This window comes from Rhinolophus sinicus, chromosome X (genome assembly GCF_036562045.2).
Source record: "Rhinolophus sinicus isolate RSC01 chromosome X, ASM3656204v1, whole genome shotgun sequence".
Classification (NCBI taxonomy): domain Eukaryota; kingdom Metazoa; phylum Chordata; class Mammalia; order Chiroptera; family Rhinolophidae; genus Rhinolophus; species Rhinolophus sinicus.
The window spans coordinates 112289153-112349808 of NC_133768.1; the positions used below are offsets into that span (position 1 = coordinate 112289153).

At 38.5% G+C, this 60656-nt stretch overlaps 2 protein-coding genes and 1 pseudogene across 2 annotated transcripts; 1 reads left to right on the forward strand and 2 right to left on the reverse strand.

Moving 5' to 3' along the window:
- Nucleotides 1–3735: 3735 nt before the first annotated feature.
- Nucleotides 3736–9845, reverse strand: RAB39B (RAB39B, member RAS oncogene family). The gene is made up of 2 exons (XM_019716092.2): nt 9427–9845; nt 3736–6707 (listed from the first exon to the last, which is right to left on the reverse strand). Exons 1-2 carry the CDS (start codon nt 9639–9641, stop codon nt 6281–6283), a joined length of 642 nt encoding a protein of 213 aa, XP_019571651.1. The 5' UTR covers nt 9642–9845; the 3' UTR covers nt 3736–6280.
- Nucleotides 9846–25648: 15803 nt separating this feature from the next.
- On the reverse strand, nt 25649–45967 carry CLIC2 (chloride intracellular channel 2). The gene is made up of 6 exons (XM_019716091.2): nt 45589–45967; nt 37925–38034; nt 37674–37799; nt 27881–27987; nt 27002–27183; nt 25649–26243 (listed from the first exon to the last, which is right to left on the reverse strand). The coding sequence occupies exons 1-6, from the start codon at nt 45643–45645 to the stop codon at nt 26088–26090; spliced, it is 738 nt and encodes a 245-aa protein (XP_019571650.1). The 5' UTR covers nt 45646–45967; the 3' UTR covers nt 25649–26087.
- Nucleotides 45968–56502: 10535 nt separating this feature from the next.
- Nucleotides 56503–57644, forward strand: LOC109437105 (nicotinamide riboside kinase 1; annotated as a pseudogene).
- The last annotated feature ends 3012 nt before the right edge of the window (nt 57645–60656 follow it).

The window sequence follows — 60656 nt, forward strand, 5'->3', positions numbered from 1 at the left end:
AATTGTATACCCTAATGTCCACCAATGAGAATTGATGTCCATACAGTACACCGCTATTGTATCAGTTAGGAGACTTTCAGCTACAAGTGGAAAAAATGGCATAAACTAAAAAGGGATTTATTATCTCATGTAATAAAGAGTCTTACTGTATAGTGGCTCCAGGGCAGTTAAATCTATAGCTCAATGGCATCATCAAGGACCCAGCTTTCCTCTATGTCTGTTTTGTCATCTTCAGTATGTCAACTGACTCTCCTCCTGATCACATTCAACAAATATGTACTAGGCACTGACTGACTACAGAGATATAATAATGAGCAAAATAGACAGCTCCTGCCCTCATGTATTTGCAGAAAATATAGTGTATGTGAAAAAGGTAAGAGAATAGTATATGTTATAGGATAACATTTATGAAAAAAAGATTCATTTAGGTGCAAACATATTATAATACCTAAACTCTTTCTGAGTATATTTATTATGTGACATTTACCAAGTGCCAGGGTGTGTGCTAAGTACTTTATATGGATTATCTCATTTCATCCTCACAAGAAACCTATGAGTTAAATTCTCTTATTGTCCAATTAATATATGTGTAAACTGAGACTCAGAGATAATGAATCACACATCTATTAACTGGTAAAGTCAGAATTTCGACCCATGTTTGTCTTACTCCAATATCCATACTCCTAACCACTATGTTAAATCACCTTTTGAAAAAAAAATCTAGAATGAAATAGACCGAACTTTAAACAATCATTTTCTTTAGGAACACTTGAATGCAGTTGACCACAAGAGCCAGCAGAAGGAGGGAGGGAAACAAAGTCAAGGGGTACATTGATAGACTGGCAGCACATAGTGTTTGATTGCCTGAAGGTCCTAAAGAAGTTTAAAACAGGGTTCATGTAATAGAGTGGAAAACTAGAGGTTGTAATCAGAGAGGAATTTTAGGGGCTGTATATAACTTGATAATGTTTCAGGATAGGACCATGTGTGTATTTTACTGAAGTGAAGTACCAGTCAAGGTCACTGGATTAAACTAGGGCAAGAAAACAATCATTCATTCAAATATGTATTGATTATTCAAGCATATATCTATGCTGCAAGTTGCAGAAATACTGCTGAACAAAATAAATGAGATTCTTACTTCCATGGAGTTTACCACTGGAGAAGTAGGCAGAGGCTAGGTTATGCAAGGCCTTGTAGTCATGTTAAGAAATGTAAGGTTTATTTGGAATTTGTTCTAAATGTGATGAGTAACCATTGGTGGGTTTTAAGCAGTGGAAAGACTTCATCTTATTTCTGTTTTGAAAAGATTATTCTGGCTGTTGAGAATGTGTCATGGGAATACGAGTAGAAGAAGGAAGACCAGTTGGGAAGATATTGAAGTAGTTCGGGAAAGAGTTGATGGTGGCTTAGACAAAGGCGACAGTAATGGAAATGAAGAAAAATGGCAGACTTGGATGTATTTTGAAGATAGGGCTGAGAGTGCTCGATGATGGATTTGATATGGGAGGTGAGAGGAAGTGAAGAATTTAGGATAACTCTTAAGTTTCTGTGTTGAACAAGGAGGTGGATGGTGGTGTCATTTGTGGAGATGAGAAAGACTGGTGGGAGGAGGACATTTTGATAGATGTTGCCTTCATATTGGATATGTTGCGTTTGAGGAATTTGTGGATGTGCTTAGTAGGCAAGTTGGCTGTATTGGTCTAATGCTCAGAAGAGTGGGCGGGGTCCTTCATTTGGGAGTCATTAATGCAAAGATAGTCACTGAAGTCATGAGAGCGTGTAAGATTGTCTAGGGAGAGGACAGGATGGAGAGCGAGAAAATAATTGGGCCTCCAATGGAACTACAACACAGACTCCTGAGAGGCTTGGAGGAGGCAGAAGTCGTTCTACCAACAATGCTGGCAAAGGGCACTCCTGACTTCCTGCTTCCTCAATTCCTGTCTAAATATTTTAGTCCTTATCTTTCTGAACCCACTGCTGCATTGTGATACTACCTATTATCCACTCTCTGTGAAACTGTACTCTCCAGGTTTTCCATTCTCCCCTATAAGTTTCTTTTCCCTTTTTCGTACACCTGGAACTTTGTTGTTCCCCGGGAAGACGAAAGAGTTAGACTTGACGTTGAGCTGTGAGGAAGGATGTCAGGAGCCACGTCTTCTCTCGGACCAGGAAACTGCTTGCAGATTTTGGAAGTTGTTGGTTCCAGAACTTGATGGAGGTGAGGGAGAATTCCAGACAGAGTAAAGAGCAAGTGCAAAGGCTCTTTACAGAGTAAAGAGCAAGAGGTGCAAAGGTACTTGGTGTGTTTGAAGAACAGGAAAGAAACCTGTGTAGCTGGAGTAGAATGACCAAGGCGACAGCAGTAAGAAAAGAGGTTCCAGATGTTATGCAGTAGGGATGGACTTTATTTCTAAGGGTTCTTCTGCAGGCCATTGGAAGGACTTTGAGTTTCAAGCGAGTGAAATGATAACCACTGGAGAATGATGAGTAGATGATTGCTTGGAACTCATGTTTTATCAGGCTCCCTTTGGCTCTTGTGTGGAGCATAGACTGTGGGGGGGACAAGAGTGGAAGCAGGGAGACCAGCTGTCACAGTAACTCAGGCAATTAAGGATAGTGGCCAGGGCTAGTGTTTCAGCAGTGAAAATGGTGAAAACTTGTCAGATTCTGGTTATATTTTCAAGGCCAAACCAGCATAACTTCCAGATAGATAGTAAAATGTGAACTGTGAAAGAGAGGAGTCTAGGACTCCAAGGTTTTTGGTAAGAGTACATGGAAAGACAAAGTTGCCATTTACCGAGGGGAAGGCTATGGGAGGAACCAATTTGGAGAGGAAGATTAGGAGCTTGGTTTGGGATGTGTTCAATCTCTGATGCCTAATAGACATTCAGATGGAAATGTTGGGTAGAGAAGTTTGTTATAAAGGTCTGGAGTCCAAAGAGACAAGTTGGAGGAGATATAAATTTAGGACTCCTTGGCTTATAGGTGGTATTTACAGCCACGGAACTGAATGAAGTCACCAAGAGTATTAATATAACTGAAGAAAAGATGATCTAGCCCTGGGGAGTGTTTTAAGGAAAATGGAGTGATAAACTATATGAAAATGCTATTGCACCATCGGTCCTTCCTTCTTTCCTTCCTTCCTCCCTTCCTAATTCCTTCCTTCCTTCTCTCCCTCCCTCCTTCCCTCATTCACTCATGACCATAAACGTGATATAGCTGTGCAGAACTCAGCCTACTTATGCCTAGACTCAGAATCAAATATCTTTTTTTTTCTTTTACCCTTCCCTAAATGTGTACTACAAACCCTAGGCAACATTCTGAACTATTGTGCTCCAATCTGGGCCCCACACTGCAAGCGATCCTGACACCAAAAGCACATCCAGTAGGACTTGAAAAAGCTGAGGCAATTCAGCCTGGAGAAAAGACTTACCAGGGAAGACAATAGTTGTAATCAGCTAACTAGCGTCAGAATTAAAATCCTTAACTAAAAATGGCAATGATTCAGATTTAGGCCTGAGACAACCAACTTTTCCAAAGTGGCAGTAATGAGGTCTCTGACTTTCAACATGATGCTCATACAACTTTCAAAAATCATATTCTCTTTCTGGCTTTGAGATACTGGTGACTACTGTGGTGCATAGTATGTCATATCTAATTGATATCCATGGTAGTGGTTGCTACACTAGAGTGACAGGTTCTGGAAACAGCTACCAACACACACTTGGAATCTCACAGTCACAGAATCAACCATTTTACTAAATACAAGCATATTTTCATTCACATACAGCTAAAGAAAACATTTTTTTTTTCACATTTCATTACAGTGCACAACAAAGTGAGGAAAAGTATACAGTACATTTTATTCTGGAATATGAGACAATCTAATCCAACATGCAGGTTTGGTCTTTGTTACAAGTTAGTTTATCTTTTCTTTACCTATGTAGTAAAATAGCTTCTAAAGCTTTATCCTTAGTATTGTATTAACACCTGATTTTTTTCACACTTATTTTCTAAAACCCACTTATTGCAGTGACAACAGCACTGAATTCTACGAAAATGATTTGTAAAGTTTCTAGAACTTGTTTAAGTAATTAAGCTCAGCCACCTCTGCTGGATCGATGCTGAGTATTTTTAAACCTGCCTAAAAAATGCAAGGAATGGGGAAAGTATACATATAATGTATTTTAGTCAAGAAAACTGTAGAGAAGTTTTGTTTCTATCATCTTCTTTTTTGAACTGACAGAATCCAGTCAACTCTCATTTATCCACTGGATAATCTTGCTTTCAGAATCTTTTAAACATAATTAAGTATAGTAGTTGATAAACTCTGTGTTAAGCCAATTCACCATCTTCTATTGGCCTTCTACCATCACAAAACTGGCAACTTAACTACTCCACCCTCGCCTGGTCTTGTTAAATGAATGCAGAGATGATCAGTTCCGTTGTAGTTGATGCTGCAGGTTGGTCCAAGGTGGTTTGTTTCCATGATTTTCATTATTTGGATTCTTTATTCTGGCTGAAGTAAATTCCCAAACTTTCAAATTCATTTATATTCAAGTTTAACATATATCTCAAAGCCATTTACCATTCTCGGGCTTTCCTATCACAACGAATATGAGAAATCTGTCTCTAATCAGAACTGTTTTCTTACTGTGAAAAGTATATGGCTTTTGCCTAGCTGACCTGGCTACAATCCAAAAAATAATTTAAAGCATCACCTCTCTTCAAGAATATAATGGAAACCCAAGCCAAGCATGCCAACTTTCTGATGCCGTTATCTGTCTGTTCACCTGAGAATTAAGAGCTGACTCTCTCGGGCAGACAGGAACCTAGTGCAGATTTGGGCAAACAGGTGGCAAAGGTCATTGTGAGGTGAGCAGTTTGTCCCCATCCCACTTCCATTGCTGTGTTTCGTTCCTTTTAATAATATGGCCACTGTGTTTCAGTGATAAGAACACTTCTAGCCTACACAGTTCTAATGTGTTTTGTTGTGCAGTTATTCACTTGTTTCAAGCCCTCTTGTCAATAATACCTGAATGGGCTTTAGCTTTGATTCACCCCTACGTTCCCTCAGGACTATAGCTCAGTTGTAATCAATAAGGAAACATATCCTAACATGTAGAGAACATTTATTTACACTCATATCTCTTCCAAAGTGAACAAACTAACAGCTCATTCATCTGACAGCAGGATGATGCACCGAAACAAGAACTCAGGGTCATAGTTTTTCCACTTGGCCAAGTGAGTCTCCTGCCTCTTAGCTTACTTGTGTAAAATGGGGAAGAAAACCTCACTGGCCTGTTATGAGCGTCAAGTACATCACTCAAGTGACTGTAACGCATCTGTAAGGGTCACAGTTCCTCCTGCTGAGCGGGTACTCAGTACAGGACTGAGGAACCACAGTTTGCCTCTTTTCAGAGACAATCCCTGTGCTATGGCCGCCATGACCCGAAGAGACAGGCATGCTGTTCACTTCTAGGTTACAGTCACCAATGCAGTGAAACCCCAGACATGGTCAGAGGGAAAAGAGGGTATGGCGTTTGGGTTGGTGCTCCTCTCTTCTATTTCCAGGCTATTTTGCCTGGGACAATTTCTTTGACACGGCTGGTGATTCTATCACAGGGGTGTACATTTTCCCCGGTGTGGTAATAACAGTGTGTAAAGAGCCTCCCTTTTCATATTCACACCATTGTTTTTTTACTAGAATACCAGGACTTGAAAGGGTCTCAGTCAATAGCTGGTCCATGCCCCTCATTTTACAGACGAACTGTTTGGAAGCTAATTGGTATCTTTTAACTGAACACGGCACACACTTGGTGTAGGATATTCTCACTGATTAAATTGATCTCAGTCTTTTTTTTTTCTTTTTTTTTTTTAGTTTTGCTAATTGTTTTCAATGTGACAAATTATTTTCCCTTATATATGTTTGTGACGTATGAATGAGCTGAAATACCAAGAAATAGTTGTCCTGTCTGTGGGTATATTTTGGGGGGGCCTGGCTCTCGAGACCTCAGGCCCTTGACATGTGGTCCACAAGGGGCACGTGGAGTAGCCACTGCCCAGCATGGGCCACAGACCAGTGCCTGGCCCATGTCAGTAATTCAGTCCCTCAGTCACAGCACGCCCCCATCCTGTCAGAGTACCCCTTGAGAAGGAGGCTCACTGGGTATCCACAATGGAGGTTGAGTTCTCTTCAGTCACACAAAGATTCTATTCTTTTTGATCACTTTTAAGTTCAGGTGGGAGAGCATGTTTTGGAAATCAAAAGGGCTGACTAGCACAAACATCTCCTGTCTGATTTGACAACCTCTTCCGAAGAGTGAACCACATTTGGTACAAATCCACTCTTCACCCCTTCCCAGCCCTCCTGGATTGTAATATCCCCCCTTTTAACCAGCTCATATATGTCTCTTGTCAGGTCTGTGAAGGCTTTCTCCACATTAATGGCATCTCGGGCTGACGTTTCAATGTACTTCATGCCATACGCAGCAGCCAGTTTCTCTGCCTCGTGGCGAGTCACTTGCCTCTGTGTATCCAGGTCACACTTGTGACCCACCAGAACAAATACAATTTGGTAGGGCTGAACGTGTACTTTGGTCTCTTCTAACCACTCATGGACATTCTGGAAGGACCTGCGGTTGGTAATGTCAAATAAGAGAAGGCCACCTACTGAGTTCCTGTAGTAGGCGCGAGTGATGGACCTAAAACACAAGAAAGAAGTCAAGAATGAAGGCCATGCCCAAACTGCTGTGCAACCGAATACAAATATCATTCAATAATAATGATAATAATAATAATAATATGTGAATTTTCCATTGGGCCAAGTTTTGAGATGGCATCTTCTACAAATGAATGCTCATGACTTACAGGCATTTCCCATCGATTCGGGTAGAAGCACAGCTAACTCTCCCACCCCCACATCTGAATAACTGAATGAGACGTCCTCTTCTGCGAAATGGGATACCTAAGTCAGTTATCATGAGGCAAAATGAAATAATGGATGTTAACGTGTTCTGTTATCTGGAGAGCTCATTACAAATTCTAAACATTTTTAAAAATGAATTTATAATGATTGAGAAAATGCTCATAAGTATATAGGTATATTGCAACACACTCCATTTTTTCCCATCTATCATTACCACGTTTGCCTTTCTATTTTTCTATTATTATTATTATTATATTATTATTATTTTAATCTAACAGGGGTCCTCAATCTCTTCTGTGAGGAGAAACACAATTCTGTTTGTTTTTCTCCCCAGACCATTAAGAATAGGAAAAAGAGAGATAGATGGTCTGCAAAGGCCTTGGGCAAAGTGCCTCTCAGCCATACTTCCTGACATATTTCAGAGAGGCTGAATACAGAGCCACCAGCTGGAAAAACTGCCTAAATTTTCAAAGTTTCCCCATAAAATGACATGATTTAGTTAAAGCATTATAATTAGAATATTTCTAAAATCTATTATACATTTGCTGTGCTTCTTAAACAGAAGAAACCTCATCTATTTTAACTTCTTGATTTGAGGAGATTGATTATCAATATACATCATGGTACGTTAGAGCTTATTAGAGGGTGTAGAATTATTTGCTTCTACAATCTCTTGCTTTAGATTACTGTGCTTTTTGATCTATGTCTATTTTTAGGTTTCATCTGTTTTCTTGGATGAAGAAGATATAAATAATGAAGGACTCAATACCTTATAGCTTAGGGCAAATGACTCAATGATAACAGAGCGAACATCCAGGGGATTAAAGTCCCAACTAGAGGATGGTAAGAGCAAACCTTACAAATGATTCCAAGTCTCCAGAACCTGGCAAATCAGCCCCGGGGAATGAAGGTGTTTCTAATTCCCTTATGTTTGAAGATTCATGGATAATCGTAGGTGTACCAGAAGATTCGACATGATCAAACAAAGGTTTTGATTTGTGAACAGCTTGGCTCAAAACATCAATAAGCAAGCTCTAGAGCTGTTTCAAAACTCTAAAATACATTATGATATTAGTATTTAGGAAGTAACGAAGACCTTTCTAAGCACAACATAAGGCTACATAAAAATTAAGACCTTCTGTACATCAAAAAGATTTTCTTAAAGTTCAAAGACAAACGACAAACTGGGAAAATATTTTACAACATATGTGACAGAGAAGTATTAATATTCCTAATCTTAAAAGAACTCTTACAAATCAATGTCACCCAATAATAATGATCAGTGGATATGAAAAGGCTGTTCATAGAGATATTCCAATAAACACATAAAAGACACTTTTCTTCACTTATAATATGCAAAATGCATTTATAAGTTCAAAGTGAACCTGTACAAGGATATTTGCCAGGGTGTTGTTCGTGGAAGTGGGGAGTTGGAGACAACTTAAGTTCGAGTTAGCTCTTCTCCTTACCCCTTTTCAACTACCTAGCCAGTATTTTCTATGCTCAATTACTGTTCGATAAATAAATGATCATGAACATGGGCTATTGAGTCTTTTTGTTCTAGCTCCTGATGCTCTATATGCCTTTAGCTCAGATTGCTCCCTCAAAGTTTTCTGTGTACATTGCTCTCTCCCACTTCTGTCTTTACACATGCCGTTTCCTCTCCCTGGGCTTTTCCTGTCATCCTCGTCAGGCCTCATCTTTGCCAGGTAGCCTTCCCTCCTCTGTATATATTATACATAGAATTCCAAATGATACGTACTACAAATGAAAAGCAAAGGGTTGTACAAGAAGATTAAACCTGTTCATTGATTACTCGTTATATGCTGAGAGTTATAGTTGGGAGTGGGCACACAAATATAAACAAGACAGTCTTTTGTGTAATTGCTGATTATCTACTTCTCCCCACTATGCTAGCACAGTTCTCAGAGGGAAGGGCCTGTGTCGGTTTTGTTTACATGGCATCTCCTTGTGTGAGTTTCCTCAGAAAGAAGCCTGATGCCTGGCATGCAGTGGGGTGATCACTGTGCGCTGGTGGCAGGAAGGAATGAATCCCCAGTACCTCTTTCATATGTATATGACATAATATATCTGTATCTGAACCTATGCCTATCTCTATTTCTGTCTCCATATCACCTGTCTGTATCCGTCAGTTATGTTGGGATGACCTGGGAACATTTTTAAAAGTACGTAGCATAGGGACCAAGATTGATGAATTACAGTGATCCATTCCAGACGGTTTGTTAGCCACCAAGGGGCAGGTTGGTGGAGTTGTGGTGCAAGCAATACGTATTATTGACCGGCCTTCCCTGCCAGGGCGCTTCTTTCCCTGCACCGCACGCGCGGGTCGCTGAAGGTGGGCTTAAGCAGAAACCCCTAGACCTTCGGTAACGTCCATACGGGCCGCGACCAGGACCGGGAAGTCCTCTTTCCCCAGGGGCTGTGTACGCTCCGAAGACCCTCCCACTGCCCGCGGGCCCGGGCTGCGCTCCCACCTGAACCTCTCTTGACCCGCGGTATCCCAGATCTGAAGCTTGATGCGTTTTCCTGGCTCGATCTCCACCAGACGGGAGAAAAAATCCACCCCCACGGTGGGGTCCGAAACCTGGGCAAAGCGGCCCTCGGTGAAGCGGCGGATGAGACAGGACTTGCCCACCGTGGAATCCCCGATGACAATGAGCCGGAACTGGTACAGCCAGATGGCTTCCATGGCCGGGGGTCGGCAGGTCTCCTTGGCCCGGGCCGTGTGCGGCGAGAGGGGGTGTCCCGCCCAGGCCTCGGAGAGCGCGGTTCGGTCCGGATCTAGACGCGCCGCGAGCGCATCGCTTGCCTGGGAGCCCGAGGCGAGGTAGGCCCAGGCGCAGGGAGAGCTGAGGGATGGATGCTGCGCTCACTGAGGTGATGAAATGGCAGCAGCATCAGCACCACGCACTCTGACTCATCACTGACAACCGCGCTACTGTAATCCCCCGCGTAGACGCGACGTCTGGGGCCGCCGCACTTTCTGTAAAAGGAGCGCACAGGAAAACAGCCGAAAAAACGCCCCTTCCCTTCCTTTCTAATCCCTCCACCCACCCCCTCTTCTTAATTAAAAAGGTTATCTATCTATCTTTCAAATTGCAAAAGTAATATTTTTTCATTAAAACTGGGGAAACAATACAAAAATGTACACAAAAAAGAAAGTCCATAATTATCTGCCCCCTCCCTCCCCAAGATATTAACATAACGCTTGGTACATACTCTTCCCACGGATTTCCATGAAAATGTATTTACATCTATATGTGTGTGTATACACATATAGACATATACATATATAATAAAACATGTATACATATATACATTGATTGCTTTTTAATTTTACAAAAACTGACCCATTACTCTGGCACTCGCTTTTTACAATTAACAAAGAATCATAGACATCTCTCAATTTCCAACTAATCTTATTTTGCCATGACAATGCTGCAATAAACATTTTCTTAAGTATAGTCACGCATACATTATTCCCATGGAATAGACTCTTACAAGAGGGCTTAGTAAGTCAAAGAGCATGCGTACTTTAATGGATATAGGCATTACATGTAATTTGCAAAAAATATTTACCAATTTAAATTCTAGTCAGCAATTTCTGAAAAATCCATTTCTTTGCATTATTTCAAGCATCGTATGTTATATTCTTTCATAATTCTTCCCAATCTGATGTAGTTAAAAAAGTGTCGCTGGTTTATTTTACCTTTCCTGACTACTAATGAGCTCTTGTGCAGTGGCCATTTGCATTTCCTCTGGGAATTGCCTCTTTAAATCCTTTGTGCTTTTCATATGTAATCTTTTATAATGGCTTTACTCATTTTTTTTTTCATTTTTAAACAGTTTTATTGATGTATAATTCACATAACCACACAATTTGCTCACTTAAAGTGCACAACTCAATGAAGTCATAGAGTTGTGAAGCCATCACCATAAATTTAAGATATTTTCATCACCTCAAAAAGAAGCTTCTACCTTTTAGCCAACATCCCTCTGTCCCCCTTCCCTCCTAGCGCTAGGCAAACACTAATAGTTCTAATAGTTTTTTGGCAAAATCTTTCAGGTTCTCTCTATATAGCATCATGTCATCTGCAAATAATAAGAGTTTTACTTCTTCTTTTCCAATTTGGATACTTTTATATCTTTTTCTTTACTGATTGCTCTGGCTGGGAATTCCAGTACTATGTTAAATAAAATTAGGCATCCTTGTCTTGTTTCTAATCTTAAGGAGAATGCTTTTACCAGCTGAGTATACTCTTAGCTATGGGTTTGTCATATGTGGCCTGTATTGTTTAGGTGTGTTCCCTCTATTCCCATTTTGCTGAGAGGTTTTTTTTCTCTCTCATAAATGGATGCTGGATTTTGTTTGCTGGGAGTTTTTTGATTACTGATTCGATTTCATTAGTGGTAATTTGTCAGTTCAGATTTTCTGTTTCTTCTTGTTTCAGTCTTGGAAGATTGCATGTTTCCAGGAATTTATCCATGTCTTCCAGGTTGTCCAATTTGTTGGCATATAATTGTTCGTAATATTTTCTTATAATCTTTTGTATTTCTGTGATGTCAGTTGTCATTCTTTCATTTCTGATTTTATGTGTATGGGTCATCTCTCTTTTTTTATTGATGAGCCAGGTTAAAAGTTTATCAATTTTGTTTATCTTTTCAAAGAACCAGCTCTTGGTTTCATTGATCTTTTGTATTGTTCTTTTAGACTCTATTTTGTTTATTTCCTCACTGATCTTTACTATTTCCTTCATTTTAATCATGTTGGGCTTTATTTGCTGTTCTGTTCTTTTTCCAGTTTCCTTAGGTGTAAATTTAGACTGTTTGAAATTTTTCTTGTTTCTTTAGGTAGGCTTGCATTGCTATGAATTTCTCTCTTCATACTGCTTTCACTGTGTCCCATAGATTTTGGGTCATTGTATTTTCATTTTCATTTGTGTCAAGGTATCTTTTGATTTCTTCCTTGATCTCATTGTTGACCCATCCGTTAATTAGTAGCATGTTATTTAGCCTCCATGTGTTTGTGCGTTTTTCAGTTTTTTTTCTGGTAATTGATTTCTAGTTTTATACCATTGTGGCCAGAGAAGACACTTGATATGATTTCAATCTTCTTAAATTTATTGAGACTTGTTTTGTGGCTTAACCTGTGGTCTAACTTGGAAAATGTTTCATGTACAGATGAAAAGAATGTATATTCTGCTGCTTTAGGGTGAAATGCTCTAAAAATATCAATTAAATCCATCGGGTGTAGTGTGTCATTTAAGGCTGCTGTTTCTTGTTGATTTTATGTCTGGTAGATCTGTCCATTGGTGTAAATGGGGTGTTAAAGTCCCCTACTATGAATGTATTACTGTCTATCTCTACTTTTATGTCGGATTATATTTGCTTTATATATTTAGGTGCTTCTATGTTGGGTGCATAAATGTTTATGAGGGTTATAGCCTCTTGTTGGATTGCTCCCTCTATCATTATGTAATGTCCCTCTTTGCCTCTTATTATAGCCTTTGTTTTAAAGTCTATTTTGTCATAAAAGAATTGCTACCCCAGCTTTTTTGTCATTTCCATTTGCATGAAATATCTTTTCCATCCCTTTACTTTCATTCTATGTGTGTCTTTCAATGTAAGTGAGTCTATTGTAGTCAGCCTATGCATGGGTCTTGTTTTCTTATCCCTTCAGCTACCCTGTGTCTTTTGATTGGAGCATTTAATCCATATACCTATAAACTGATTATTGATAGATACATAATTATTGCCATTTATCATTCATCTTTATATTCTTCCCCCACCCTTTCTTCTTCTTAAAGAAGTCCCTTTAACTTTTCCTGTATACTGGTTTGGTGGTGATGGACTCCTTTAGCTTTTCCTTGTCTGGGAAGCTCTTTATCTCTCCTTCAATTTTAAATGATCGCCTTCTTGCTTTTCTTCACTTTGAATATTTTGTGCCAATCCCTTCTTGCCTGCAGTTTCTGCTGAGAAATCAGCTGGAAATCTTATGGGAGCTCCCTTGTAAGTAACTAGTTGTCTTTCTCTTGCTGCTTTTAGGATTTTCTCTTTGTCTTTAACCTTTTTCATTTTAATTATACTGTATCTTGGTGTGGGCCTCTTTGAGTTCATCTTGTTTGGGAATCTCTGCACTTCCTGGGCTTGTATGTCTATTTCTTTCGACAGGTTAAGAAAGTTTACAGCCTTTAGTTCTTCAAGTAGGTTCTCAATCCTTTGCTTTCTCTCTTCCCCTTCTGGTACCCCAGTGATACGAATGTTGGTATGTCTGATGTTGTCCCAGAGTTACCTTAAACTATCCTCATTTCTTTTTGGATTCTTTTTTCTTTTTTGCTGTTTTGATTGGGTGATTTATGCTACCTTTGCTTAAATTCATCCTTTGTTTCATGTAATCTGCTGGTGATTCCTTTTATTGTATTCTTTAGATCTGACTGGTTTCTTTTTTTATCATTTCTGTGTCCTTTTTTTATGCTTGCTATCTCTTACTTGAAGTTCTTGAGCTTCCTTATAACCATTGTTTTGAATTGTGTATGTGGTAGGTTGCTTGCTTCCATTTTGTTTAGTAGTTTTTCTGAAGTTTTCTCCTGTTCTTTAATTTGGGGCAGATGTCTTCATTTTCTCATTTGGCTGTCTATCTGTGTTTGTTTCTATGTATTAGGTAGATCCGCTATGTCTCACCATCTTGGCCAGGTGGTCTCATGTAGTAGGTGCCCTGTGGGGCCCAGTGGCACAGTCTCTCTGGTCACCTGTGCCAGGAGTGTCCCTTCTGTAGGTTGTGTGTGCCCTGATGTTATAGTTGAGCCTTGATTGCTATTGGCATGTCCCTGGGTGGGATTGATCCTCAGGCTGACCAGCTGTGTGGTATTACCATGTCCATAGCTTACAGGCTGCTGTGCAGGGGGTTTACCCCAAGAAGCAGGATTCAACTTAGTGGGCTCTGGTGCCTGTTCAGACCACCCTCAATGTGTGCTCTTGTGGGGCTAATTTGGTGGTGCTCTGCTGTGGTTTGAAGCTGACCTCCAGGTTTGGTTCTGGAGCTTCTTGGCAGGGTCTCTGGTGCAGGCCCAGGTCATCCCCTGCCTGTGACCAACTGGGGACTACCTGGTAGAAGCTACAAAGCCATCTGCAGTTGTTCACTGCCTATGGTGGATCTGGAGGCAAGTGGGTGAGTCCACATTGCAACCTGAGGATTGCTGCGACAAGTACCAGGCCTGGGGTAGCTCTGCAATAAGCCCAGGATATTCCAAGGCCTGCTGCCACCAGCTGGCTCCCATAAATCTCAGCTGCTGATAAAGCCTTGTGCAGTACATGAGTTGGGTGAGGTGGTATATCAGAGAGTCACCAGAGTGAGAGGAGTTGTGTCCACCAAGTTAGTGTAGATTCTGGTTTGGTGCCATTGCTGAGCCTGGAGCTACTCAGTAAGGGTCTCAGAGCACACTCAGGCCAGTCACCGCCTGCCTGGGGCCCGTGGACTCTGATAATTTTCCAAGAAACTGTGCAATGTGAACACCAAAAACCCCCCAAACAATCTAATTTAAAAAATAGGCAGAAGACATGAAGAGACATTTCTCCAAAGAAGACATACACAGAACCAATAGACATATGAAAACATGCTCAACATCACTAATCATCAGAGAAAAGCAAATAAAAACTACAATGAGATACCACCTTACTCCTGTCAGAATGGCTGTCATGAATAAGTCAACAAACAGCAAATGTTGGCGAGGATGTGGAGAAAAGGGAACCCTCATGCACTGTTGGTGAGATTGCAAATTGGTGTAGCCACTATGGAAAATAGTATGGAGGTTCCTCAAAAAATTAAAAATAGAACTACCTTATGACCCAGCAATTCCACTTCTGGGTATTTTTCAAAGAAATCCAAAACACTTCTTTGAAAAGATATATGCACCCCTATGTTCACTGCAGTGCTATTTACAATAGCCAAGATATGGATACAACCAAAATTCCATCAATAGATAATTGGATAAAGAAATTGTGGTACATTTATACAATGGAGTATTACTGTGCTTAAAAAAAAAAGAAATCTTATCATTAGCAACAACATGGATTGACCTAAAGAATATTATGCTAATTGAAATAAGTCAGACCAAGAAAGACAAATCCCATATGATTTAACTTATATGTGGAATCTAAAGAACAGAATAAATGAGCAAACAAAACAGAAATAGACTCAGAGATACAGAGAATAAAACTGATGCTTGCTAGATGAGAGGTGGGTTGGGGGGTGGGGGAGAAGGTGAAGGGATTAGAAAGTACAAATTGGTAGTCACAAAATCGTCACGGGGATGTGAAATATAATATGGGGAATATAGTCAATAATGTAAAGATCATATAGGGTGTCAAGTGGGTACTGGGCTTATCAGGGGAGTCACTTCATAGATTGTGTAGATGCCTTACACCTGAAGCTCAAGTAGAATAATAATGAATGTAAACTATTATTAAATATATATGTTCATATACACACACACTCACTCACACACTGGGGGTGCCAAAAAATGTATACAAGTGGACACTTTGGTCAACATTGCTAAAGCAGTAGTTTGCCACATTCACAAGTGTCTGGATGCTGATGGTACCCACTTTGAGCATCTCTTGTAATTGCAGAAGTCAAACGTGACTTGTATTCATCTTTTGCTATCAGTATATATATTGAGTATTACAATTCCCCCTTCCTTTTCTTCCGCCTTCCCGCCCCACTCCGGTTCAAGCCGTTGTTTCTCAATCTAGTTGTGTAGGACACAGCTCCCTGGCCCAGGCTGGTATGAGCCTTGTGCTCCCCCTGGCTGAGGCAGTCGGTCGCCAGTCATCCCTCAGCTGCTCACAGCAGCCCACAGCAACACACTGGCTCACGTTGGCTGCCGGCCACTCACTCTGGCCACCGGCCGCTCATGACTGCAGACAGCAGCCTGTGGCAGCCCACAGCAGCTCACCCCAATCTCCAGCTGCTCACTGCGGCCCAGCTCCAGGGAGAGCTGTTGTTCACAATCTTAGCTGTAGATGGTGCAGCTCACTGGCCCATGTGGGGATCGAACTGGCGACCTCAGTGTTAGGAGCGCGCCTCTCCAACCACCTGAGCCACCAGGCCAGCCCGAGTATTACCAGTTTTGTTCTCTCTCTCTCTCTCTCTCTCTCTCTCTCTCTCCATATATATATATATATATATATATATATATATATATATATATATATTCACAGGATGTAAAGTACAGCATATGGAGTATTGTCAGTGGTATTGTAATATCTATGTATGATGTCAGAGGGGTAGTCAACTTGGGGGGTTATCACTTTGTGAGGGGTGTAAACGTCTAATCATTATGTTTTTTGTACACCTGATACTAATACAAAAAAAAAAAAAAAAGAAAGAAAAGAAAAGAAAGAGTGCAATGTGTGCTGCGCTGGCTGCTAGAAAGAAAGTGCCTTGCCTCTGGAGTTGGGGGAGTTGGGTGTGGGGTATCTCAGTGAACTATCAGGGCAGAGCAAGCAGAGCTCAGCAGGCCAATCAGATTCAGATTTGGCCGTAAGCGTAGAGGGAGGGCTCAACACAGGAAAGATGGAGACTGCTTGCCAGCTGCACCGCCCAAATCCCCCTCACAGGGAAAATAGTGACTGTCCTCCACGACTTGCCACAAACCCACACACCTCAGTCTGCCCCCTGCATGCCTCTGAAGCCTCCTGAGTCATCGCTGCCCCGCTGGAGCCCAAGGTGAGTGCCTGTGCTCGAGCAAATCTGTGCATGGACACTTTAAGAGGACGTCTCAGTTTCCTGCAGTTTTCCATCCCATCCCAAGTGTCAGGATCCCTACTGGTTTTCACAGCCAGATATTGTGGGGGCTCCTCTTCCTGGCACTGGTACTCCAGGCTGGGGAGCCGGGTGTGAGGTGGGGTCCCTGGCTCCTTGGGTGGGAGGACCTCTGCAGCCAAGCTATCCCTCCTGATTCTCAAACACCACATGCAGACATGGGGCCGGCCTGTTTTGCGTCTCTGCCTCTCTTACTAGTCTCCACGTGGTCTCTTCTTTATATCCTTAGTTATAAAACGTCTGTTCACCCAGATTTAAGGTGGTTCTCTACTTTGATTGTTCTATAATTTAGTTGTAATTTTAATGATCTCGAGGAGGCAAGCATAGCATTTATCTACTCCGCCATCTTGGATCTCTCGCTATATCTCCATCTTATACTAAATTTTCATATGTATTGGGTATATTTTTGGACATTCTGTTCACTTACAAGTTCTGCTTGTCCATCCACGAACCAGAACCACCCTGTTTTATTAAAGACACTTTATTGTATATTTTAATATCTGGGAAGTCTACTTTTCCTTCATAGATTTTTTGCTTTCAGTTTTTTCCTGGCTATTCTTTTATGCTTGTGTTTCCATATGAACTTAGTATCATATAGCTAGGTCCATAAAAAGCCTGTTGGCACTTTTATTGGGATTACAATACATTTATAAATTACCTTATGGAGAACTGACATCTTTGTGGTGTTGAATTATCCTATCCAAGAACAAGGGAAGCCTTTCAATATGCTGAAGATTTCATTTGTGTCTTTTAAGCTTTTTCTAGTATAAGTTTGAACATTTCTTGTTGTTTATTCCTAAATATTTCACCTTTCTTGCTGCTCTTATAAATGGGGTTTTCTCTACCACCATGTCCTCTAACAAGTTATTGTTTATATATATGAAGGCTATTGATTTCTGTGTGTTACTGCTCCTTTACTGAACTCTGTTTTTTGGTAGTTTTATTATTTCTCTAGAGGTTGGCAATACTGCATAGGTTGGCAATCTTTTGCAAAGAGCTAGAGAGTATTTTAAACTTGCCAACAGGCAAAACTGAGAATATTATATAGGTATCTATTTATATAACAAAAGAATAAAAACATTTCCCAAAACTTTTATTGATGAAATTCAAAATATAATAATTAAATATATATATTTTTTGTAATACAGGTTTATTAATGTGAAGGTTACAATTCTTTTTGGGGATAACTTTTTGCTTAACTAAGGTTCAAAGTTAGTGTTCCTTACCATCAAAATCAATTCAAATGATGTTCATCTGTTAATGCTTATCTGTAATGAGATTTTTATACATTTCATTTTTGAGTATCTCTTTTTTTAAAGAGATAGATATTGTCAAGTACTGATGTCAATCTATAGACATATGATTTTTTATTTAAACTTTTTATTGTGGAAGAATTTAATATTTATAGAAAAGTTGCAAAGACAATGCAGAGAGTTCTGTATCTCCCAATTCAGTTTCTTTTATCATTAATATCTTACTTGACCGTAGTACACTTGTAAAAACTAAGCAAACAACATTGGTATATTACTAATAACTAGTCTCCACACTTTATTCAAAATTCACTACTTTTTCCTAATATCCCCTTTCTTTTCTGCTATCCCATCTAGGATACCACATTACATTTAGTCATCATGTCTCCTTAGTCTCCTCTAGTTTGTGACAGTTTCTTAAAGTTTCCTTGTTTTTGACGATATGGAGAGTTTTGAGGAGTAAGGATAAGGGATTCTGTAGAATGTTTCTCAATTGGGATTTGTGTGACATTATTCTCATGCTTAGACTGGTTAGGATTAGACTGGACTATGGGTTTTTGGTACGAAGATCACAGAGGTTAACTGCTATTTTCATCATATCATATCAAGGGTAACTGCTACCAATATGGCTTGTCTCTCAAGTAACAGGCTATTAGGGGAAGAATAAGCATCACTCAAGGACTTTACCTCCTCTTCTGTGGAAGATGTTAGTGTGTTTTAGGTTGTATGAAGGATAGTTGTATCATGTTTGGGGGAATTAAGACCTTATTATTGTCTTTATTTGGAGATTAAGTTTGATGTAAGGAGATTTGTATAAGTACCAAGTTGACAATGGTTAGATTTGTGATGGTTGATTTTATGTGTCAAATTGAATAGACTAAGGACACCAAAATAGGTGGTAAACATTATTCCTGAGTGTGTCCATGAGGGTATCTCCACAAACTACTGCTTGAGCAATGTTGACTAAAATGTTAACATCTCTTAAAATGTGTATACATTTTTTGGCACGTGTGTGTGTGTGTGTGTGCATCTATATCTCTCTATATCTATCTATCTATGTCTATCTATATATCTATCAGTATTGATATCAATATCGACATCGATATTGATATCAATGTAAATAGATATATCAGAACTGTTTACCCATATCCCCTTGAGAAACTTTGTCAGTTACACAAAGTGTTTATGTACAGTTTCGTTTGTCTTTAGTTTTATGTTTTTCAGTGAAAACACTATTTTCCTAAGTTACTTTTACCAATTCCTCCCCCACCACCTTCTTGTTTGGCTAACAAATGAGCCACTCAAGCTTATTTTGATTGCAGCCTCTTTTCATTTTTTATTTTTGTGAAAAATTATGTTGTGATGAGCTATTCATATTTAAATGTTCTAATTTTTCTGACTGTTACTTTTCTATGAGTTAAGAGTATTGTAATGAGTGCTTAGTCTGCCAATGTATGTTGGATTCTTTTAGCACAGCTATAGTCTCATTACATAATAAACACAATACTTTGCCATCTAATTTGACAACAATGTAATCCACATTCCATTGCGCCTTAAAAGTGCAACATTTGAATTCTACTTTTCTTTTTTTCTTTTGTTTTGATTTTGACATGATAGGTATGCACTGGTAATAAAAAAATAAAATAAAATGTTGTGACACAGCAATATGTGTAGCACTTGACATGCTGTGTCACCGTGATTTGTAGTGTGCCAAGCAGCAGTGCAAAGTGATGAGAGTACCACATGTGATCTCTGTTACAACTAAACTCTGCCACTAAGTAGCATGAAAGCAGCCATAGGCAAAATATAAACAGATCAGTGTGGCTGTGTTTCAATAACACTTTATTTATGGGCACTTAAATTTGAATTTTGTATAATTTTCACATTTCACAAAATATTTATTTTCTTTTAATTTTTTCTAACCATTTAAAAATGCAAAAATTGGCAGTGGGCTGCATTTGATCTGTGGGCCATAGTTTGCTGACCTCTGCTCTAAGGTTTTAAAGGTATACTATTATATCATCTGTACATAGAGATAGTTTTGCTTCTTTTCCAATTCTTGTGCCTCCGATTTATTTCTCTTGTATAATTTCATTGACCAACCCCTATAGTACAAAGTTTATTGGTCATGGAAGTAGATAGAGGACACTGTTGCCTTATTGCTTGTCTTAGTGGAAACATTTGTAGTGATTTCCCATTAAGTAAGATTCTGGTTGTAGGGCTGAATTAGATATAATTATGATAAGAATATAACCATTGATTCCTACTTTCTTGATTGTTTTTGTCAGGGATTGTATTTTGTTTAAGGCTTGTCAGGATTTCTTATGATAACCATACATATAAATATCATATACCATATTAATAGATTAAGTAATATATGTGTATATGTATTTTACTATTATCATTTATAATATATATTATGACTAATATTGAAACAACCTTGTAGTCTTGGAATAAATCCTACTTGGTGATAGTGTGTTATTTTCTTAATGTGATTGGATGCTGGTAATGTTTATTTAGTACTTTCGTATCAATATCCAAAGGTGATATTGGTCTATAGTTTTCAGTTTTTATCAGGTTTTGTTATCAATGATCCACAGTACTTATTTAAGAAAAAGAATTAGGTCAATTTCCTCCATTTTCAATGCATGGGGGCATTTTATGAAACATTGGGACTATGCAGTCTTTGAAAGTGTAATGGAATTCCCCTCTGAAACCGTGGTACTTTTTTGTGGGTAGTTCCTTAATAATTGTCTCTATTTCTTCTATGAAATTAGTCCCTTTAATTTTTCTATCTTTAATAGAGTTGTTTTTGGTAATCTTCACTTTCCTAGGGAATTATCCCTTTCGTCTAGATTTTGACATTTGCATTGAGATCTGAAAAGTAGTGTCTTATTATGTCTTAAATTTCTTCTGTTTAATAGTTATTTCCCTATTATTTATTTTTGTGTATTTTTGCTTTATCTTTTTTGTTTTTATCAATTAAGCTAGTTGTTTGTCTATATTGTTTACCTTTAAAAAAAGATTTTGATTCATTAATTAGGTCTACTATTTTTTCTATTTTGAATTTCATTAATTCCTACTTTTATCTTTATTAGTTCATATCTTGTGTTCTCTTTAATTTACTTTGTTGAACTTTTTCTAGTTCTTTGGGAAGGCTTCACGCCTATCTTTTTGGATCCTTTTTTAAAAAGTGTACTAAAAAAACAACACAAAACTCACCATCTTAACCATTTTTAAGTGTACAGTTCAGGGATATTAAGTATATTCACATTGCTGTGCAATTTTTTTTTTTTACTTTTTTTTTAAACTTGGTATTTTATTAATTTATTTTCAATCTTTCCTTTTTACTGAAAACAGTGTTTAGTGCTATAACATTTCCTCTGATCATGGCTCTAAATGCATCCCACAGATTCTGGTGTGTTTCCATCATTTTTATTTGTTTTAGAAATGCTATACATTTTAGTTTTTATTTTTCCTTTCAAGCAAGAGGTGTTTAATTGGAGGTTTAAAAAAAATTCCAGGTAGAAGACCTTTTTAAAAATTTTGTTAGTATTTTCTAGTTTTATTGCATTATAAGACAGTATTGTTTGTAATATTTGTACTTTATGGAAGTTACTGATCATTTCTTTGTGACCTAACATACCAATTTTTGTGAGTATTTTATGGATACCTGAGAAGATGTATCCTTTAATATTAATGTGTAATGCATAAGATCAACATTATTAATTATGTTGTGTTTGTGTAGGTCCTCTATATTATTACTTATTTTTTCTTACTTGATCTGTCTTATACTGAGAATGGTACATTAAAATTTCCTATCATTATTGTGTTTTTAGCTAGGCTTCTATGCATTTCCTGTATTCTGTGCTTCATAAAACTGGTTGTTGTATTATTTGATTCGTTTTGAATTACAGATTTTAGTCTCAAAATCGCCCTTCTTTGTCACATTCAGTGCTTTTGGCTTGAATTGTACTTTGTCTGATATAAAAATCACTACTTCTGATTTCTTATTGTTTCCATTTGCCTGGTATATCTTTATCCCTTCTCTTATTTTTAACTTTTTGAATCTTTTTGTTTTCCATGGTGTCTTGCATGCAGCATATGATTTTGTTTTGTTTTGTTTTGTGAGTCAAATTGAAAGTCTTCTTTTAATAGGCAAATCAAGCCCATTTACCTTTATTGATTTAACTGATCTGTTTGCCTCAATTTAGTTATCTTATAATGATATATATTATGTTGTATTTTATATGTTTCCTTGTCTTCATGATGTGCTTTCTATGATTATTTATTTATTATTTAGAAAGGTTTGTATTTTTCTAGTAGTTACCTTTGTACTTAAACACTTTTGAAACTTTTTATTTTGAAGTAATAACAAAGTCAAAAGAAGTTTCAAAAATAGTACAGAGTGGTGTCTTTTACCCATCACATAGCCTCCCCCAACAGTAATGTTTGCATAACTATTGTACTTAAACCTTTCTAAAATAGCTTATGGGCATATTGGTATAGAATTTTCTAAGTTCTGTTTTGTTTAAAACTTTTCCTTTTTCAATAACCTTGATATTTGAAGACTAGCTTCACTGGATAAAAACTTCTTGGTTTACATTCTTTCTTTGAGTTTCTTGAAAATGCTGCTTCATTGTTGCCTTGCTTTGTACATTGTCCTTTGGAAAGCCTGGTGCCAGATTAACATATATAAATATATATATTTATAACTTAGAGTTATATTGGGGTTGGGGATTTTTTGTCTTCAAACTATGCATATGTTTACCCTGTGATTTTAGTGCCTTTTAAAATTTGTTCTTGTTAGTCTGTATTATTTTTGGAGGAAGTATTGGGGGACAGACCAAGGCAGCCACCATCGTCTTTAGTGACCTGGAAGTCTTATGAAATAGTATTCTTGAAGTTCCCTAACTTATGAACACCAGAGCCACTACCCCTTACTCTGCTGAGCTCACAAGGTATAAAGTTCCTTACCTGAATGGCTCAAGGCCATTCCATCCCTGTTGATCACAAAGCAGATCTCGGAGGTGCTCTTAGGTTGTAACTAGTCTCAATGAAAACCCATCCCCAGACACTGACTGGTATATACTTACCCCCTTATTTTTAATAAATCACAGTCTTGTTTTATAAATTCTGATTCTGTGAGGTATTTTCTTCTCACCACAGTTTCGTTGGCTGAATCTGGAGTAAAATGAGGCCCAGGAACAGTAGAGGTGACCTTTAGGATGTGGGACATGTACACATGGTAGGGACACCCTGATGTCTTACTGCTGTGGACTGAATTGTGGTCCCCTACCCCCAAATTCATATGTTGAAACCCTAACCCCCAATGTGACAGTTTCTGGAGGCGGGGCAGTTGGAAGATAAAGTTAGAAGAGGTGATGAGGGTGGAGCTCCCACGATGAGATTAATGCTCTTATTAGAAGAGACAGTAGAAAGGCCCCTCTCTCCACCATGTGAGGACACAACCAGAAGGCAGCTGTCTACAAGCCAGAAAGAACGTTCTCACTAGAACCTGACCAAGCTGACATTCTGATCTCAGACTTCCGGCCTCCAGAACTATGAGAAATAAATGTCTGTTGTTTAAACTACCCAGTTTATGGTATTTTGTTGTGGCAGCCCGAGCACACTAAGACAGATTTTGGTAATGAGAAGTGGGGTGCTGCTGTGACAAATCCCTAAACTTGTGGAAGAGACTTTGTAAGTGGTTAATGGATGGAGACTGGAATAATTTTGAGGTACATGCTAGAAATATGTCTGTGAGAGGCAATTCTAGTGAAGGCTCAGAGAAAAAAGAGGAGAGCTGTAGAGAAAGCTTCCATCTTCTTAGAGAATACAGAAATAATCACAAACTAAATGTTGCTAGCAATGTGAATGTTAAAGGCTATTCTGGTGAGATCTCTGATGGAAATGAGAAACATATTATAGGAAATGGGAAGAAAAACCATTCTTGTTACGAAGTGGCAAAGAACTTGGCTGAATTGTGTTATAGTGTCCCACCCTTGATCATAAATGCCACCTTATCAGAAAGTAAGTTTTCATACATTCCTCTATCTTTGGAATCCCTATTCCTAATAAGAAAAAAAAAATCCATTTTCTTTTTAAAAAATGTGAGTCCAGTGGGTTAATATTTCCTTTTCCATGTTGAGTAATTTACATCAGTAGAGGAAGAGGTTGCTGGTGCTACATTCATCTAGGACCCCACCTTGGAGTAATGTATCTGCCCCGGTTGGAAAAGAATGTGTGTACATAAGGCCTATATTTACCTGCTCATAAAAAAATATCTCAGAATTTTCACAGAGATTGTACTATGCAAAGACTATATGACCAAACAGAACTTGTTTGAGGTCAGGCTGGGGATACACATAAAGATGTACTTCTGTTATGTAACCTTGTGCTTACTCTTTTCATAACACGTATGTATTGTGATTGCATGTCTGAGTGCCTGTCTCGATTGTTGAACTGTGTGTTTTGTGAGAACAAGGACCGTTCCTTTGGCATGAGGCAGAATTGTGTTTTTACACATTTCTTAGGGTTGTTGTGAGTATTAAATAACTAAATACTAATTAATAACATAGTAAGTACTCAAGTAGTTACTGAATTGAATTGTATTGATGTATCTAAGAAGACAATAATCCTTTTGTCTAAGAGGATAATTCTGAGCCGTATCAGTACCTATAGAGTTGAATAACACTTGTCACAACTGCCCATCTTGCTATGTGCTGGAGCTTTGTGGTGACAGGAACACACTTTAAGTGTGGTGAAACCTGTAAAAACTGCTTGCTTCTATTAATGAGTGTCAGGGCATGGTACCAAGAAGCTATGTTCTTTAAAATCATAGATCTTTAAAAAAACGTTGCTCTTTGAAGTTGTATCAGTGAAAATAGAAGGATTTGAGCTATTCAGAGAAGCCGCAACTCTACCAGGTACAATTTCTCAGGAAAGAGGGGAGCCTACATTACGCATTTATCTTAAAATTAACTCTGTAGTTTCCAAGAACAGGAGCCCTTCCTATGCCCAGAACTCTGAACGTTTCACTTATTGTCATACTTTGCTTTGAACCTATAAAAACAGTGCTTCATTTAAAATTTGTCTAAGCTCCACCCTTCCCCTAAAACCTAAAATAAGACCGTGTCTTCCTCTTTTGAACTTTGTTTCTACTTTGAAGGACCAAGGGTTGAGTTCAGCATTTGTTTTCAGATTTGAGTGATGTGACTGTATTTTAACATGTAAATTTGAATACATATCGTAATGAAATGTTTTAAATTCTGTAGAAACTGTGATTATCTTAGTTCCCTTTTTATTTCTATTGAATAAAAAATCAGATTCACTTTGCAACTTTGCCATACGTTTGCTTCTGAGCTTTGAAAAAGTATTATTATTATGTTTTATCTAATGAATGCTTGTTCATTTAACAACAGTATAATCTAGTCAGACAGGTCACATTCTCGTCTCTGTGAGGCAGCCGTATTTCCAGGTGCTGAATGCCACTCTCACACCAGCTGGTCTTGATCTCTTCCTAGTGTTGATTTTTTTAAAAAATCATCCTTGTAGGATTTGCTTCTGATACGCTCACTCTCTGATTTCATTATTCATATCAGAAATAAACCAATGCATATATTAAAGTAACAAAAGTGTGAAATTGTTTTAATGATTTAGATGGAATTGTTTCTAAGCAGCGTTTTGAGATTGTGACTCTACTTACATCATTTGTAACTTCAGCCATCTGTTGAGCTTACACATACATGATACATTCTAGGAATTCAATGAAATAGCAAAAGATCTTGATGCTTTCCATGTCATTTAAGATCTCAGTGGTTATGACTGCAGTGGTTATGCCATAGGAATACAGAAAATGAAGCAAGAATACAAAGACCTTTAAAATACACACTGGCCAGGTAGTTTGGACTAACTAGATACAGAAAATACAGTATTTCCCCCCCGCCCCATAAGAGAGTTGGACCGAGAAAGCAGTATTTTCCATATTCTTATTTCCAAAAACTTTTCTAATATGATAACAAGTCAAAAGAGAGCTTTTCTATTGGAAGAGCTGTCCTAACTACTGTTTAGCCACACTTGCATAGGTATTTTCAATTTCTTTGTCTTCAGGACATGTGTGGATAAATTCTTCACGGGCATAGGCGTTGTGGAGATAGCGCCAGACTCCTGAGAATTCTGCTGGAATGTCAAAGTTACGATATTTCTTGGCAGCAACCTAGGGTTTTGAAAAAAAAAGAGCAAAAAGAAGTTGGTAGTAAAAGGCATCATAACGTGCCCAGAGTGCAAAAACATATCTCAAAAGTCAAGATCATTGTGGACATGTTATCTACACAAGAAGTACTTCAAAATAAACTTAAAGAATCTTGGATTTCCTACTCTAATACTTTGTGTACCAATGTAGACAAAGCTATATGCTTTCAACCATGTCTATATTTATGCTGCATTTAATTGTGAATATTTAGAAGAAGGAAGCACAGAAAAAGAGCACGTATCTCCCTACTGGACTAAGAGTGTTTTTAGGGTCCCAACTGTGCCTTATTTCTTTATGTATTCTCTGTGTCTGGCACAGGAGCTGAGATAAAATAGTTCTGTTCAATACAAATTTGTTAATGATTACATTATCACAATAATATTAATAGCTCACATTATTTATCACCTGTTATGATCCAAATGCTGTTCTAAGCATTTTACGTGTCCTAATTTATTTAATTTTCTCAAAAATTCTGTGAAATGGATAAGATTATTCTTGTTTTATAGACAAGACAGTGCAAAACACCTCATATAGGAAGAAGGAAACAAGAGGTTTGTATGTGTCCCAGAGGAGATCATGGATTTTTCCTCTGAGGAGAGAAAGGAGATACACGCTACGCATAATGATGATGACAAGGCCATCATAAAACAACCTCACACTGAATGGTCATGGTGCTTCATGCCGGCAACTCCCAAACCCTCCAGCCAACCCTATAGACTTACTTTAATAATGTTCAGCTTGGGTAACAAGCTGCAGTCAGCCAGTGTCAGCTGATCCCCATCCAAGAACAATCTTCTGGAAACTGTGAGTTCCTCAGCACTGTCTGGATCGATTTCATCCAGAAGTGGGGTGTTTAAGTAGTCATCCAGACGCTTAAATTCTCTGAGCAGAGCTTTTTCGAAATCTGAGGCAATGAAGTCAGGGTTACTTATAAATGTATTGTCCTTTGACTAAATGCATTCTCAACATGCTTTTTACACATTTAGACATCTCTATCCATACACATTGTTTACACTTGCTCTTAAAAATCAAAACAGTTAACTAGAATGCTCAACTACCCACTGATAAGACAAAATCAGATGTTTAATCCAGTGGTGAGTGAAAATATTTTTGGACTTTTCTTGAGGAGGTGCATTGGGAAGAGCGTCAAAGAGGAAAAAAAATGTTATATATGTTATCACCCAAAATAGAAGAGTTGGAAAGTGGAATCAGAGACTGATAGCTTTCATGACTCAGAGGAGAGTAATCCTCAAGAATGTTTGTGAGGGATGGCGGCTGCTGTGGTTTAAGAAACCTTAAAGGGGTAGAAGACTGGGAAAACTGGGCGGAGGCAGCTAAGAAATCCAGTCCTGCAGTGCATTTACAGCCGGCGTGCCAGTGCTCTCCTGGAGCCAAACTGGAAATTTCTATATGGACTCTTGGGATCTAAAACTCCTGAAATTTCATGCAAGGGAATTTCAGAGGACAGAGTAGAGAATGAGAGGAAGAGTATTCTCCAACATATACTATACATTCAGGAAAATCCTATTTTAGCTGAGTGACAATGTGTGAATGAGCAAGTGAATGGGAAAAACAGAGAGATTTAAAGAAAGGTATCTTACTCTTGTTTGCCTCCTTTTGTGTATTCTTTATGTAGGCAGAAAACTTGGCAAAGAGGTTACAGCCCACATCAAAGGACTCCTTGTTCCTGGGACTCAAGTGAGGGTACCTTAAAAAGAAACATCACTGCACTGTCATTCACACATAAGACGATGGCGACCAGGTGTCCTAGCTTGCATTCTACTGAGAAGGAAAGGTTCAGAAAATTGTGCTGGAAACTGAAGGTCCTGAGAAATCTCTGACTGGAAATAGGTATTTTTCCCAATTTCAGAATAGTTTGGTTTCTTAAGTTCACTGGGATACCAGGTGTATTCAAAGCTCATTTACCTGTAGAAACAATGTTTCAAATGGTAGTTAGCTCCTAAAAGTCTATTTGACATAAGATATGGTGGTAATACATTTTCAAAGTTAAGTATTAGGAAAAAATATGGTTAAATACTATAACTTACAAAACAAGTGAAGGAATAAAGAGGATGGAAAAAGGTAGCCAAGGTGTCCTCTTCTTAGTAATACAAAGTTCATTTAGCATAATAAAGTAAAATAATGTAAGAATGTAATTCACCACATTAACAAATTAAATAAGCAAAACCATATGATCACGAATAGATGCACAGAAAATATTCAGTGAAAATCAATTCCTAATCATTAAAAACCTCACTAGCAACTAGAAGTGGTCAGGCCAGTCACCTTACCTGATTCCTCTCTTTCTCTCCATCCCCACCTTCCATTCATGAGCAGCCCCAGCCAGTTTACCTTTCACAGTGTACCCAGAATCTGCGTACTTGTCACCACCTGCACTGCCTTCTTCCTGGTCCACCAGCATTGTAACTATCTTCCCCACTCCTGTGCTTGTCTCGCATACTACCAGCCTATTCTCCACCTGCTGCCACAGCAATCATGTGAAAACGTAAGTCATAGCACGTCTCTCCCCTACTCAATACTGTGCAATGTCCCCACCTCATGCAGACTCAGAGCCCAAGTCCTCACAGAGGCCTACGAAGATGGATGTGATCTGACCCACCTTACCTCTCTGTGCTTCTGTTCTCATCTCCTCCTACTCTGTTCCTCACACACTTCACTTGACACTGGCCTCTCTGCTGTTCTTCAAATAGGCCTGACAAACTCCCACCCCAGGGCCTTTCACTTGGTCTGCCCTTAAATGGAGTGCCTTCCTTCGTATATACACATGACCTGCTTCCTCTCTTCTTTCAGTTTTTTTATTCCGATAGCTCCTCTTATGTGAGGCCTTTCTCTGGCAACCCTATCTAACATTAAAACCTCTCCCTGTCCCTAACACCCACGACTTCCCTTCCTTGCCTTATTTTTTTTATTATTATTTTTAAAATTTTATTAGTTTCAGGTGCACAAGACAAAGCAAAACTTAGACGTTTATCATTTATATCCCTCACACTGTGTGCACCCCCTCCCCCCATCCACTATCCCCCCGACATCGCACAGAGCCATTACATTTCCATCCTTGCCTTATTTTTCGTTAGTATTTATCATCATCTAAAATAGTTGATATTTTTGCTTTTTATCTTGCTTATTTACTGTCTTCCCTAACTAGAATTTAAGGTCTACTAGGCTAGAAAGTTTTTGCCCATTTTATTCACTAATGTGTCCCAAGTGCCTTGAATAATATATGATGCTTAGTAAGTTTTCAGTAAATATTTGTCAAATGATTAAATTAATTCATTAATTTTGTTAACTTGATAAAAGGTATTCATCAAAAACATTCAGAAAGCATCATATTAAATGGTAAAATGTTTTAGGGAAGGGCAAATCAAAACCACAATGAGATACCACTTCACACCAGTTAGAATGGCTATCATCAACAAGACAAGAAATAACAAGTGCTGGAGAGGCTGTGGAGTTAAGGGGACCGTCATCCATTATCCATAGCAGCCGCTATGGAAAACAGTATGGAGGTTCCTCAAAAAATTAAAAATACAACTACCATATCACCCAGCAATCCCCAAATTTTGAAAACACTTATTTATAAAGATATGTGTACCCCTATGTTCATTGCAGCACTATTCATTATAATAGCCAAGACATGGAAACAACCTAAGTGTCCTTCAATGAATAATTGCATAAAGAAAATGTACATATATACAATGGAATGCTACTCAGCCATAAAAAAATGAAATATTGCCATTTGCAACAACATGGATGGACCTTGAGGGTATTATGCTAAGTGAAATGTCAGAAGGAAAAGGACAAACATCATATGATTTTACTCATGTGGAATATAAATGCTCCCTCCCCCCAAAAAAGAAAGAAATGAAGGAACCAAGCAAAACAAAAACAAACTTGTAAATACAGATAACAGATTGGTGGTTACCAGAGGGGAAAGAAGGTGGGGGAGGGAAAAATGGGTATAGGGGGGTCAAACATGGTAACAGACGGAAACTAGACTTTTCGTGGTGAACATGCTGTAATGTATACAGACATTGAATTACAACGTTGTACATCTGAAACTTAAATAATGGTATTAGCCAATGTTACCTCAATAAAAAGAGCAAATATTAAAAAAAAGATGATCCATCCATGTTGTCACAAATAGTAAGATTTCATTATTTTTTGTTGCCGTGTAATATTCTGTTGTATATGTTTACCACATCTTCTTTATGCAATCATCTATCAGTGGACACCTAGGTTACTTCCATATCTTGGCTGTTGTAAATAATACTGCAGTGAACACAGGGGTGCATATATCTTTTTGAATTAGTGTTTTGCCATTTGCGCCAACATGGATGGACCTTGAGGGCATTATGCTTAGTGAGATAAGTCAGACAGAAAACGACAAATATTGTACGATCTCACTTATATGTGGAATCTAGAAAAGCCAAACTTGTAAAAACAGAGAGTAGAATGGTGGTTACCAGAGGTTGTGGGTGGGGGAATTGGGGAGATGTTGTTTAAGGGTAAAAACTTGCAACCAGTAGAAATAAGTCCTGGAAATCTAATCCATAGCAGAGTGATTACAGTCAACAATACTGTATTATCTACTTCAAAGTTGCTAAGAGACTATATCTTAACTGTTCTCACCCAAAAAGGCAGTGATAACTATGTGATGTGATAGAGGTGTCAGCTAACTCTATGGTGATAATCATATTGCAACATACAACTGTATCAGATCAACATGTTGTACACTGTAAACTCACACAATGTTGTATGACAATTATATCTCAATTAAAAAAAAGAACGTAAGATGGTATCGAACCAATACACAAACCATAATCTCTGATGGGAAAAATTCACAGCACAAAAATGAAATGTCTTCAAATAGTAATATAAATTCAATGCAATTTCAACTAAAAGCTGTTTTTTCTTGAGGTAAAACTGATATAACATAAAGCTCACCATTTAAACTATTTAAAAGTGTACAGTTCAGTGGATTTTCGTGCCGCCACAATATTGTGCAACCCTCATCCCTATCTAGTCCCAGGACTTCAACATCATACAAAAAGGAAACTGTTCCCATTAAGCGGTTACTCCCCATTCACTCCTCCTCCCAGCCCCTGGCACCACTAATCTTTCTGTCTCTATGGATTTGTCTATTCTGGACATTTCATATAAATGGAATCGTACAATATGTGGCCTTTTGTATTTGGCTTCTTTCACTCAGCGTGATTTGAGGTTCATCCTTATTCTAGTACGTATCAGTACTTCATTGCTTTTTATGGCCAAACAATATTGCATTGTATGGATGGACCACATTTTGTTTATCCAATAATCAGTCGATGGACATTTTTGTTGTTTTCACCTTTGACTAGCACGAACAGTGCTGCTATGAACATTTTTGTATGTGTTTTTGTTTGAATACCTGTTTTCAGTTCTTTCCAGTATATGCGTAGGAAAAGGATTCCTGGATCACATGCTAACTCTATGTTGAACTTTTTGAGTAACTTTCAAAATCTTTTCCACAGTGGCTGCATTCCCACCAGCAATGTATGAGAATTGCAATTTTTCCACATCCTTGTCAGCACTTCTTATTTTCTACTTCTTAATGATAGCCATATTAGTGGGTATAAAGTGGTATTGCATTGTGGTTTTGATTTGCATTTCCCTAATAATTAAGGACATTTAGCATCTTTACATGTACTTATTAGCCATTTGTGTATATTCTCTGGAGAAATGTTTACTGAAGTCCTTTGTCCATCATCATCATCATCATTTTTATTAAAGTTATTGGGGTGACATTGGTTAGTAAAATTACATAGGTTTCAAGTGTACAATTCTCTAATACATCATCTATGTATTGCATTGTGTGTTCACTACCCAGATTTAGGTTGTTTGTATTTTGGTTGTTAAATTGTAAGAGTTTTTATATATTCTGTATACTAGACCCTTATAAAATAAACAATTTGTAAATATTCTCTCCCATTCTGTGTTTTTTTTTTCATTTTTATAGTATTATTTGATGTACAAAAGTTTTTAATTTGATGAAGTCTAATTTATCTATTTTTTTCTTTTGTTGCTTGTGATTTTGGTGTCATATCTAAGAATCCATTGCCAGATACAAGGTTCTAAGGATTTACCCCTAGGTTTTCTTCTAAGAGTTTTATTGTTTTAGCCCAAATATCTAGGTCTTTGATACACTTTGAGTTAGTTTTTGTATATGGAGTGAAGTAAAGGTCTCACTGTATTCTTTAGCGTGTGAATATCTAGTTGTCCCAGCACCTTTTGTTGGAGAGATTGTTCTTTCCTCATTGAATGGTTTTGGCACTCTTATTGAAAATCAGTTGACCACAGATATTTGGGTTTATTTTCTGGATTCTCAATTCGATTGCATTGATCTATAAGTCTATTTTTCTACAAGCACTGTACTACTTTGATTACTGTAGCTTTGCAGTAAGTTTTGAAATCAGGTAGTGTGAGTCCTCCATCTTTGTTTGTCTTTACCAAGACTATTTGGCTATTTGTAGCCTCTTGAAATTCCATATGAATTTGAGGATTGGCTTTTTCATTTCTGCAAAAAAAAAAAGGGATTTTTGGTTGGGGTTACATTAATCAGTAGATCTTTTTTGGGGAGTATTTCTATCTTAATAATATTGCCTTCTAATCCATGAACATGGGATATTTGCATGGGCTGAATTATGTCTCACCCCCCAAAAAGTTGTTGACGTCACAAACTCCCAGTAGTTTATAATGTGACCTTATTGTGAAATAAGATCGTTACAGATGTAATTAGTTAAGATGAGGCCATACTGGAGTAAGGTAGGCCCATTAATCCAATATTACTGGTGTCCTTATAAAAGAACATCTTGTGAAGAGATAGAGACACAAGGAGAATGTCATGTGCAGATGCAAGATTTGAGTTTTGCATCTATAAGCCAAAGAACACCGGTGATTGCTGGAAACCCACCAGAATCTAGGAAAAGGCAAGGAAGGACTCTTCTCTTACAGGTTTCAGAGGGAGCAGGGCCCTGCTGACTTTAGACTTGACTTCAGACTTGTAGCCTCCAGAACTGTGAGACAGATTTCTGTTGTTCTAAGCCACTTACTTGTGGCAGCCCTAAGAAACTAATGTGAATGGCTTTTCATTTATTTGGGTCTTCTTTAAATTATTTTAACAATGGTTTGCAATTTTCAGTGTACAAGGTTTTCTTTTCCTAATTTCGTTCCTATTTATTATTTTTGTTTATTGTTCCTGTTTATTATTTTTGATGTTATTAAAGTGGAATTGTTTTCTTACTTTACTTTTTGGATTATGCATTGGTAGTGTATAGACATACAATTGATTTTCGTATGTCGATCTGTATCTTGCCACTGTGCTGAATTTGTTTATTAGTTCTAATAGTAATTCAGTGGGTTTTAAAGGATTTTCTACATAAGCAATTATTTCATTTGCAAATAGAGATAGTTTTACATCCTCCTTTCTAATTTGAATGCATTTTATTTTTTTCTTGCATAATTGTGCTGCCTACAATTTCCAGTATAATGTCGAATAGAAGTGGCAAAAACAGCTCCATGTCTTGTTTCTGATCTTAGGGGAAAGTTTTAAATCTTTCACTATTATGTATGATGTTATCTGTGGGTTTTTCGTAGATGCTTTTTGTCAGGTTGAGGAAGCTCCCTTCTATTCCTATTTTGTTGAGTATTATAAAATGGTGTTGGATTTTGTCAAATGCTTTCCCCCCCTACATCATTGAGACAATCATGTGCTTTTCTTTAGCTCTTTACTGGTGTTCTTTATTTCTTAATATGACTTAAAGTTATTGTCTAGTGGCCTCTCATTTCTGCCTGAATGACTCCCTATAGCATTTCTTGTAGAGCAGTTCTACTAGCAACAAAATCCCTCAGTTTTTGTTCATGTGGAATGTCTTAACTTCTCTGTCATGTTTGAAGGACAGGTCTGCCAAATGTGGAATTCTTGGTTGATTTTTTTCTTTCAGCACTTTAATAAATATGTCGTCTCTCTGCCTTATGGCCTCAATGGTTTCTGATGAAAAAGCATCTGTTACTCTTACTGAAGATTCCTTCTGTACGATGAGTCATTTCACTCTTGCTGCTTTCAAGATTCTGTCTTTGGGGGCGGCCAGTTAGCTCAGTTGGTTAGAGTGCGGTGTTCTTAACAACAAGGTTGCCAGTTCGATCCCTACATGGGCCACTGTGGGCTGGGCCTTCCACAACTAGATTGAAACAACTACTTGACTTGGAGCTGATGGGTCCTGGAAAAACACACTTAAAATAAATAAAAGTTTAAAAAACTGAAATAAAATAGAATAAAAGATACACATAGACAGATGAAGTGTTTAGAAAATTACTTTAAAAAAAGATTCTATCTTTGGCTTTGGCTTTAGATAATTTGATTATAATGTATTTCTTTGAGTTTATTCCACTTGGAGTTCATTGACCTTCTTGAATGTGTGGATTTATGTCTTTCACTAAACTTGGGAAGCTTTCAGCCATTATTTCTTCAAATGTTATTTTTGCCTCTCTTTGTCTTCTCTCTTTCTCAGACTCCCATTATGTGTATCTTGGTACATTTGATGGTATTCCACAGTCTGTTAGGTTCTATTCATTTTCTTCCTTTTCCCCAGACTGGATAATCTCAATTGACTTATGTTCAGGTTTGCTGATGCTTCCTTCCATCTGTTCAAATCTGCTGTTAAAACCCGTTAGTGAATTGTTCATTTTAGTTATTATACTATTCAACTCCAGAATGTCCATTCTATTAATTTATTTTTTTCATCTGTGAACAGGCCATACTTTCTTGTTTCTTGACATGCCCCATATATTTTTTTCTTGAAAAGTGGACACTTGAATATAATAACGTAGAAACTCTGGAAATCAGATTCTTGCCTTCCCCATGTTTTGTTGTTGCTTCTTGTTGTGGGCATTGTTGTTTATTTGCTTAGTGAATTTTCTGAAGTAATTTCATAAAGACTGTGTTTTTTGTTGTGTATGGCTACTAAATTCTTTGTCCCATTATCTTTGGTCAGTTACTGATTTGACAGAGATTTCCTTAAACTCCTGGAACCAAAACAAACAAACAACTCCCCCTCCAAAACTCTCCCAGTCTTTGCAGGCTGGGTCTGTGTTGGGGCACTCCTTCAATGCTGAGCTGGGCATTTGCAACTCTGCCTTAGCTTTCACTTTCTGCTTTCATGGTGCCTGAAGTTCAGCCAGAAATGAGAGCTTAGGATTTTCTCAGGTCTTTTCTAGCATAGGTATAGACCTGGGCATGTGCATAGACTTCTAGATTCCCTAGAATACATGAAAGCTTTTTAAAGCCCTTATTCTCCTAAGTATCTCCCAAGTATCCTATCCTCATTTTCCCCAGGCCTTTCATATCAGATTGATACAAATTTTTTAAAAAGTGATAACACATAGTGTTATAGATATATGGGAAAAGTATACTCTCATATACTGATGAATAAAGGAGTAAAAAATTTTGAAGGTATATACCATTTGAATTTTGCTCCTGGGAATCTATTCCATAGGAATGAAAACACCAGTACATAAGGGCATATGAACAAGGATGTTACTTATAGCGCTGTTTGTAGTGGTAAAAAACTGGAAGGAAAGGGAATGTCCATTAGTAGAGGAATAGTATAGCAACTTGTTGCACATCTGTGATTTGGACTATTATGCAGATAGATGAACACACAATGGGATTTATAGATGATGTAATACAGAATTGTACACCTGAAATCTATGTAATTTTACTAACAATTGTCACCCCAATAAATTTAATAAAAAACAAAAACAAAAAAAGATTAATTAAATCTACACCAGTACAGTTGAAAGATGTTACAATGTTCTTTGAAGTGAGATAAGCAAGATGCAATATTGATAATGTAAATTATGTTTATTATTATTATGCTTATATGAACCTAGAAAAAGGCATGGAAAAATACACAATAGTTTTTTTTCTCACTAGTTACCTTTGGGAGCAAGAAAATATTAGGGAGCAGATAATGTGAGGGGAGGAAGTAGTAGAGGAGGATGCAGGAGGGGAAAATAACAAAATAAGACTCAACACTTATATGACAAACTTGAAGTAGGTGCTTAAAAATCTAAGAAGCTCTCCTTCCATCACCATATATTTGATCCCCCTTACCCTCATCTCCCACCCCCCACCCCCCTTATCCTCTGGTAACCACTAAACTATTGTATAGACATATTTTTATGATTAAGACTTCAGAGAACAATTTTAAGTTCACAGCCAGACTCCTTACCAATGGAAGCTGTGAGATAATATATGAATGTAATTTTAAGACAATGAGTTTGTGGTAATTTGTTGCACAGCAATAAAAAAAATGAATACAGTAGGCTTCTTGTTTCCAGACACTATCCTGGGTGTGTGTGTGTGTGTGTGTGTGTGTGTGTGTGTGTGTATAGACAAGTGTAGGCAGGCAGGGCAATTCTGGCCTCTGGCTAAAGTATGTGAGACATGTTTGTTGGACTGTAGCCCTGGTGTTGGGCATATCCTGCCCTCATGGCATCAGTGATGTGAAGACCTAGTCATGATCAGTCTCATGGGCTCTACAGGGTTATTACCCCATGCCCGCACTCCTGCCTACCAGGGGTTATTTCTCTATTTATAGACCAAAGAGAATTTACTTTCTTATTTTAGGTATGCTGTGCATTTAAAAAATAATTTGAAATGTTATATCTATTGTCTTTTTGTATTTGAAGTTGGAGGGGGAAGTTCATGCATAATAGACATAATATTTTTCCAACCTACAGAGCTAAGAGATCAGATTGAATAATTAAAGGCTATTTCAAAATTGAAGAACTTCTGAGGGCTCTACAATAAAACAGGTCTGATTTTTATCAGTGTAGGTGCCCCCAAACTTCATTATGGATCATATAATGTAGCTGAAATGAAATGTGGCCCTAATTTACCTCCTTTCCCAGGTTTCCAAGGCTGTCATTTACCCTTTCCTAATACACTACCTGCGTCTCATAAAGTTTTAATAGTTTTACATATATTAAATAGTTTTGTATTGCGTTTCCCTGAAAATAAGACCTAACTAGAAAATAAGCCCTAGCATGATTTTTCAGGATGACATCCCCTGAACATAAGCCCTAACGCATATTTTAGAGCAAAAATTAATGTAAGACCCGGTCTTATTTTTTGGGAAACACAGTAGTAAAGTTTTCTAATCATATATGGAATTATCAAGGGGATCTTTGCAAACTTTTCCAGAAAGATAACAAAACAGAGGTCTGACATTAAAAAAGAATTAGATGTCTAAAAGTAAGAATCCTCAATCTGCAATAAATAGGCCAATGAAATAGATGATCTCAAGAATAATAATATCTTGTAAAATGCTGTACCTTGGAGGAGCCAGGGTCTGCTCTAGAAACTCCTCAATTTTAATGAAGTCAGTTTTCAATTCCTTGTTATACAAGAGGAAGGGAGGATTGGTACCTGGGGCCAAGTCCTTCAGCTCTTCGGGCTTCCTACGATCATTGAAAATAAGCAGAGTTAGTCCTCTAGAGAAGGTACACATTATATAAACAGCAACATTGTATTGGTATCTACCAATTTCAATCCTTAGAATGAAACCTGTCCTGGTTTCTCTTACCTGGTCATGTCAACAGTAGTTACATTGAATTTAACTCCTTTAAGCCAGAGGATCATGAAAAGGCGTTGGCAGAAAGGACAGTTTCCAATACTCTCCCCATCACTTCCAGCCTAGTAAGATAAAGAAAGGTCTCATTCATTCGTTTGCTCAACAAGTTTTTATTGAGTGCCTACTGGAAAATGAGCTAGTTGCTGGAGACAAAGTTAAAAGTTCTCAATCTCACGGATTCTACCATCTGTGGGCAGAGAGAGATAGTGAATCAAATAATCTCATTGTGTGTAAAATTACAAGAGTAATGACTAAATAATAATAACAATAATAATAAATTATGTATTATCAGAATTCATATAACCATTTCCTATTGGACATTTCAGATATTCCAAAAATTTTGCTACTTTACTTCAGCAACAAATATTTTTTGGCATATAACTTGTTCCACTTCTGAGATTATATCTTTAAAGTTAATCTTTAAAATGAGTAGGCTAAGTAAAAAGTATGTGCATTTTCCACTTTGATAAATGCTGCCAAATTTCTTTCCTGAAAGGTATTTTCCATATGTACATTGGCTATTTGATTTCCTTATTTTACGAAGTGTTTGTTCATGACAATTTTACATTTTTCTACTAAGGTGATGACTTTTTCTTTTTTGATGTGGAAAAATTATTCGTATACTAAAGAAATTACCTCTTTTTGATACATGTTACATGTAATTTTAAAAACATGTCTCATGTGGAACTTAAATTTTACATAAAATCTTATTATTCTTTTCCTCGGTGCAGTCTGGTTTTTCTGATCTTATACAGCCATTATATATATCAAGATTACAAAAAAATTGTTTTTTTCTATAAAGTTGTTTTCTTCTAGTGCTTTTATGGTTTAATTTTTGCATTTATTTCATCTATTTGGAATTTATTTTGGCATAAGAAGTATATTGGGACTCCAGTTTTAATATTTTTAATATGTTTTACAAATAGTTGCCTTAACACCATTCATTTAAAAACCTATCTTTCTCCCACTGATTGAAAACAACACACTTTTTGGCTCTGAAATTTTATACATACTTGAGTTTATCTGTGGACTCTATTCTTCATTCATTCATTCACTCTCCCAATCAATATTCATTGAACAAATAATTATAGATTTATCATAAACCACACATTATATATGTGAAAAACCAGTATTAAGATGAATAAATTGTCCCTAAAATTAAATCTCACTTTCAAACCGAGATAAATTCTTTGAAGAAAGGACATGCATGTTATGAGAGTGTATAACAGAGAAATGCAGTTTCTATGGTGTCTGTCAGGGAGGGCTTTCCTAAGGACGTAGCATGTGAACAGAGTTCAAAGGACAAGTAAGAGTTAACTAGGCGAATGGGCATGAAGAGGGCATTCTATACAGAGGGAACTGCCTACCCAAAGGTCTTGCAGCATGTGGGAGTGTGGCATGAATGAGGAACTGAACAAAAGTCAGCGTGGCTGGGATCCAGAAAGTGGGGGAGAAACAAGAAAAAATTCAATGAACTGGGCTACATCAAAGCTAAAATCTTCTGCTTTTCCAAAGAACTGTTAAGAAAATGAAAAATGTCTTATATCCAGAATATAACAATATATGAATAAATAACTCTTACAACTCAATAACAAACTACCCAACTTAAAAATAAGCAAGAGATTTAAACACTTACAAAAGATATGCAGATGGTAAATATGGACATGAAAAGATGCTCAACATCATTAGTCATCAGGAAAATGCAAATTAAAACCACAATGAATTACCAGTACACACACATTAGAATAGCTGGAATTAAAAAAGACTGACCATACCCAGTATTGGCAGAAATGTGGAACAACTGATAGACTCTTGTTGGGAGTGTAAAGTAGTGCAACTACTTAATAAAGAGTTTGTCAAAGTTAAAAATGTTATCTACCATATGATCCAGCAGTTTTAATCCTAGGTATTTACCCAAGAGAAATGAAAGCATATGACCATGGGAAGACTTATACATGAGTGTTTATAGCAACTTTATTCACAATAACCTAAACCTGGAAGCAACCCAGATGTCCCTCATTTGATGAATGGATAAACAAATACGGTACATCCAGACAAGGGAGTACTTCAGCAACAGAAAGGAATGAGCTATTGATGCACACAGTACGAGCAAATCTCAAAATAACTATGCTGAGTGAAAGAAGCCAGACCAAAAAATAAGTATATACTGCATGATTCAATCTATGGAACATACAAAGCAGTCTATCCTGACAGAAACCAGATCAGTGATTGCCTAGCAAGGGAGCAGTGGGGTAAGGTGGGGAAGACTGCACTGATTGACTGCAGAGACACAAGGGAACTTTACGAGGTGATGGGAATATTCTATAGAGGGTGCCAAAAAATGTATACAGATTTTAAGAAAGGAAAACTATATTAAAATTGTAATACTCAGAATATACCGATAACAAAAGATGAATACAAGTCACGTTTGATGCCAGCAATTACAAGAGGTGCTCAAAGTGGTTCCCATCAGCGTCCAGGCACTTCTGATTATGGCGAACTGCTGCTTGAGCAACACTGATGAAAGCGTCCACTTGTATACATTTTTTTGGTGCCCCCAGTATATTTTGATTGGGGTGGTGGTTGCATGTGTGTATATATTTGTCAAAAGTCATTGGATGCATTTATAATGGGTGCATCTTATTTTATGTAAATTATGCTACAATAAAATGTATTGAAATAGAAAAGTTCAAAAAGCAGAATAAAAAAAATAAGTCCTTCAAATGATATTTTTAAGGTGTTGCAGACACTGCAGTGGCAAAGGGCAGGGCATGAACATGGAAGGGGGTGCCTGAGAGATGGTGAAGGACAAGATCACTGGAGAAGAGGAACTCAAAGATCTGAGAAGTCAGAGTTTTGCAAAGGTCATCTGTGTAGATGTTAAAATCACCAAGAATTATGATAGGAATAATGTTGACGAGAGTAAGAATGACCCAGGAGTTAAAATCCTCAATAAATAAGGGAGAGTGACCTGGGGTTTGGAGGACTACTATGACAAGAAGGGGTAGTTGGTGCCTTAGTCTGATTTAGTGAGACTCAACTGAGGTGTTTCTCTGGATTGAGGCATTAGAATGGTCTGGAAATGAGGATGAGGAGCAAGGATACCTGAAGGAAACCTACCCCACCTCCAGGCTCAGTGAGAGGAGGATGAAAAGGCAGCCATATCTTGAGAGGGTTATAGCTGATATAGTGTCCTCAGGGGAGATCCAGGTTTTAGATACCTCAATCTAAACATGTCCCAAACTAAATGCCTTCCCTTTTCTTTATTCTATACACTGACTTACCTTTTCTTTAGGGCTCCTAATCCTGTGAATGTCACTGCCACTTTGGTATGGACTGAATTGTGTTCCCTCCAAAATTCATATGCTGAAACCCTAACATCCAATGTTATGGTATTTGGAGGTGAGGCCTTCAGGAAGTAATGACGTTTGGATAAGGTCATGAAGATGGTGTTCTCATGATAGATTATGCCCTAATAAGAAGAGACCAAAGTGCTCTCCCTGCCCCCACCCTGCACCTCCCATTCAAAAATGCAGTGAGAAGGCAGCCATCTATAACCCAGGAAGAGAGTTCTCACCAGCAACCAACCATGCTGGCACCGTAATCTTGGACTTGCAGCCTCTAGAACGATGAGAGATAAATGTCTGCTGTTTAAGCCACTCAGTCTGTGGTATTTGGTTATGGCAGCCGGAGCAGACAAGACACCATCCACCCAGCTGACCAAACTAGAAACTTGGGAATAATCCTTTTGCTTCACTTCCAATATTGACTCCAACTACTATTTCTTGTCAGTTTTACTTATAAATATCTCCAAATAAGTTCAATTTTCTCATTTGCCATGGCTATTACACCATTCATTCATTCATTCAATGTTTATTCGATGCTAACTATCCATCCGACTCTGTTAGGTGCTAGCTTTCCAAGTCCAAGCCATCAACATCTCTCATCTCTTGAATCTCCTTTGCCTCCTTCTGTGGAAGGAAATAAAGGTACTTCCTCTAATAGCTGCTCTGATCTGTCATTTGTAGGAATATTAAGGTCCCAGAAGCCATGGGCATAATTCTAATTTTTAGGTACATTTTCCTTTCTCTGGCAGTGGGTGTGACAGAGGAAATAATGTTTATTGTTGTTCTTTTGTGGTGTCAGGGAGTGAACAGGGATTGGAAGAGGCAACCAACCTTGGCAGCTGCATTTCTTTTGTAACAGAAGTCAGACTAAGGATGCAATCAGAACTGGGGTTAGTGAGTGGAAACATGATTGGGGTGGGAGACAGGAAGAAAAATGGACTCTGATAATAGATACAGCAGGAAGGGTGGATCGCCTTTGGCAAAAGGAAGGCAAAACAGTGAGGTGTGGGGGAAATGCAGTAAAGTTTTACAGGAAAACTGTAGTTTTTTTTCTGTTTATAATATACCGATTTAAAGTGCCATCACATAAAAATTTAGGATGCAAATTTCCTAGCCTAATTGATAAATTACCTGCCTTTTAAGTGTCTTTAGCTGCCAAAGACAGGATGCAGTCATTCATCCAAACAACTTATTTCTCTTTGTGTTTGTGATTTAAGTTTCTAAACATGAAAAATAGGAATAGCCACAGTATCTGAGATTCATTGAGTGTTAGCTTTTAACAACTATTGTGTTTTACACCTTTGTTTCATTTATTCCTTGCAATGAAGACAATCCTGCTAGGTAGATTCTGTGATGACTCTTGTTTTACAGATGAGGAAATTGAGGCTCAAAGAAGCCAGCTTGCTCAAGTACACTCAGCTAGACAAGAGCTGAAGGCATATGTATTCCTTTCACAAAGCAAACCCTGAACTGTCTACTCCAGAACCCATACTCTTAAACATTGCTTTCTCCCATCTAATGGCTTTGTTGGATTTTTTTTAAATCAGTCTTTATGGTAGTCTTTATGATAGTTCTAAGAGTTTGAAAATTGTCTGCACATTCAAGAAGTGTCATTTCTTTTTTTTTAAAATTTTATTTCATTAAATTTATTGGGGTGACAATTGTTAGTAAAATCACATAGATTTCAGGTGTACGACGTAATAAAGAAGTGTCATTTCTTTATTCTTTCCCACATAGATAAAATGTTTTTGACAAAATATTGTATTCAAAATTTTGGCCCAGATGTTTGATGCTATAAGTTTATGTACAAATCTACTAAAACTTAATTTTAGTGTTTGGTAGAGTTTAACAATGAGCACCACTTCAATAAGATAAACTGTGCACTTAGATAAAATAAAATGTATGTTAGAAATCCTTTGTTCTTAGTTCCTGGATATAAATCTTGCCCAAATCATTCAGACCTGAAAGGCAATGTTTTGAGTGACTATATGGAACACATAGGTGGTGTGCTATAAATTCTTAATGGTGAGAGGAGAGTACTTCATCCCCTATAGGAATCACATCAGTGGTATGGGGAAGAAGTTGTGGTAGGGTTTTTAAGCCACAGCCAGAGGTAGCTGGGAAAATCACAGACTCATTTAATCTTTAGAAAGATGCCACATTATCTATAAAGGGGATACCATTGGTAAAGAGCAGTGCTTTTAAAAATTACTCATCAATATTTTTCATCCCTCTCAATTCTTGTGCCCCCTTCCCACTATCTTTTATTAAACTTCTGGAGATCTGTGGAACATCGCAAAGCAAAGCAAAACAAAAACCTAGACCAGGTGGTACTCAAGATTATTCCAGAAAATGTTTAATTTGTGTTAATGTCATTGGATAAGCTTGCCTCTAAAATATTCCAAGTGATGAGATTCTGGAAAATTTTACTAAAAAGCTTGCCAAATTGAAAACAATTGAATAAGATTAGACACAACTATTTTAAAGGATTGGAATCCCAACCCCGTCATTCACTAGCTGTGTGACCTTGGACAAAGTTACTTAGCTCCTCTTTTAGTTTTTGTATTCATAAAATATGGTTAATAATAAACCACGTAGCACAATGCCTGCCATACGGTAAATACTCAATAATTGATTAGTTATTTTAACCAGAAAGTTATTATTTAATTCAACATTTGCTCATCCAACGTATGATTTTCTAACTTCTGTCTAGATTACAACCCAGATATGGAGAGTCTATAAAGATAAACACACAGATCGATGGCAAGCACTGATTGGAGGAGTGTGGTTAGATTGAATAAACAGTTTAGGCAAAAGAAACACTTTAGCTACCCTATGAAGAGACATTACCTCTGGTTTGTAATTGGTAGATATAAATGGCCAGTTAGAAAATTAGGGTGTATTTATGTCATGTCTGAGCTGCACATTTTTGCTTGAATCCAGAGATAGGACAAGTAGCTCTCATGCCCTGAAGTCCAGCAAACACTGAGATTACTTTGCTATGCAGGAATTCAAGGGTCGCTGTCCTATAATTTTGAAAATGCAGGTTGATTATGTCCTTGGTGTATATATGTGACCAGTTGTTAAATATTTGAAAATGATTGTAAAAATATTACTTTGGCTAACTGATGTTTAAGCTAACATTTGCTAAGCACACCTAATTTTATGTTTTTGTATGTCATCAAGAACATACTATATAGTTTGAGGGGCAAGTTCCTTAAACTTTATTGCTTTAGCTTACATATCTAGAAATGATGAGGACGGTATCACTGCAGTGATGTGTATTACTATATTACTACCACAACTACGACTAGTACTACTACTGATGCTACTATTAATACTACATCACCTAAGTTGTTAGGATTAAACAAGAAAATATATGTAAGCTGTTTTAAAAAGGACTAGGAATGATATAATAGTTTGTTATTATTATTATTATCATCCCGGATACTTCCAATCAATAGTCAATGAACATGTAGAGATAAAATACTTAATATAAGCAAGGATTTAGGAAACGATGTAATTCCTGCTTGGAATAACCCATACACAATTATTTCTTTTTCTTGATGAGCTCATTTAGAAACACATGTTCCTTTCTCCTGCTTTAGGGGTTTTCCACAGGGCTTTTTTCAAAAGTTAAAACAAAACAAAACAAAACACCAGGGTAGATCATAAAGAGGAAGCACACCATTCTAAAATGCCTCCTATTCAATAAGAGACACACAGAATCCTGGCTTTTTCTCCCATACGGTCCACACGACCCTGCTCTGATCATTGCCCATTGGGGAGAATTTTAGAAAGCCCTATCTGGGCTATGTGTGGTAATGGAACTCCCAGGCTATTAGTGGCCATTTCCTCCTCCCATTCAGGCCTTCCCAAACCTCCCTCAAAATAACACAGATTGGGAGAGCTGGGAAGCATTAAGGATCATTTTGTCAGCCTCCTTCATTGTATAGATGGAGAAACAAAGGTCCAGAGGGAGGGAGGGATTTGCCTAGAAGCCACTAAGAATGCAATTGAGTTACTCTGACTACCAATCAGCCGAGTGTTCTTTCCACCATATGTCCTTGCCTTTTCCAGATGAGATGTTTTCCTATTGTTATCTGAGAGCAACCAAACACCCAGACATCCTTTAATGACTCAGAATAGCAATATAATTACAAAATTATTTCCTATTTCTAGCCCAAATGTTGACTTATTTTAGAAGCTGAGGTCCAGTGTCAAGAAATAATACATTCTGTATCCTGTTATTGTAGCTAGAAAACTTACCTTCACAAAAAGCTCAATCTCAGGGTCTGCTTGAATGCTGGGCCTCGGGCCTGCCATCTTTCTGTTTTCACTGCCAGTTGTCAGCCCCCCGCCTCTGGCAAAGTCCACAGTCCTTATGGACTTGTTTCTTCCAGTTTTACCCAAAGACTCAAAGTTGGTGCTTTCAGAGGACCGTCCAGTTTGTAGTGAACTGAGTCAGGGCTGAGGTCAATTTTTCTTCCCAGGAGATTGGATGCAGAGAATTCTAGATGCTTGAGAGCAACTCTTGAATTTGTTTTTCTTCTTCCTTTTGACCTATCATTTGAATCAAGGAGGAGCCAAAGGGGTGTGTGTAGACTGGCTGGCTAGAAGGGTGGGGGTGTTCCCACAGAGGTTTCAATGCCATGAGTCAGCACAGGAGAAACACTCACGCACACAAACACACACATGCAGTTCTGGCTCCTATATATCAAGCACACCAGATGTTCTCTAGAGCCTCCCTTTGAGTCCTGGGCTTCATGCCCAGAATATGGCCTCTTACTGCTGTTCCTGTAACCTGACAGCAACAAAAAGCTCTTCCAGGAAAAGGGCCAGAAATGACTTGGGTTTTATCATTGAAAAGGATGTTTATCTAATGATACTGACTAAAAGGGGGTTTAGAAAGGGTCTTCATCAAATGTCTCCTCCCCCAATTCTGTTGCTTACACAGCGAGATTTCCCTTCAGTGCTGCAAATTTCACTTCTCTTAACCAGGGAATGTTTGCTGGGTTGGTCGATTCTGGGGCCGTCTTTTGGGTGCCCCACCTCATTCTTTAGTATTTCTGGGAAGTGTGGACTGGCACGGATCACTTCCGTGTTTTGGCATCTGCGATAGGAACCACAGGCAGTTGTGTTTCTCTGCTTGTCAACCCTGGGAACAGCAGTGAAACATCCAAGCTGATCACCCGGTGACTGCAGTCTTTCTGGCAGCTTGGCTGTATTTTCTGCTGCCAGGAAGTGGGAGGGGGGCCCAGATTAACAAACCTCTTTCGTGGGAAGAGTCTTTCTCATTGGAGCCAAAGTGCACACAGGTCCACTAGTTGGGTACCTGTGACCCTCTTTCTATAACACCAGCTGATCCCTTGCTCATATGGGCTGTACATGTACCTGCCCCCGACCTCATGTACAGAATGTACAGAGTAAGAGGCTCTTGGCAAAACCCCGCCTGTGCCACACCTGCAGGTTCTAGGCAAGGAGTGGCTGACATGAAGGTGGGCGTTCTTCAGGACGTGGGGTCTGATGACTTCCCACATGGCAGAAAGTGAGAGGGAAATTCTGGGAGACACCTGCTGAGCCAGCCCTGAGTGTGACTTTAGGACTGGCTGTTTGGCAGGACCTGGGAATGCTTTGGTCATGTTTTCCCTCTGTTCATTCATTCTTTCCCTCCAAAGTCAATCAGTGAAGCTTACTCTGTGCCAGGATGCTGACCCACTCACTGGGATCAGCAGCGCGGGGGACAGTAAGTTTGGGAGGACAACAGGAATTCAACTCTAAGCCCGCTGGATCCCACGCATCCTCACTTCCCCATTCCCTGTACCAGTCGGCGCAAACTATTGCCACTTCTGCATCCTGAATAGTTTTTAAACCTACCCAACTTCTGTTCGCCGCCTCCACTGCTACTCCAAAGTTCAAGCCAGCAACGTTCTATTTTATTGACTTGTTACTTCTTATTTTAAAAGACCCAAATCATTGCTTGCCCCTCAGCCCTCATGGGAAAGCCACCACTCCTACCATCACCACAGCAACAACACACAACAACATATAACAGCCCAATGAGCTCTGTATGATCCCTAATAAACTGTCTAAGAGATGAACTTTCCTTTTTTTCCTCTGCTTTCCAGGGTGTTTTTAAAAGTTTGTATTGAGATATATTTTACGTAGCATAGAATTGATTCATTTTATGTCTTTTTGCTTTTGAGTTGTAAGAGTTCTTCTAAATACTAGATCCTTATCAGGTATGTGAGTTACAAACATTTTCTCCCAGTCTATGGTTTGTCTTTTAATTTTCTTAATAGTGTTTTTTGAAGGCCAAATGTTTTGATTTTTTATAAAGTCCAATTTATCATTTTTTCTTTCATGGATTATGTTTTTTGGTGTTATATTTAAGAACTCTTTACCTAACCCAAGGTCATAAAGACTTTTCCAATATTTTCTTCTAAAATTTAAATAATTTTTATCTCTTACATTTATGTCTCTGATTAATTGTGAGTTAATTTTTGTGTATAGCATGAGGTAAGGGTCTAAATTAATCTTTGTTGCATGTGAATAGCCAATTGTCCCAGCACCAATTGTTGAAGACTATCCTTTCCCTGACTGGATGCCTTGGGCATCTTTGTCAATAATAAATTGACCATCAACAAAAGGGTTAACTTCTGGATTCTCTGTTATGTTTCATTGATCTACATGTTTATCCTTACTGGTACCATACTTGACAACTGCTTTATAGTAGGTTTTAAAATCAAAGTGACAGTCCTTCCCCTTTTTTCTTACTTTTCAATATCGCTTTGGCGATTTGGGGATCTTCGCATTTCCAGGTAAATTTTAGGATCAGCTTGTAAATTTCTGCAAAAAAAAACCAGGTGGAATTTTGATAAGGGATGTGTTGAATATATACATCATCTTAACTATGTCACATTTTAAAATCTATGAACACGGCATGTCTATCCTTTTATTTAGATCTTCTTTATCTTTCCTCAACAATATTTTGTGGTTTTCACTGTACAAGTCTTATACCCCTTTTGATAAATTTATTCCTAGGCATTTTATTTTTTGATGTTATGAAGAATAAAAATGTTTCATTAATTTTTATTTTTGGAATGGTCACACTGGTATGTAGAAATACAATTGGGTTTTGAAAAAGAAATTTTTATTTTGGGATAACTTCAAACTTACAGAAAAGTTGCAAAGACAGTACAGAGAGTTACCATATTCTCCTCACTCAGTTTTTCTTACCATTAACATCTTACGTCACCATGGTACATTTGAAAAAACTAAGAAACCCACATTATTACATTACTATTAACTAAATTCCAGACTTGGACGTCACTCCCTTTCTGTTCCAGGATCTCCTCCAAGAAATGACATCACATTTAGTCACCATTTCTCTATAGTCTCCTCTCATCTGTGACAGTTCTCACTCTTTCCTTGTTTCTCATGACATTGGAAGTTTTGAACAATTGGCCAGATATTTTGTAGAATGCTCCTCTATTTGGGTTTGTCTGATGTTTTTATCATGATTAGACTGGAGTTATTGGTTTGGGGAAGGAAGAATACTACAAAGATAAAGTGCCCTTCTCATCACATTGTATCAGTGATATATACTATCAACATAATTTATCACTGATGAGGTTAACCTTCATCATATGAACAAGGTCATGTCTGCTGGGTTTCTTTATGTAAAGTTACCCCTGTTTCCGTAGATACTCTATTCTTTGGAAGCAAGTCACTAAGTCCAGTCCATCTTTTAAACAAGTTGTTTGTTTTCATATTGTTGAATTTAAAACCTCCTTGTATATCTTGTATAACAGTCTTTTAGCAAATGTGTCTTTTGGAAATATTTTCTCCTGTTCTGTGGCTTGTCTTTTCATTATCTTAACTGTGTCTTTTGCAGAGCAGAAGTTTGTAACTGTAAGAATCTTTGCATCTATGTTTGTGAGAGATATTGGTCTGTCGAGTTTTGTTTTGTTGTTTGTTTGTTTGGTAACATCTTTGCCTGGTTTGGGTATTAGGATAATGCTGGCTTCATAAAATGAGTAGGACAGTGTTCTGTCTTCTGTTTTCTGAAAGAGATTGTGTGAAACTGGTATTATGTCTTACTTAAATGTTTTGGTAGAATTCTTAAGTGAAACCATCTAGCCTGGAGTTTTTTGAAAAGTTTTTAACTACAAATTCAATTTCTTCAGTAGATGTTAGACTATTCAGGTTATCTTTTTTTCCTTAAGTTAGTTTTTCAGTTTGAGCATTTAAGGAATCGGTCCGTATCATCTAAGTTATCAAATGTACAGGAATAGATTGTTTGTAGTATTCCATTTATTATTATTTTAATGTATGTGGGTCAGTAGTGATATATCTGGTTTTAGTCCTCATATTGACAACTTGTGTCTCCTCTCCTCTGTCTTTCTTCCTTGGTTAGCCTGGCTAGAGATTTTCAATTTTATTGATCTATTCAAATAATCAGATTTTAGTTTCACTGACTTTGTCTATTGTTTTCCTGTTTTTAATTTAATTGATTTCTGCTCTAATTAAAACTGTTCTACCTGCAATTCCAAATTTTGATATATTATATTTTCATTTTCTCACAGTTTAAAATATTTTAAAATGTTCCTAAAGATGCCTGGGTTATTTAGAAGTGTATTGTTTCATTTATTTTTTCCAGCTTTATTGATATAAAATCGACATATAACACTGCGTACATTTAAGGTGGACAATGTGATGTGAGTCACCACCTCCATTACCTCACAAAATTACCATTTTGTTGTGAGAATATTTAAGATATACGAGTGCTATCTTGGAACTTTTCAAATATATAATACAGTATTGTTAACTATAGTCACCATGTTGTATATTAGATCCCCAGAACTGATTCATCTTATAACTGGAAGTTTGTACACTTTGACCAACATCTTCCCATTTTCCCCACCCCCAGCCCCTGGTAACCACCATTCTACTTTCTGTTTCTATGAGTTTGGTTTTTTTAGATTCCACATATTAGTGAGATCACACAGTATTTGTCTTTGATTTATTTCACACAGCATAATGCCCTCAAGGTCCATCTATGCTCTTGCAAATAGCAGGCTATCCTTATTTTATGGCTGAAATATATATATATATATATATATATATATATATATATATATATATATATATACACATACATACATATAATTTTTTCTTTATATATTAATCCACTGATATGACATATTCATCCACTGATATATATTCATCCACTGATTCATCCATTGGGAAAAATACATGATTTAACTTCAATCTTGTTAAACTTATTGAGACTTGTTTTGTGTCCCAACATATGGTCTATTCTTGAGAATGTTCCATGTGCGCTTGAGAAGAATGTGCATTCTGTCACTTTGGGAAGAAAAATTCTGTAAATATCTGTTATTTCTATTGGCCTAATGTATCATTTAAGGCTGATGTTTCCTTATTGAAACATAAGGAATTAACTTTGGATGAGCTATCCACTGGTGTAAGTGGGGTTTTCAAGTATCCTTCTATTATTGTGTTGATGTGCATTTTCCCTTTAAGGTCTTTTAATAATTTCTTTACATGTTTTGGTGCTCCCAAGTTGAGTGCATATACATAATTAAGTGTTATGTCTTTCTGGTAGATTGTCTCCTTTATCATTATAAAATGTTCATTTTGTCTCTTGTTCGCTTTTTTGTCCTGAAGTCTGTCTGATATAACTATGGCTATACCAGCTTTTCTCTAAATACCATTTGCTCTGAGTGTCATGTTCCACCCCTTCAGTTTGAGCCTATGTTTGTCTTTGGAGTGAGATTGGTCTTCAGAATATAGTTGGGTCTTACCCATTTAGCTACTATGCCTTTAGATTGGTGAGTTCAGTCCATTTACATTTAGGGTGATTATTGATATATGAGGACTTACTACAGCCATTTTATCACTTGTTTCCCAATTGCTATGTATCTCCATTGTTTCCTCCCCGTGTTTCTGTCTGTTATTTTAGTTTGGTGGTTTTCTACATTTTTTCTCTGTTTCCTCTTTTTTTAATGTTTTGTGTCTCAGCTCTGGATTTTTGTTTTGTGTTTACCATGAAATTTGTGATAAAATATCTTAGATAAAATAATCTTTTTTCTTCTGACAGCATTTTATCTTCATTTGCCTGTACAATTTCCATCTTTTTCCTCTTCCCTTTTTATGTTTCTATTATGACAAATTATCCCTTTTTATTTTACGTATTCATTACCAAATTGAAGTAGCTATAGTTATTTTTAATTTTTTTCCTTTAACTTTTATGTTATAATTAAATGCTTCACACGCAATTTTAAATGGAATTGTAATTTTCTGCTTCTGCCTGTTTGTCAGCTTATTCAAAAATTTTGTACTTTCGTCTTTTTGTTTCATGTAGAGCTCCTTTCAACATTTCTTGTAATGAAGGTCTTCTGGTGGTAAATTCCCTCAGCTTTTGTTTGTCTGGAAAAGCCTTTATTTATCCTTCATATCTAACGGATAACTTTGCTGTACATATTGTTCTTGGTTGGTATTTTACTTCTTTCAATACTTTGAATATATTATTCCACGCTCTCCTAGCCTGTCAGGTATCTGCTGAGAAACCTGATTTGTTTTTTTATGTTAATGTCTTTTTTCTTTCTTTTTTTCACCCCTAGATCCCTTGAGAATTCTTTCTTTATCATTAACTTTGACAGTTTTAATATAATGTGTCTTGGTAAAGGTCTTTTGTGCTGAGATAATTAAGTGTTTTACTAGCTTGTCATACTTAAATGTCCAGTTCCTTCCCTAAGTTTGGGTAGTTCTCTTCAATTATTTCTTTGAATAGAGACTCTGTTCCCATCTTCTTCTCTTCTCCTTCTGGGATACCCATTATCCTTGTGTTGCCCTTTGTAAAGGATTCAGATAGTTCTCATAGAGTTCTTTGTTTTAAAAAGAAATTAGTTCTCTCTCCTCTTGCATCTGAATCATTTCTAGATTTCTATCTTTGAACTTGCTAATTCTCTCTTCCATATAGTCTGTTCTATTCCCAATGCTTTATAATGTATTCTTAAGCTTATTGAGTTCTTCATCTCCAAAATCTGTGTTTCATTCTTTTTCAGAGTTTCAATCTCTGGTAATGTATTCCTTCTTCTTCTTCTTTTTTTAACAGGACTTTATTGGGGAACAGTGTGTACTTCCAGGACTTTTTTCCAAGTCAAGTTGTTGTCCTTTCAATCTTAGTTGTGGAGGGTGCCATTCAGCTTCGAGTTGTTGTCCTTTCAGTCTTAGTTGTGGAGGGCGCAGCTCAGCTCCAGGTCCAGTTGCCGTTGCTAGTTGCAGGGGGCACAGCCCACCATCCCTTGCGGGGGTCGAACCGGCAACCTTGTGGTTGAGAGGACGCGCTTCAACCAACTGAGCCATCCGGGAGCTCAGCCGCAGCTCAGCTCAAGGTGCCGTGTTCAATCTTAGTTGTAATGTACTCCTTCTGTTCGTTATTTTTATTCCTGAGCTTATTGAACTGCCTTTCCGAGTTTTCTTGTATCTCACTGAGTTTTTTCATGACTGCTATTTTGAATTCTCTATCATTTAGATCACAATCTTCCATGACTTTGAGTTTGGTCCCTGGATAATTGAAATTTCCTTTCTATATTACCTTGTTGCTATAATTGTTCATGGAGGTTGATGGGTTATTTCTTTATTATCACATTTCAAGCAGTGAACACTTTGCTTATTTAGGTACCATTTTGATTTTAGCAATTCAGCAGGTTGGTAACTAAAGGCCTTTCCTTTTATTTCCCAGTAGATGGTGCCATAACACAAGTTTTTATTTTCTCTTAATTGGCGCTACTTGCACCTCCAGGATGTTGGTAGGGTAGCATCCCTTTGCTCATGGAAATGGCCATGTACCCACCGGCATAGTGAGTATTCCCTCTGTGTTCAGTTTTCCTCAGTCCTGGAGCACCACCACCATGGTGGGGGGATGTAGTCGGTGGTGGGGAACTGTGTTCATGAGCTCCCAGAACTGCCTTCTTGTTACTAATGGTTTTTATTTGTATACCATAAAATTAATCTGCTTTAAATATACAATTCAATGATGATTAGTATATTTACAAAGTCGTGTACCCATCATAGCAATCTAGTTTTTGAACATTTATATTACCCCAAAAAGTTCCCTCATTCCCATGAACCAGCCACTTCCCATTGAGACAGACAGAGACAGAGGAGAGAGAGAGAGAGAGAGAGAGAGAGAGAGAGAGAGAGAGAGAGAGAGAGAGAGAGAGAGAGAGATTGATTCTGTTTGCTTTGTTTCTCTGGAGAATTCTAATTAATACTGCTTGTATACCCAATATCTGGCTCCCTGGCAATCCCTGCCCCCACCTCCTCAGTGCAAGGCGTTTAGACCAGAGGCCTAAGGAGGATTTTTCTTAAGCTCAAATCCAAATAGTATCACCATTCACATTACAGAACTCCTAAACATTCGTGTCATAAGACAGTGAGGCAGCCAGCCAGCCAGGCCTGCACCCTGTTGAGAAGAGGGTACCAGAACAAGCAGAAGCCCACGGAGCACGCACCCTTACCGGTTTTGCAGTAAACGGCACTAGGCTTTTAGGACTCCGAAGGACCCTTCCTGGCAGCCAAGTGCGAGTGCAGGAACGGTGGCTCAATCTGTCTCAAACTACTACCCTATAGTTCCTTACCTATTGCTTCCACACTGTTGAAATAGGAGTAGAAAAGCATACCCCAAAGGTCCCACCCATTCTGAGGCACTTAACTCATAATGACAACTGTCCCCATGCCCCCCAAAATGCAAAACAAAAATCTACCCCCAAACTGTGTCCTTAAATCTCACCCCAAAACATCAGTATGGCATACAACTTCAGCCTAAAGTGCATTCTCCCAAAGCTAAATGACTGAGAATGAGATTATACTGGAAAGAGTTCTTGTTATCACTCTTGAAACTGTAAAGAAAATAAGACAGAATTAAAAAAAAACAAAAAACAGCTAAGTCAGTTTGCATGTAACATTTGGACCAAAAAGCCTTGGAAATTTGGTGTTCGAAAATGGACCACCATCGTGCTTTTGGGGAATAACAACAGTCTTGTATATACATGATCACACAACATCAAAGAACCATGCTGATTTTACATATTTGAGTTAAGTAAGCGTTGCAGGAAGATCCCTACTACAAATAAGAGGTCACGTGGGTTACAGGTCCCTCCCAGGACAGAACCAGAAATGTGAATTCCAATGCACACCTGACACATCTGCATTGGACCTCCCCACCCGCAACCCCCAACCTGACTTTGCACCGGATACATTTATATGGCAGCTACCTGAGTAAGGACCACATCGCAAATGATCTCTGTAGATTTACTGTCTGATGCAGCCCGCATACTAGGCACACTGTCAATTTCAAATGACACATTGGCAAGCACCTGAACATCAAGCATGGTGTGAGGGTTTATGGATAGGAAGTTGGGTTAGAGTGCATGGTCTGGAGGGCTGAGAGCTGAAAGGGCAGAATGGTCACAGAACGGATCAGAGAGCCTAATGAGACCATTTGAGTCTGGAGTATTTTAGGGAGCATGGCTTGGTAACAAAAATGCGGAGGCAGGCAGACCCCTATGCCCACCATGCTGTTTGGTGAAGGTGGAACACATACTTCCATATCTGACTGTACCACCTCCCCCAACCCCAGTAAAACTACTATACAATGATATTTGGAAAGATTGGAAAGGCAGGAAAGGAAACAACAACTAAATGTTGAATGCTGAAAAGCAGATGGGTGAATAGTGATTGACTTAGCAGACCTAAGAAGGCCACAGACTGGGAATCCTAAGCCCTAAAGAGGAGAAGCCAAAAACCATTCTGATTTACTACCCCCCCCCCAGAAGAATCTTCAAAGGATGTAAACAGTAACTCTAGAAGTGCAGGTGAAGGGGATGGGCACCAACATAATGAGGGTTGTTTGAAAACTGTTTAAGAAGTAGGTTAATTTCCAAATACCCTCTTGCAGTCGATGCCCGACAGCACTGAGTAGCTAGACTTTCCCTGACCTGACAGAAGTCAGAAGAATTATTACCTGGAGAGGGTAAAGCAGATGGACTTTGGACTGGGAGTTCCCAAACCCAGTGGACGGCTGGAGCATCATATTGAAAATAGAGGGGTTAAGTGGATGGTATGTATCTTGAAAACTGTAAGCCCCCAGACTTCTCCGACTCTGACCTTACAATTCTGGCAGCTGCAAGAGTCTTCTGTGAGTCGTCTGATGAACCCAAGAGAAAAATATCTAAGGGTATTGACATTGAAGAGTCCCCCAAAAGGGGAAGCTGCATTACTCTACAATGAGGCTCAGCTTGATACTGCAAAGTAAAGGAAAAGGAGGAGAAGGAGAAACACGAAGTTGAAGATATTTATTTTTAGAATGGGAGGGGAGACCTGAACACGTTTGTTACTGTAGGGAAAGGAGCCAGTCAGAGAAACGGGAGCAGAGCGACTAGAGATTCTGGAGGGAGAAGGTAATGGATGGAGTGAGGCTCCCGGGGAGGCAGCTGGGATGGAATTCAGAGCATGAGTGGAAATGATAACCTGAGGCAGACTGAAGGACAGCCTTTGCCCCCACTGGGATAGGATGAAAAGAAATGAGATTTGGATGACGATTCAGTTCAATCTATTATCATTTGGCAACTGGAATATCCAAGGTGTTCTGCTAAGTAGCATTCATCCATCTATCCACTCATTCATCCAACGTTTTTTGGCGCAACTACTGTGTTCCAGACCATTGGAGACAAGAAGATGAATCAGACAACTGCCCAGTCCTCCAGGAGCTCACAGTCATGGAGTGAGAGCAGACCTGCAACACTGAAAACTGAGCACAGCGGCTGCGAAACCAGCTGGAGCCCAGCAGGGAACTGATTTGGCGACTTCTACCCGGGCTGCTCTGACCCAGCAGGGGCACGGGGGAAGGGGCTGTGGGCCTGTCACTTGGTGAGCTGGGAACTGCGGAGTTGGTGGGTTAGTGACAGGCGTGCGCTTGGCTGTCACTTCTGCCTCTTTGATTGGGAGGATTCGAACTGGCACCTAGCTTGTTTATGAAAGTGGAACCTTAATTGCTTAATTGCACCTTAAGCAATTGCAGTGCATTTGGAATATTCAGGATAAACTGAGGAGAAGCCAAGGAACAACAGCCTTCTCTCCACCAGGCCCTTTTCCCCAGTACCTCCCCCCAGGGGGAACCTGGACACAGCACATTTAGGAAGACGTAATTTTCAAAGCTAATTATGAAAACATTTGTCATTGGAATCAGTGGTGTGACAAATGGTGGGAAGACCACACTGGCTAAGAATTTGCAGAAACATCTCCCAAACTGCAGTGTCATATCTCAGGACGATTTCCTTAAGCCAGAGCCTGAGATAGAGACATAAAATGGATTTCTGCAGTATGATGTCCTTGAAGCACTTAACATGGAGAAAATGATGTCCACAATTTCTTGCTGGATGGAAAGCCCCAGATACCCTCTGGTATCAACAGACTGGGGAAATGCTGAGGAAATTCCCATACTAATCATCGAAGATTTCCTTCTCTTTCGTTATCAGCACCTTGACATTATATGGAATAGCAGCTACTTTCTGACCATATGAAGAACGTTAAGAGGAGGACTACAAGTAGAGTGGGTGGTCACACAGCCTGCCGCCACGTCCCCCGGCCTAAAGAAACAATGAGCTGACAGAGCCATAATCACAGGAGAGATAAGTGGGCCAGGGAAAGTTTCTAAAGTCACCCATGCAGATTAATTAAGAGCTGTCCTATACTTAACTTGTCCTCATTATCATAGTAAAAAACACTCCCTTAGGTGGAGATTTAAGAAGCTAATGAGACAGGCGGCCCATGAAGTAACATGTAGGTACACTGTGCAGGTGCAGCGTAGGACCCACCTTAACATACCTTGGGGAGGGAGAAAGGAAGCGGTGGCCCCCAATCCCAAGAACCTATAAAACCGCTGTACCTGTAAGCCTCAGGGAGCCACATCCATTCTCTTTCAGAGTGTGTTTTCTTGGTGCATCAAGCTTTCTATTTAATAAGCCTTTCTCTCTGCAAAACTGTTGCCCACTCTCCTGATTTTTATCCTGAGAGGGGCAAGGCCCCTGCACCAGTAACACAAGGGTATGCAAGCCTCCAGACCCCCCAGGGTACTTTGATGGCCACACATGGCCCTCGTATGTAAAGCACAGAGGAGAAATGGAGGACATCACAGTGGGAAATCATTTACCTAGACAGAACAAAATCTGAATCCAAAGTATGTGAAGATCTAAGAAGAACTAGCAAAGCAAAAATATCTGTAAGTAACAGCATGAGAATGGAACACACTGAATCCTTCCTGGGCTGAACTGGGAAACTCGAAGGAATTCAAGAGCCTTAACCAAGATATAATATGTACTTTGGTACAATGACAGCTATTGTTTTGTTTGTTCGATCACACATGATTTTCCCCAGTAAATACTTATCCATGATAATGGACAGGAATTTACCTTCATGAGTTGTTCTCATTCCAAGGAGTGTATAGCTACAACACAGTGAGTCGGTTCCTCTAGACCAATGGTTGTCAATCTTTTCTGAATCGAACCCAGAGTAAGAAATTAGGTTTACATCACAGTCCAGTATATATGTAGCCTACTGTGTGTGTATTTGTGTGTCTGTGTCTATATGTGTGTATGTTTGTGTCTCTATGTGTGTGTATGTCTATATATGTCTACATGTATATATGTGTGTGTATACACACATATCAAGTATCATAAGATGTTTACCTTATATACAAGGTACTCTGGTATTTTTCTATTTTTAAAAAATATCAGTAACCATCCCATACCAGTGCCCACTTCCTGCAAATAATGGCATTTACCAGGAGTAGCAGTCACATGAAATAAATCAACAATTCCCCTACAGTAAGGAAAAAAAAAGCTGACTGAGCACAGGGGCTGTGGGAGCACAGAACAAGGGAATTAAGAGTAAAGGGAGTTAGAGGGAAGAAGTAAGTAGGAGATGTGAAGATCAAAGACAGTGGAGTGATGTGAGGAAGGGGTCATGAACCCAGGAATGCAGGCAGCCTCCAGAAGCTAAAAAAGTAAGGAAACGGATTCTCCACTAGAGTCTCCAGAAGGAACCAACCCTGCTAACACCACAACTAATGCCCTCTAGAAGTAAGAATAAATTTGTGTTGTTTTAAGTGGAATAAAAAAGAGCAAAGGGAATGAAACAAGTATGGAAATGCCTATAGAACAATGCATAGATTGCTCTGTGGGTTCAAGGGCAGAGAGATCTCATCTAGGAGGGCTGACCCACAAAGGCTTCAACTTGCAGTGATGGGGGGTTGTGGGTGCCCACCAAGAGGTGGGAACAGATGCAAATGCGAGGCAGGAAATTGCAAGAGGACATGTTCTGGGAAGGGAGAGAGAGGCTCTGGTCGAGCACAGAGTATGCCGAGGCAAGTAGTGGGAGGGGCAGTTGGGAAGCAGGACTAGAATGAGATGCAAAAATATCATTGAGGCAGCATCACAAAAAGCAACTGGATTGAACTAATGGAATGTGTGAAACACACCAGACTGAGAGTGAGAAACTTGGTTTCATTCTAGGCCCGGCTCTGCCACAGACTCGCTTTTTTTTTTTTTTTTTTTTTTTTTTTTTTTTACTGGGAGAAGGGGAACAGGACTTTATTGGGGAACAATGGTCAAATTGTTGTCCTTTCAGTCTTAGTTGTGGAGGGTTCTGTTCAGCTTCAAGTTGTTGTTCTTTCAGTCTTAGTTGTGGAGGGCGCAGCTCAGCTCCAGGTCCAGTTGCCGTTGCTAGTTGCAGGGGGCACAACCCACCATCCCTTGCGGGAGTCCAACCAGCAACCTTGTGGTTGAGAGGACGCACTCCAATCAACTGAGCCATCCGGGAGCTCAGCGGCAGCTCAGCTCAAGGTGCCGTGTTCAATTTTAGTTGCAGGGGGCGCTGCCCACCATCCCTTGCGGGAGTCGAGGAATTGAACTGGCAACCTTGTGGTTGAGAGCCCGCGCTCCAACCAACAACTGAGCCATCCGGGAGGCAGCTCAGCTCAAGGTGCCATGTTCAATCTTAGTTGCAGGGGGCAGAGCCCACCATCCCTTGCGGGACTCAAGGAATTGAACTGGCAACCTTGTGGTTGAGAGCCCACTGGCCCATGTGGGAATCGAACCGGCAGCCTTCGGAGTTAGGAGCACGGAGCTCTAACCGCCTGAGCCACCGGGCCGGCCCCAGACGCGCTTTTGATAAGGTGTGTGCTGACTCAGTTCATGTCTCTGAACAGTGCTTTCCTCATCTGTCCACTGGTAGCAGCAGTACCTTCCCTGCCTATCTCATGGGGTTGTTGTGAGACGCATATGAGTCAGTGCACACGAAAACATCTTTTAACAAATCTTTAAAGTGGAGGTGCCCACAGTCAAGGCTTATTATTGAGGAAACACGTGGCCCAGGAACACATCAACTGAAAAAGCAGGCGAGAAAAATTTACTGCAATACTCCCTGCTATGAGAATCTAACAAGTTTCCCAAACTGTTAGGTAACATGGTGAATGAATCACCAAATGCCTATCAACTTGGAACTTCCATACATCCCATTTATATACAATAAAAATAGATTTGTACTATCCTGGTAGCCTACTGATAATTGTAAAACAGGAATTATTCTTTCACAAATGTAAACACTTCAGAGGACAAAAATATGTAACTCTTCAACGTTTTTCATTCACTGACTACCCTGTTGTGTACAGCAGGGGTAACAACTACAATTTCTGCCCTCAAGGAGACCGCCTTCTACCATGACAGACAGACATCTCAACAGACAATTGTAGTACTGGTTGAGCACAAGGGGTCTGTGGGAGCTCAGAGCCAGGGTACTGAAGCCAGTCTTTTGCAGCAGAGGCTATATTAATATGAAGTGGTACTATTGCCCTGATTTTACAGATGAGGAAACTGAGACGTAGCAAGTGACAGAGCCAGTCCTGTAACCCAGGTTTTTGAACTATGGGTCCAGGACTTTTTCGCCCTCACCAAAGCTGCCTCTTTTATTTTGTAAACATGTTAGGACTAATGCACATGGTGGAATATAAGTTATTTTGTGGATCCTGCCCACCCTGCACTGCTTACTCCTTTCCAGTGATAGAAAGTCTGTGGTTAGAGTACCTCCAAGTGTCCAAAATGTTGTATTTCATATGAAATGATACTAATAAAAGCATTCACCTTTCAAGTTCCTTTTGAAAGTTCCTCAAGATTTCAGGAGTGTGTGTGTGTGTGTGTGTGTGTGTGTGTTTGTGTGTGTGTACACAAGCACATACCTATGCATACACATTT

What these genes read in the sequence shown, in the direction of transcription:
- RAB39B (XM_019716092.2), bottom strand. Translation starts at nt 9,641, where the DNA reads ATGGAAGCCATCTGGCTGTACCAGTTCCGGCTCATTGTCATCGGGGAT. An exon ending in GCGGGTCAAGAGAGGTTCAG is followed by an intron (nt 6,708 to 9,426) that starts GTGGGAGCGCAG and finishes CTTGTGTTTTAG; the next exon opens with GTCCATCACTCGCGCCTACT.
- CLIC2 (XM_019716091.2), bottom strand. Translation starts at nt 45,645, where the DNA reads ATGGCAGGCCCGAGGCCCAGCATTCAAGCAGACCCTGAGATTGAGCTT. An exon ending in ACAAAAGGAGGCAAACAAGA is followed by an intron (nt 27,184 to 27,880) that starts GTAAGATACCTT and finishes TCATTGCCTCAG; the next exon opens with ATTTCGAAAAAGCTCTGCTC. An exon ending in CCAAGCTGAACATTATTAAA is followed by an intron (nt 26,244 to 27,001) that starts GTAAGTCTATAG and finishes TCAAAACCCTAG; the next exon opens with GTTGCTGCCAAGAAATATCG.